This window comes from Maniola hyperantus, chromosome 12, assembly GCF_902806685.2.
Source record: "Maniola hyperantus chromosome 12, iAphHyp1.2, whole genome shotgun sequence".
Classification (NCBI taxonomy): Eukaryota; Metazoa; Arthropoda; class Insecta; order Lepidoptera; family Nymphalidae; genus Maniola; species Maniola hyperantus.
In genome coordinates this window covers 6,796,514-6,868,602 of record NC_048547.1, presented here as the reverse complement: position 1 = coordinate 6,868,602, position 72,089 = coordinate 6,796,514, and the positions used below count along the sequence as shown (strand labels likewise).

The window sequence follows — 72,089 nt, the reverse complement described above, 5'->3', positions numbered from 1 at the left end:
TGTTGCGGGGCCTCGTATCCCAAATAGTGCATCTTCCTTCCCAACGAAGTCAACAGGGCTGTAGAGACTTGGTGATGGTGATGGACTTCTATCTAATTGCGAATACCAATTTTCATCTTCTATCTCTTCCAAATTTACTGTATTTTCTACTTCTTCACATATTGTAACCATTTCTTCGTCATAAATGGTCTCGTTCAGTTCACAAAGTTGAGGCGACATCGTGTAGTTGGACATAGTGTAATGAAATATGAAGTTCGTATTTCGAAGCAAAACACTTTTATACTTTGTTGTATCGGCGAAGAGTGGGGGGACTCGGCTTAGGCAGTTATCAGAAAAAACGCATGTGTATGCACCGATCATTATGATCCTAAGCTAGCTAAACCATACTTTATAAGTACTAGTATTAGTAGTTATTGCTTGTTATCTCTGTCGATAAAATATTTTTTACAATCATGTCTTCCTGCGATCTGCTTTGTTATGTTGTAAATAATATCTCGCGTGCTGTGATAAAATTTATCAGCGTCTGATTTCACGTAGTACTTTAATCGTAAATCTGCATATTTCCAGTAATCAATAGGTAAAACCCCTTCCAGATTCTTCATGTCATAGACATCTATTTTGATGAGATGACTTGCACTGACACCATCACCATCATTGGATGAGATATAGGATAGACCTCCATCAGTCGCTTGAGCTACCGATGACGAAATAGTAGTTCTCCTCTTTTTCTTTGGTTTTTCGAAAAATACATCTATATTGTTTTGCTCCGTTGGTTTGCTCCTTTTTGAAGCAGTCTTTTTATTATTTAATGTGGAATCACTCGCATCTTGATCATCTGGCACATTGAGTGGATAGTAGTAATGCTTGTAAGTGAATTCTTCCTGTGAGTCCTGAAATAAAAAGGTAATAGTGCATAAGATTAAGGTGATACTTTAACTAATAGAATTACAAAAACTAATTATAATATTTACTTAAATTTATAAAAGTTTATAAAAGATCCTAGTTACCGCTAAAATTGCAAACTTACCGTCATGATGGATGGAAATATGTAGATTCACAACACAATCGCTCTAGACGGGTGATTTATATTTAAGACTTATAGCACTGATATTTGATCCTAACGATCTGGCACCGAGTAAACTTGTGACACAAAATTACAATGGTGCGTTTTTATACACACATCTTTTTAGGCAAGAGTCAACATGTTTTCATGCAGCTGCATGTGTCATATTTTTTTGTATCTACTAAGAGAACACATTATCATAAAAGCTTGGGTTAATTTTTTGTTAGTCCTTCTTAATGGGATTATAAATCTTCGAAACAAACACGAATGTACATGCTCTGAAACACCTGCATGCGATATCAGTTTTTGCATCTACCTAAAGTTAATGGGCGATAAAAACAGATTGAGTGGACTAACTAAAAAAATCAACGACACGATCGATCGTGAATTTTGTTAATTTTTTGTTAATGAGATAATAAATATATTTTAAACTGACACGAGAGAGCATCTCACATATTTTTGCAAGAGAACACATTATCATAAAAGCTTGGGTTAAGTTTCTACGAAATGCATTGCTATCAAATTCTAATTTACTTATTCATTATAAACAATATCAGTCATCCAATATGGTGATAACATGATAAACTCGTATTTAAACATTTTATGAAAATACAGTCATACATACAGAAAAATACCTCCTTTTTTAAAGTCGGTTAAGGACAAAATTGTAGAAATGCATGGATCGACGGGTGAGGGGATAAGGGGCGGGGGGCATTGTTAAAACCCCCTGGCGCCGGAGCAGGTACGTACCCCCGATGAAAAAATGAGAAAGTGACGCCTTGGACATTCCGAAGTTATTTTGACGCGTACGGTACTCATTGTTAGAGCTAGCGTAGGTAGCAGGTACCTACAGCCTCGCACGCAATCATTCACTAGATGAGTGGTAGGAGATTCCAATTGCCCTTTTAGTTTCCCGCTAACGACCCGATCGATATATGTTAGGTTAGGTTAGGTTAGGTTAGGTTTGAGCCAATGGTCTAAAAACGGCGAACATCCAGAGCCAATGGTGGTGGTCTTTTTTTGTGGGCGGGACAATTTTTTTTCGCGGACCCCCCGGGGTGGCCCAGAATCGACTTTCTACACTACTCCTTTACTTGTTCTATAAGACCTATCTGCTCAATTTCATGATTCTAGGTCAACGGGAAGTTCCCATACCTTTTCTTGACAGACACGACAGACGGACAATCAGATAGACAGACAACGAAGTGATCCTGTAAGGATTCCTTTTTTCCTTTTTAGGTACGGAACCCTATAAAACTGCCCGGACTTTACTTTATTGTAACCCAAAGTATTTTTTTAATCCGACAAGAAGTATTTTTCCATTGTTTAAATGGTTAATTAAATTAACAGCGTGGTTACTAAAACAATTCACCAACAGGCACTATAAACACAAAGTTCGCTCTGTACATTTAAAAGCAATAATGAGGTAATAATGGAAGTTGCTGCGAGTCAATTAACTGGGACTAGGCGAGTAATTAAGAGGGAAACTATGTTCATGTAAACATCTTACGGCAGTCAGTAGGAAAATGTTAACTTAAACATGGCCAAAGAAAAACATCTTCACATAACTAAGTAAGCTTTTCGGAACTTTCCTAGGTTTTGTCACATTTTGTGGTTTGTTACAAGTCAAGCGGAGTGGAACGCAGACATACCTACTTATGCGCTTCGACAAATCAGATTATTGAGAGACTGTTTGTCCCGCCCCGGCTTTGTTTGTTTGAAATTCTATTAGTGGTAGTCTATGTTATACCTAATAGTTATATATAACATACCTACCTAAATAGTTTCTACACCCAGCGATTTAAGCTGCAAAATTATTTAAACTAGCCTTTTCCATCGATTTTGTCAGCGTAGAATTAAATTTTAAAAAATCCCGTGTAACCTAAAATCACTTCTTGTAAAGCACCTGCTTGTGAAAATCTCTTACTTTCCTAGAGTATCCTAAAATCCAGACATTTTCTTTAATTTTAACTGAAAGCCAAAATGCTAAGGTGCCATCTCCACGGACGAGAGAATCGCGGCGATAGTCTCGCCGTGTGGCAGAATTCGATACAAACTATCGCCGCGATTGTATCGCCCTGTGGAGATTGGCTTATAGAGTTTGTATCGAATTTTGTAACACGGCGACAATATCGCCGCGATTCTCTCGTCCGTGGAGATGGCGCCTAAATTTTTATACAACAAAGACTTTCATACAAACTTTCATCCCATATTTAGGCGTGAAATTTCCAAAAGTCCTGCAAAAATATGTGTTTCGGGCATCGATGGTTTCAGGACATTATTTTTATTTAGCCGACAACCCAAATAGAGGACAAACCTGAAACATTTCAGAATTTCATACAAGATTTCATCTCCAATTTAATCCTCTTAATCCCCTCGGGGTAGAATTTCCGAAAGTCGTGAAATAAGTACATCTTTTATTAACACTGAACGTGAATTTCTATATAAGTTTTGCAGTTTTTATTAAAACCACACGATGGAATATCATTGAACTAGGCACTCTAAATACCTATACTGCGGGATACAATACGCAATTTGAATGCGAACTGGATCAGAACTACGTAGGTACGGTAAAGTTCCCGCTCTCGATACTGTGGTAATAACAGGGTGCAACAACTCTTCAAGCGTAAAAGTGCTCGCAATAGGCATGAAGTGACGGCATTTGTGAAAGTAAAACTTTCTTCATTTAACAACTTTTATGACAGGCTTCAGACGAGCTTCACAGCTGCTTGGAAGGATACTATGACTTATTAGAAACAAGCTGACATGCCCTGATTTCGTATTATTCCTTGAAATTATGAATTGAGGAATATGAGGATATATTGAAATGTGAGGATATTCCTTGAATTTACGCGAGAATAATTTTAAGGGTTCCGTACCTCAAAAGAAAAAACGGAACCCTTATAAGATCACTTTGTTGTCTGACTCTCTGTCTGTCTATCTGTCTGTCAAGAAATTTACAGAGTACTTCCCGTTGACCTAGAATCATGAAATTTAGTAGGTAGGTAGGTCTTATAGCAGACATTCGGGGAAAAATCTGAAAACCACGAATTTGTGGTTACATCACACACAAAAAATTAAATTGTGGTCATGAACTAATAATAATAAGTATTTTCAATTTTCGAAGGAAGATAACTATATCAAGTGGGGGTATCATATGAAAGGGCTTCATCTGTGGATTCTAAAACAGATTTTTATTTATTTTTATGAATCATAGTTTTTGATTTATCGTGCAAAATGTCGAAAAAATGCGACTGTACTACGGAACCCTCGGTGAGCGAGCCTGACTCGCACTTGGCGGGTTTTTTATAACAAGTAGGAATCTGCGTACGTCAAAGGATAACACTGAATGACAGCTACAATGTCAAGTTCGCAATCACCTCTGATTGGTTGACGCTCGCTCACTATTGGCTACAATGCATTGTTGCAACAAGAATGGCACAAATTCAGCCATGCACAACATTTGAGATTGTAATAATGATTGATGCAGGTTTTATGATCACAGACCGATAAGGGTTACAATTCAAGTCCCGCGGGAAATCGTTGTCTTGGCGTCATGCTAATGCTACTGGTGGTAAGAGGTAGTATAGGCAAGTGCGATCTAAAATGTAAGCGTGTTAAAATAAAAGGGTGTGATAATAGAATCTGGGACCCCCCCATTCTAACCAATTTGTCAAGGAGGTCGTCAAACGACGATAGATAGCCACCAAGATGATAGGGTGTAATAATTCTTAGGTACCTACTAGTAGATACTTATTATTTCTATGACTATAAGCTTATGCTAAAAATTATCACCTTCGAATTGCCTATTATTGAATTTGATTGTCACAATTCCGCAATACAATATAACACTAAATAGCTTCCGTTGAATGGGCATCCAATCCAAATTTGCATTAAGGTCACATTATATTGAATGCGATCAATTTTGTGGCTTGCAAAACCACATTGATGTGGTTAGCGTGAATCTATCTGGGGTTTCCATGATTGAAGGAATGCTGCTGACTAATTTGTGTTAGTTTGGTAGCGAAACTAAATTTTATTTACTCGTGTTAAAAAACATTAAAAATTCTCGTTCGCTACGATTCAATGATAGATACGTGATATTTATTCATCATAATCATCATGATCAACCCATCACCAGCCCACTACTGAGAACGGGTCCCCTCCCAGAGAGCGAAAGGTTTAGGCCATAGTGCGCCGCGCTGGCCCAATGCGTATTGACTGATTTTTAGTCATAAATAATTACTGTGGGACCTCAATACGCACTCATAGCCACGATTTGTAGGCCACGAATTGTGCGGTAATATTTTTCTTGTTCAAAGATGGTAAAAGACTATTTTGTAGTTTTAATAGTGGTGAAGTAACAGCCACTTGACGAGCAAAATAAATGCAAGTAAATATTGTAAAATAAGTGTCCGATCTCGTCTACATCGGACCTGCGATTGCCGACCTGTTTTTGAAGCAACTTCATTTTCGCCATTTTAGCGCTGAAAGCAGCAATGAACGTCATACCTACTTGGAATTAAATCGCTAATGAGACTTGTGTCAACATAGTTTCAATCTCCAGACTCCAACCCTAACACACCATTTGACACCGTGACAATTTTAATTGCCGGTACGATCGGTGGAGCACTAAGAAGCACTCATGGACCTAGAATTCTAGGTCCATGGGAGCACTACAAATCGACTCAAAAACTACTGTCATTTTGGGCAACCTCTTTCAGCTATTTGTACAAGTATTTTCAGTAGGGTTACAGTATTGTAATAATCGTAAAGCAAACATAATGTTCTGAATGTGAGCAGACTTTAGATAAAGCAACTCTACGGGTGCGAATTTATACGACTACGTTTACGAGTCATGAGTAGTCAACTTTTAACAAGTTCTTTATCATGTAGATATGAGATTACTACGGAACCCTTTCACAACAACGACACTGTCCATAAAAGCTGCGAAATTAAAAAGTTATGATTCATTCATATTTCGTTTCGTTTTCCTCTCAAAAACTTTTTACTCTATTTTATGAGTTTAATTTTGAAGCTTCTAAGTTCGCTGAAATGAACGTTGAAAAAGTCCGGTCCACTTCAACTTACTCTAGCTCCATCTTGTTACTTCGCCAACTATACGATTTTTAAACGTTTTTGAAATGTTGTGCGGAAATTTAAAATATTGAAACTTATTCTCAAGTTAGGTATATTTTTATACATATTTGAATAAAATATTCGCAAGCTTATATCGAGACTAGCTGATGCCCACGACTTCGTACGCGTGCATTTAGGTTTTAAAAATCCCGTAGGAACTCTTTGATTTTCCGAGATAAAAAGTAGCCTGTGTCACTCACCGGTCTTAAACTATACCCATGCAATCGATTACTTCGACCCGTTGCACCTTGTGACGTTATTGAAGGACAAACCAACAAACAAACACACTTTCGCATTTATAATAAGGGTAGTGATTAGTACTTAATTATCAACACGAAGACCATTTGACATTATGTCAATTCTGATTCCCTTCGATCGAGTACGTTCGATGGGGCGCAACGAAACGTCACAAAAAATAACCGTCATTTTGTATGGCATTCCTCTTGTAGCGTAGGTACTTGTAGGTAGCAGTTCTGTGTCCTATGTTAGCAAGCTATGCAATGCAACCGTCCTTTTGTGTTAAAAGTTGAAACGAGTCATCTTAGGAACAGAAAAATGAAGCTTATTTTTGCTTCCCCGTCTCTATACTCTAAAGAGCTGTTGACGTGGTAGATAGCGCGAGCAGTTGAAACGTGGCTCCCGCCTACCGGATACAGGAAGTGTATGTGACGGTTGCTACACAATAGCCCGCTGAGAAACAACTAGGGCGAACATGTTGCTTTTATAAACGAGTATGTACTTGGTCGATGGTTCTTGGTCGGTTGGTTGGTGATACTATTGTAATTTTAATTAAATTTTCTTGTATTTTGCGTAAAATCTGCGTTATCCACTTAAATAGTAAGTAGATCATCATCATCGTCATCAAATCGCCGGCTCACTGAGCACGGATCTCCTCTCAGAACGAGAAGACAGGATGGGCAGATTTCACACACCTTTGAGAAAATTATGGAGAACTCTCAGGCATGCAGGTTTCCTCACGATGTGGTTTCCTTATTTATTAACTGTAAACCTGAAAACAAAATGGTAGACTCCTACGTTGCCACCTAATAGCCCAATAAATTAAAACTTGACAAGCGCACTGCGGACTATATATTTTTTTCTATTCGACCGGAGTATTTGATTGGTCTACTGCCACTTTTTTGTACAACAGAGTTAAACTGTTTTTAAACCTGAACGAATTTGAAAATAGAACGTATTGTACGTGTTGTACATACAAGTAGGATTAGAGAAAATATATGGCTCCATTATACTTTTTGGGGTGGCCGGTGGAGTGCCCTTTTCGCGGCAACGTTTTAAAAAGCAAAGGTATAGTACCCGACAGCTCGAGATGGCAATCGGGGAGGGAACCCCCGCACACCCGCACAGTCCCCGCGCAAACCCAGTGCGGGCGAACGCGAGTGACGTGCGAGTATGCGGGGCGTCCCCCCCGCCTCACACCCCGTTTGCCATCTCAAACTGTCGCGTACTTAACCTACGCTAGTTTCGCATCGTAACTTTTCCTACGTGTAAAACACGCAACTTTTTTTTTAATTTGTAGACTAGCGCTTACTCTCGCAAACAAAACATACTTAGTCTCTTTTTTGCGAAAATAATTTTAAAACAGCTGTGACTGTCATTTTCATATTACATTAGTAAAAAGACGATGCGAATAGAGCCTCAATAGCTCAACGGGTAAAGGAGTGGACTGAAAACCGAAAGGTCGACGGTTCAAACTCCGCCCGTTGCACTATTGTCGTACCTACTCCTAGCACAAGCCTGACGGTTAGTTGGAGAGGAAAAGGGAATATTAGTCGTTTAACATGGCTAATATTCTTTAAAAAAAAGGAATACTCTTAAATTTAGTTGTGCTCAGTATCAGTACCATTGGAATGATACTTTAAGTTTCCATCATTAATAAAAATATTTGTTTCAGCCTCGTGCATTTTATTTAATCGTTTTATTATTATGAATAGCTGTTGTAATGGTTTTGGTTCCAACTGTTTATTTATAGAAAATATTGTACCAGAAATAACGCAAATAACGCTAAAATTGTGGAATGAAATGCCCCTCAGGATATATTATATTGTATTGTTAACGGGTAGGTACAATTTTCAATGTGTTACATTATTTCAATGGCAATTTTACCGTCAAAACGATATTTGTGCTACGGGCGAGGTGATTCGTGGTATTACTCCTCATTAGCACCATTGTGCAATGTATGGAAATGTTGTCTAAAATACCTGGTATTTCCATATACTATAACTAGCTTATACCCGCGAGTTCGTCCGCGTTGACTACTCAAATTTCAAACCCCTGTTTTACATCATCTAGGTTTCAATAAAATTAAAAACTCTCGCGGGCTTCGCTAGTTGAGAGATTAGTCAAAGCACTCTCCGGCAAACTCCGATAAGGTATACAGTACGTAGACGAAAATTCCGTTAAACGTATTTTTATTAGTCAATAAATATATTATCCGTTTTTTCTTCTGAAGAATTCAATTCGTCGCTCCACCGAGCGAGATGCCTATGTAAATACAGATTTGCAAAAATATACCTACCGATTGGGAGACTTCTGTCATTGATATCGAATGCTCGTGTTATGTTATCATCTTTTTATTAAGCTCACAGATTTATTTTTTATGTACAATCCCTTATTCGAATATTAGTCGGTGAAATGAATATCAATCCCTGGCTGACTTTAATACAGCAATACATCCTATGGTTTATATAAAACAAGTCGTAATATTTTTTAAACACGAATGCCCTGCCTAAAAAAGAAATAAAAAAAATACATTTGCAAATGTATTTACACAGCCGTCATACTCATTATTTCAATCAGAATGTTTTTCAAAAAAATCATATCCATTGTTCCTCGCGATGATTTAAACCACATTCAAACGATACCCCGCACATAAAAAACTCACTTGAAATGGACCCTGAAAAAAAAACAACCAACGCGAATGCTCGCGTTCGCCAGGACTTCGTGTCATTGTTTAAAGGCATGCGTTCTGCGGTCAGCCAAAGTGGCTTGGTACATCAATCAGTCAGTTCCAGTCGTGAGAAAGTTTTTCTTCTTCCTGAGCTAGTAAGTTTGTATTTAAGGCGTAATCTCCGGAACTAATGATCTGATTCTGAATTTTTTTTTCACTTATAAGCAGCAAGCACCAGTAGCTATAGCCTCAATAGCTCAACCGGTATAGGAGTGGACTGAAAACCGAAAGGTCGACGGTTCAAATCCCGCCCGTTGCACTATAATTGTCGTACCCACTCCTAGCACAAGCCTGACGCTTAATTGGAGAGGAAAGGGGAATATTAGTCATTTAATATGGCTAATATTCTTAAAAAAAAAAAGCTAGTAGGTATATTACCTACATATACGTACCTACAAAATCCTATATCCATCCCCTGGAAGCAATCTATACCAAATTTTGTCAAAATCTGTTAAAAAGATGGGAAATTAAAAGCTAACAGACACACAAACACACACACACACATTTTCGCATTTATAATATTAGTGTGGAATGTGGATAAGGATGAGGTAAGGTTCTAGCTGACTGATATACCAACGTATTGCTGAAACCACTACTTCTAAACCCATATTTTAATTGTGGTATGTACCCGTTATATACATTAAAATATGTCGTTAAACCATAAAATAAGCTTAAAATCATTATTCTAAAATCCAGTTCTAAAACTTGAACTTTCGTATTCAGAATATGCTCTCTATAACAGACCTATAGAACCCCCCTCAACAAAGAGTTTCCATAAATTCTGCTAGTTTGTTATAAAAGCATCTCTTATGTACCAGGAAGCGCAATTTCTCACGGGGTCGTATCAATAGCATGAAGCAATGAAAATAATATGATACCATATTTTTAAAAATGTGAGTGAGTCGAAAGCTCCCTGGCGACATATAACGCTAACAAATTGTCACAATTTCCAATGTGTAACGTATTTCGATGGCAATTTTTCCAACGAAATGATGCCTCGAACGAGTTTGCGTTAACGGTAGGTACCGCATCATGGCAGTTCCTTTATGTTATTTTACCTACGTATCAGCTGATGCATAAGTGAAATGTGTAGCAATTTTATGTAAGTTCAAAGAACTTGTTGAGTCGTAAGTGATGATAATATAGACCGCACCGCACCGCACTCCACCACACCGCACCGCACCGTACTGCAGTGTATAAGATTGCTTGGTGTCTCCAAGCAATTTTGTCTTTATATAATTAAAGTGGCACCTTTTTAAACTATAAAAAAACCATTTAATTAGTGCAATTTTTCGTAGGTAAAACTGTACAAAATTTTATCGTTAATTGAAAATGTGGAATAAAAATAGTGTAGCATTTTTGACACGACAATGTTAATTAATTTATGAAATACGATTATAACGAGCAATCAATCGGAAATGTGAGCTTTTTGCGTAGCTCGCAGAATAATCCAGTCGCTACAATTCATAGGGGTAATAAATACAACTCTTATAAATAGATAGGTGTAATAAGTTTGAAATAACTATTCCATGCTAAAATTGACCTAATTAATTGATGGTGTTCACAAACTGTGATTGATCAATATCGTACACTATTAACCCCCAATGGTGGCTCAAGGCTCAACACAAATCGGTGCGATCATGCACTATATTATGTAAATCTATACCTAAGTACTTATTATAATATAGTGATCGCCCGTGTTTTTGCTTCTGTGGGAATTTCGAAAAATCCGGCCTTAATTGTAGTCTGTGCAAAATTTCAGCTTTCTAGGTCCAAAGATTTGGGCTGGGCTTTTATGAGTCAGGTCCTTTCTTTTTCTATTATTATACTAGACGATGCCTGGGACTTTACAAATCCCATGGAAAGTTTTCTTTGCTTTGCTATTACATCCGTCTCCGGGATGCTAGCTATCTTTGTACCAAACAGATGCGCCTTCTTCAGTGTGGATTTAGGTTTTTTTAAAACCCCGTGGGAACTCCTTGATATCTTTCTTGCACGATCCCCTCTCGCCTCCCTCCCGGAAGCCAATTCCTGGTATGACCTCGGGCTGTAGCAATAACTGATGCAGCTTTTCAGCAATCGACGATCAGTTTTTCTATTTTCAGAAGCATGATACTATATGGTACAAAGGTTGTGGCTTTATTTTCCATGAACAAAACGAGTTTGTGGAATCAACGAGCCGCGAAGAGGAAAATAAAAACGCTACCTGCCCTCCTCATGATATGAATTGTGCACAAAGCGTAGGTACCTCGTCAATGACTTGAACCATGAAAAACTATGTTGCTTTTTTACTTTGATACGAGTAAAATGAATAATCAAAGAGAGATGTTTGAGACTAGTACCAATTCACAAGTAAAATGAATTGTTTTAGCACTCTACATTCACAAAGTCAAAGTTGAAGTAAAGTTAGCTTTTGGGAAATGCATCGTAGAAGCACATAATTCAACGCCCGTTCTTCTTGATGGCAAATCACGAGGTCTGATTCTTATAAAAGGGAAATAGGTATAAAGGTATGCTAAAGGAATAGTGTAATGTACACGAGCAGTCTAGCACTCTAATGTATTGGGATACTAATAATTTTACCTATATATAAAAACTAGCTGATTCTATATGTAAAAACCAGCTGATTTCTAAATTTTAGAAAATCTGCGTGGGGACGGAGTATCCAATAATCCTGAAACACGTATTTCTTCATTTGTAACTGACAACCCATATACAAATTTTCATGGCAATAACTTGTAAATCGACGGACTTTCATAAAAACTTTCATCCTCTATCTAATTTTCAAAAATTGTGAATCATATTTTTTATATTTTTTATCGATGTAACTTTAAAAATGACGGACTTTCATACAAACTTCCATCCCCCATTTGACTCCCTATAGGGGTTGAACTTTCAGGATGCCGACGTTATACAAGGAACCTACTGTCAACATTTCATGTTTCTAACCCACGCGGCTTAGGCTGTGCGTTGATAGATCAGTATGTCAGTCAGGACAAGTCTTTATTTATATGTATATAGATAAATGTGTGTCTGTTCGTTACCTACCTATGCGTTCGCGAATCGTTTATCCGATTGAGTTGAAGTTTGGTACAGTTGTTGTAGAGACTTGCGGAAAGGTACTGTACAATATGTGGCGCGTGACTCGCATTGCAACGCATGACGAGAATTAAGCTAGTCATTTCTATAAAAAATATTACAAACCCAAAGAACCATAAAAAATCAGAATACCTAAAATAATGTAGCACTTTATTTTATAAAATACCTATATATTCGATTGATTACTGCCTCTATAAATGTTTAATCTTTTGCTTAACATTAATTAGTTCCCAAAATAATACAGGCACTCGTACTCGATTCGCCAGTGCTCTACTTTAATCTGGTAAATCCCAATTTATCCACCCGCGGTTACAATTTATTTAATAAAGTAATTCCCATTTTAAAATAAAGTTTGGTTTTGTTTAATTGTGTTAACATTGTAGGAAAATACATTTCTGTTTGGAAGTATAAGGTGCGTTTAATTTTTTTTCGCACCACTCACTCTAGAATACCTTAGATATTATAAACCGGTTAGCTAAGGCTAAAGTACGTCATAACATTGCTATAACTTAGCCGGATTGTAGTGTTGTACTGAAATCCATTATAAAGACAGATATGTACTAGGTAGGTATCTATTTAAGCATCCGGAGGTTTTTATTTTATTGTCTTGCGAGGTGTGAAATGTAGAGTATTGAACTTGGGGGTAATACCATCCTAGTCTTGGGCACCCCTAAGCCCTGCGCTTCACTCAGGATTCTGGATGCAACACCCTCGCTACGCTCGGGAGTTACTTTAAAGTCCCTCGTCACGTATGGGATTTATCCCGGCTCCCGTGACGTATGGGATTTATCTCGGCTCCCGTGACGTAAGACATTACAATCCCCCATGTTGAATAATCTACTATTAATCACGCTCACCTGTGCGTTCTCACCTGTGGCAAGTGGTGACGCTGTTTAAGAAGAAGGGTGTAATATTAAGAACTAACTCCAGATGCTTGCGACCTTGTCCTCGTGGATTTAGGCTTTCACGAATCCTGTGGCAACTCATTGATTTTCCGGGATAAAAAGTAGTCTATGTCACTCTCCAGGTTTTTAACTTAGTATTCCCATGCAAAAAATCACGTCAAGATCGACGTGCAACAGGTTTTGCTCCGTTGTGACGTGACTGAAAGGCAAATCAACAAACAAATACCCTTTCTTATAATACTTATAAAATATGGATTGTAACAATGTGGGTGGTGATTCTGTCTGTGGTGTAGCTACTAGCTAGCCCGCTTTCTCCTGGCGACTCATTTATGTTGTTTATCCTTGTATCACAGTCAAGGCTTAAGTGAAGTTAATAAAAAATAAAGATAAAATATCATAACAGTAGCAACACGGTCGAGTTTATAAAAAATACAAGACCGTGATCTATGATACATAATGCGAGGCACATATAAAAGCGCCTGTTTTGCTACAACTACCTATTTGTATGCACGACACGTAACGCGAGCGTGGTGCAGCGTTCAACATACCCACAGTTTTTATTTCGCATCAGTCGAGTTACAAAATAAACTCCACCCAAAATAATGTCTGAAACATACCACGCGACAGAAACTGCAAAGTTGGATTTCATACGGAACGCGCGTTTTGGTTTATTGAAAGACCTAACTTTATTAATCAACCGTCAACTCATCATGTAAGCACGTATTTCTAGTAGGTACGCGTCAGGTTGAGATGGCAATCGGTGCGGGATAGCGCGGGTGCCGTGCGGGTGTGCGGGGTGTCCCCCGCATCATACCCCGATTGCCATCTCGACCTGTCACGTACTCTACCTGCTTAGCTATGTTACTATGCAAAGAAATGGATCCGAGACATGGTCGATAATTATGGGCCTTATAAGAAAGCTCAGAGTCAATCACCGGGCGATGGAGAGAGCTATGCTTGGAGTTTCTCTACGAGATCAAATCAGAAATGAGAAGATCCGTAGGATAACAAGAGTAACCGACATAGTTCAGCGGGTCGCAAAGATGTAGTTGCAATGGGCAGTGCACATAGTTTGAAACATTTATAGATGTTGGAGTCCCAAGGTGCTGGAATGGCAACCTTGCACCGGAAAGCGCAGCGTTAGGAGACTCCCCAGTCCCCACTAGGTGGACAGACGACATCAAACGAGTCGCTGGGAGTCGCTGGATGCAAGTGACCCTAGACCGTGGCGTGTAGCATGTCTCTACTAGAGACCTATGTCCAGCTGTGGAAGTCTGTCGGTTGACGATGTTGATAATAATAATGCGTAAATCTGTTATTAGGTGAGGAAATTTACTCAACGGGAAACGTCGGTAATTGTCATCTCCATACAATTTTATTCTAAGACAAGCTAGCCCTTAACTGAGATCTCATCTGGTGGTAAGTGATGATATACCTATGTAGTCTAAAATGCGAGCTAACTTGGAAGGGGTATGGCAGTTGAACCCATAGATATCCCTGATTGGTTTCTACTTGGCATCGGACCGGAATATTAAATCGTATGACGACATGACTTTGTCGATAGAGAAGTAACTAGCCACAGCCGAAGCTTCCCACCACACCAGAGAGATAAATCGCTAAATACGTAAGTACCTACGGTAAATAAATCACAGGGACAATATTTCAATGGATGCGTTAAAGTAATTTATAGCGCCATTTATCCAACCAGTATATTATTAAAACATGAAAACAAAGCCAACACTCACATGTAATATTTAGTGAATAATAATTGAAAATTGATTTGGTCAACGTCGCGAAAAATGATTTAGTCAGTCTTTTTGTCAGCATAAAATCTTTACGTATGTATTAAAATATCTGAATATCAACAATTGGACTAAGCACAGAGACAACATCACGCTAAAAACTCGACTATCTAACTAGATCTACCATATGGCTACGAAAAATAATCGAGTACTTCGGTCACATAGTCAGGACATAATCAAGACAAGATAAGCATAGAAAAACTCAAGCTAACAGGGTAGAATTAAGGTCTTTTTTAATCCCGTGGGAAATCTTTGATTTCCGGGTCCAAAAGTAGTCTATGTCCTTTCCCAGATGTGAAAAGCTAGCAGACAGACAGACAGATACATTTTCGCATTTATAACATTAAGGTAAATTAGTACTTAGCTATAGTATGGATTGCGTAAAAAAAGACTTCCCACGCGCCATTTTAACTTTATGTGTTGAACAAATATCATGTCAAACGTACGATTTTAGTTCTTATTTTAAAGGTAAAAATAAAAGTAAAACCGTACGTTTGACATGACAGTTGACCCATAGAGTTAAAATGGCGCGTGAGATGTCATTTGTACGGACTATAATAATATGGAAGTATATGGATCTTAAACAATGACTGTCCAAAATATTTTTTTGGGCTTGCAATAATAATGATACTTAAATTTTAACGGTGCGTCGTTTTCAAACCGATTTGCCGCTTTGAAATTCAGAGATAATTAAAAACCAGAAATTCCCTGGCGATAACATTTTAATTAAAATTACCTGCGAAGACACAACTGTTCCAGTTGTTTCTCCGCCGGCTATTGTTATTTATTTTGTGAAGCAAAACGTCACTGCTACGTCCCTCTATCCGGTGAACGGTCACTCTCTACAGTGTTCACAGACCCCTATCCTATCTCCACGTCAAGCTTTCTATTCACGTAGGTATTCCAGCTGTTATTGCTATCTATTTATTTATGAATGGTATTTTTCTTCGTTCTCACTACTAACTTACTATTATTTCGTGGTCTGTCTGTTTGACTGTCTGTCTGTCTGACCGTCTGTCGTGTCTATCAAGAAAACCTATAGGGTACTTCCCGTTGACCTAGAATCATGAATTTGGGAGGTTGGTAGGTCTTATAGCACAAGTAAAGGAAAAATCAGAAAACCGTCAATTTATGGTTACATCACAAGAATAAAATTAAAATGTGTTCATGAGCAAATAATTTGTATTTTTAATTTTCAAAGTAAGATAACTAAGTATACCAAATGGGGTGTCAATGTCATATCGGTATATTCTAAAACAGATTTTTAAGCATAATAGTTTTTGATTTATCGTGCAAAATGTTGAAATAATACCATTCCCAGCTTTATCTCCAAAGTTTATTAATCCAAAAATCAGAAATAATTATGGTCAACTAGATGCGCGCGACTTCGTCCGCGTGGATTTATGTTTTTTCAAAATCCCATGGGAACTCTTTAATGTTCCGGGATTAAGTAGCCTCTGTCCTACCCTGGGATGTGATCTAACTCTGTACCAAATTTCATCATAGTCGGTGGACCGGTTGGGCCGTGAAAAGCTAGCAGACAGACAGACAGGCACACTTTCACATTTATAATATTAGTATGGAGTATATATAATATGTAGTCATGCAGTGGTAGATAGTCCGGAGATTGACGTTAAGCTTTCCATTCAATTATGCTAAGCTATTTCAATACCCCTATTTCACCCCTTAGCGGTTGAATTCTCTAAAATCCTTTCTTACCGGATGCCTACGTCATAATAGCTATCTGCATGTCAAATTTCAGCCCGATTCATCCAGTAGTTTGCGCTGTGCGTTGATAGATCAGTCAGTCAGTCAGTCAGTCAGTCACCTTTTCTTTTTAGTTAGTCATGTAAGTGGTAGTTAGTCCAGAGATTGCCCGTAACTGAAAAAAAAATTGTTGATGCTGTCACCAAAAACGTAAGATTTAAACTAAGTATTTTGATCCTTTGGAGAATTATTTTACAAGAGTGTCAGTTTTAGAAAAGTTTCACGTTTTTTGGCCGTTACTTAAAAACAGTTCAGTTACAGTTTTGCAGAAAGAAGTTTTCATAAACAGAACGGCAGTATGAATTTGTGGACTAATTGTAACAATAATTGCTCTATAATAAAACAGTTTCTGAAATCATGCAAAGCACGTGATTCTTGAATCACGCATTCAAAAATGGAGCTAACATGAACAGCTTGTTTGTAAAACAGTCGGATTATTCGTACTAACATTTTTTCACAGGAAAACAAATTAGGTGTAACTTTTGAATTTCAAAATATATTCGAACAGCATCAACAAGTCTGTAGGTACATACTTAATAAATCCGTAATTGATTTTGGGATAGCAAAATATAAGCCCAACAACCTTTATCGTCTGACGAAACTCGAACACGTTTGCGCTTTTAAAAATTCATACATTTCCCCTTTTATTACGGTTCGGTGGTAAACATGGGATCAATTAAAATGCATACTCGCAAAGTAAGATAATGAAGTAAAATATACCTGTAAAAATGCTATTTTCTAAAATAATCTAAAAAATACCACCTATGTAAGTAATTCTTGAATCTACTACTATAGCTTTGCATCATTTATTATTATTTTTGCTCTTTGTCTCAGCCAATAGTGCATCCGGAGTGATTATCTTTTTCAACTTTGGTCCGACAGCATAACTAATTTTTATCAACTGCAAAACTATACTTATACTTCCACTTTACTTGAGTGGAATTTTCAAAAATCCTAAAATAAGTATTCTTCATTTTTGCCAAAAAGTCTAAATATGTACCTACCAATTAGTATACATCCTACTTAAAAAATAGGGACTTTCATCCAAATTTTCATTACTTTATTTCACTTAAAAGCTCAAAAACGAGTTAATTTTACTGAAAATTCTTCAGTATCACTTTATAAAGCATCAAAATAAGCTCAATAATATTATTATAGATTCTATAATAAGTACACATTAGAAGTCATCTTACCTTTATGGGTAAGATTTAGACTTCTAATTTTTATTATAACTATCAATTTTTAAAGCAACATACTACAAAGTCTTATCATCTCATTAAATAAATAACTCTAATCATGTTTGTTATCAAATTGTGGAGGAAAACAGTTTGAAATAGTAAAAGCTTATTTCATCAACCAGGAATTATGCTGGGAATAGATAACTCATAAGAGTTTATATTTTCAAAAGGCTAACTGAAACTAGGCCAATTCATTTTCAATTCAAAGCGCGTATTGTAGCCATCAATACAGATCAATGAAATCCTTTCATTTCGTGAATTCCGGGGAGTTCGGCCACGTCGGTGTTTCAAACCATCCCTTGATGAAGCATCGACACATACGGTTCACATTATGTTGGAGAAATAAATTCAATTTCAATTTGAAACTATGAAAATTAAAAAAAAATTGAATGTTTAAAATATAATTTGTTTAACTAGATAATAATCCGCGTGGATGTTCGTTTTTTAAAAATCCTTATGTAAGGCCCTGGGATGCAAGCTATCTCTGTACAAAATTTCGTAAATATCAGTTAAACGGATGGGCCGTGAAAAACTAGCAGACAGACAGACACACTTTCGCATTTAAGTATAATATTATTAAGTATGAATTCAATATCTTTAAAATAGGCTTCCAAAAAAGTTTTCTGAATGAAGTTGTCATTGTTTCAGCCGATAGACGACCACTAGTTACGGACATGGGTGTTTTGCAAGGATCACCACAATACACGATCTTGTACCGATTTTGCTCATGATTCGGATATTTTTAACCTATTTTTAAATTGCGATGTTTTACTTAACCCAAGTCTTGAAAAAAACTTTAAATGATCTCGACGAACTATTAGTTCCATAGCACGTTTATTTCGCCGAGGCCTTCTCAGTTGCCAAAATATTTAGGAAGCTTGCTCAGTATTTTGGACACAATATTTCGAAAAGATGCCTTCCGATAAATTTAGGTTTTGAGTACCTAACGTTAATTTTCTTAGATGTTTCCATAATGATTAAAAAAGGATAGCTTTTTTCCCATCATCCATTCAATATAACGTGGAACAATAGAGGCAATCACTTAGTTGATTAATTTTCCGAAGCAGATATCATGGGATTAATTATTTGAGAGTGATATATATTTTTTGTATGACGATTTATCCCCAGAATGAAATGACAAAATCCCCTTTCTAGCATTTTACTGTCTGTATAATAGGTATATAAAATTTAAAGTCCTGACTGACTTTTATATCAACGCACATCCTAAGCCGCTGGTCCTAGAGACAAGAAATTTGCAAGGTGTGTTCTTTGTAAATGAATGAAATACAAGTAATTTGAATTTCTATCACGCGCTTGGCAACGATCGTTACGCTACACAAACGCTCTGAATGCATGCCTCCGATAATGTATCAACGTGGACTTCTATTTCCGGGAGCACGACACCTGGAAATTGACAGACCATTCTGAAATGCTAAATGGGAATTGATATCCTTCTCTACAATCGTCCTCAGTTTGTGCGTTTTCTCCTTCAATCACACTGCAACGGATGGATCAACTATTAACAATATCGAAATTTGTTTTCGATATAGTTAATATCAAAAACTACTTATGCTCGCGCCTTCGTCAGCGTGCACTACACAAATTTCAAATCCCTATCTAACCCCTTAGGGTTGAATTTTCAAAAATCCTTTCTCATCGGATATGTGCGACATAATAGCTATCTGCATCTTAAATTTCAGCCCGATTCATCCAGTAGTTTGAGCTGTGCGTTGATAGATCAGTCAGTCAGTCAGATTTTTCTTTTATAGGTATATATAGAACCAGGACAGCATCGTACGACATCGAAAGTTAATAGTGACGTTGTGAGTGTATTTTGCCGGACAGCTCGTGAAGTTCCAGCGAAAAGAACAAGAAAGAGGGCAGTTCGCTACTGCCCTTGACAGCTCGAACTTCATCTCTCGCAGCACCGCAGTCCCGTCGTGACCACGATTCGTGCAATTGGGTTGAAATATCAACAAATAAAAACAAAAATTAATCGTGGGATGTACCCGTTTTATACATTAAAATATATAGACGAATATTCGCATGGATGTATTTGTATTTGATGTAAATGCTAAATGGGAATTGATATCCTGTTCTACAAAAGTCCTCAGTTTAAACTTTAAATACCAGTTGTTGTTAGTAACTATACGTCTGCGTTATCAGGATTCAAAGATTTGAAAAAATACAATCATCATTATCAGGTCCACCGCTGGGCATAGGTCTCTTGTAGGGACTTCCACACACCATTGTTTTTCGCCGCCAGAATCCAGTGGCTTTCTATGACTGGTTTGATGTCGTCTGTCCACCTAGTGCAACGCTGCATTTTCCGGTATGAGGTAGCCATTCTTATAAGTGGGAGATTCTTCTTCTTGGCAGCGGCAATATGGATTTTTTTTTAATTTTATTTACTTAGATACAAGTTAGCGCTTGACTGCAATCTCACCTGGTGGTAAGTGATGACGCAGTCAAAGATGGAAGCGGACTAATCTGGAAGGGTTATGGCAGTTCTTACTAAACCCATGTCCCTTTGATTTCTAACGGCATCGTACGGGACCACTAAATCACTTGGCGGCACGGCTTTGCTGGTAGGGTGGTAACTAGCCACGGCCGAAGCTTCCACCTGACTTTAGGTATACGAGGCTTTAGCCTGGCTTGCCGTGTACAAACTGGTTAGGGTAAAATAATTTACATACCTCTTTCTTGGTACCGTTCGCGTAAGTTTTAGTCAAGGGCGTCATGGAAAAAAAATAAAAAATCTCGACTCTGTCACTCAAGAGAGATTTGTGTATATTTTGCAAGTGAAAATTGGTAATTTGATACCATCCGCAATTTGTTCAAAGAGATTGATCACTTCTGATAATAATTTCTGCAACATCGCTTCTCGCAACTCAGCAAATGCTCATCAATTATACAGATCCTTTGTTAGCCGTTATTTGTGGCAGTCATCAATAAACTTGATATTAGTTATAAACAGCCTGTTGCTGTCCCCATGTTTGTCATTAAAGAAAAAATAACATTTAGTTGAGACCAGTTAGCAGCCCCCGCGTCCCTCTTAGGGTGAAATCTAAGAGCGCACTCTGTCTTTGCTTAGACTTAAATCAGAGTTAAAACAGACAGATGTATATCTCTCACATAAATCTGTCTCGTTTTAACTCAATATTAAGTCTGAACAAAGTCAAAGTGCGCTCTATAGATCTCAGCCTAAGGTACGATCGCAGTCAAGTGGTAACTTGTATCGAAATAGAAATACATAAAAAAAAACATTTGAGACCCTAATCTCAATAAGGGCCAGCGCATACTGATGGAGTGAAGAATTATTTTTGATAATAACTTACTCTGATTTATGATACATGGTTTGAAATTGGTTAAATGAAAACAAAAAAACACAGAGGAGAACGGATACGCGGCGCATCTGCAGGGAGAGTCGTGTGCCACCGCCTTAATGCAAAAAAATGTTTGAATCGTTAGCAAAAAATGTATATTATGACGTTGCCATTCGCTAAGAAAGGATTTTTGAAAATCCAATCCCTAAGGGCGTACAATAGGGGTTTGAAAGTGTAGTCCACGCGAACGAAGTTGCGGCCATAAGCTTGTTAATAAATAAATAAAATAGAGACTTATTTTATCAACAATAATTAAACATGGTTAAATTTATTTAATTTTAAGTAACACAGAACAGGTCGTGTGAGTTAAAATTATACCAGTAAATGAACTTTCATCATTAAGAGTGTAAAGAGAGGCAAAGTAAAATAACGCTGAAAGTGTATCTCGCATGGTTCCGTCCTAATGAATCGTAATGGCGTAGAGTGCTCTCGCTCCAAATTCACGCCTCGGTGTTGGCGCACACGGCTGTAGCTAGGGGGTGGCATTGTGGGGTAATGCCCTACCTTAAAATACCAATTTTCGTCCTACAAAATGCCTTCAATTAATATGCTAAGTAAATGCAACTAACTAATATGTTTTCGAATTGAATTTCGAATGTAGAAAACATAGGTTCTCTAATAGAGATAATTGCATGGTGACTCAAAATAGTTAACACCCCACTGAGTTTATGTCTTTAACATCTGTATGAAACCATGTCGTAACAGAGAGACCCCTATGCTAACCTCTCTCCGGAGATAAAATGTAGTAGATACATCGCATTAAGAATTAACAGCGGTTTGTCTTTTCTATCTGTGACGACCAAAGTCGTCACAGATATACAGACAAAAGGATGTTGTAGTACTGCTGTATTACTACAACCTCTTAGAGACTGTTAATTAAAGGTTAAAAAAGATAGGCATGGTATTTTTTACCTAAAAAAGAATGAATCAGCAATCAAGCAAGTCTAAAAAAAGAATGAATCAGCAATAGAGCCCATCAACATTTGCAGCACCGGATGAACCGTCAATGCGTTGCAAGCTTTTAAGAAATACAACGAAAGTCGATTAATCAGATCAAGTAAAATTTTTACTTCCGCCCTACCTGTATCCACTGCTGCCCTACCTTAATCCAACTCTAGCTACGGCCCTGTTGCTAGAGAGATTTTGTACTAAAATATTACACCTATCAATGTGTGACATGTCAAACCCAGTTTCAAAGTATTTTAATATATTTTATGACTAACCGATGCCCACATATTCGTCTATAGTTCTAATCTATAGTTCTTTGGAAATAAAGAGAAGTTATACTTATTATATTTTTATCTAATGATCTCATCTTCCATAGAATAAATGAGAATTACCGAAAATGTTGAACTTATAGAATCTACGTTACATAAAGAATTATAGCTAATATTCATATACTTACATTAAAAAATGCTAAAAGTAGCATAGCAAAATTATTTTTCGTAAAGGTAATTTCGTAACTTTATGTCTAGTGACCAGTCTATTAGAAGACTAAAAACAGCCTACTCATCGTTTTTATAGAAACGTTTATATGAAGCGACACGTGGAAAATTAGTAATTTTATCGAATTTGTTGAGAAAGATTGATCACTCACTAAACTTATTAGTTTTGGGACCTTGCCTCTCTGTCGACTCACAACATTTTCATCAATTACACGCCTGTCTGCTATTTCTGTAGAGGTTTCAAAGATCTTTTCAAAGAACTTCTTCTGTCAAATACCGATTCATAAAATACACATACTAATAATATTTTTGATAAAAACATCGATATAAATGACAAGATAAGTTTTGGAACCAAATAAATCAGCGCCACCTCTTAGATACTAATGAACGACTCGTTTGAAAGTCAGACGGCACTGAGGTTGCATTGGTGCTAAAGCACCACTAAGTCGGTCCCATTTTGTTTGTTCAATAGCCCTGTCTATACGAAGTAATATATAAGTCAATGGATAAAAATTATTTTCTTTACCAACCTGACTTTTATATGAGTGGTCTATAACATTTCTATTGAAACAGAAGCGGTATGCGACTTCGTCGGCGTAAATTTAGATCTTTAAAGATCCCGGAAACTCTTTGATTATTCAGGATAAAAATAGCATATTACGTCTCTGTCCGGGATGCAAGCTATCACTATTTAAAACTACAAAATTTATTAGGCAAATTCACAGACAAATAGACAGACAGACAAACAAAAGATATGCATTCTTTTTTATTGCATTTGAGTTGCATTTGAGTAGGACTGGTGTGAATATCTTTTTAAATTCTAACAAAAAAAATATGGAATAAGAATCTATTATGAAATGAAATACATATTTATATAATGTTGAATATTTTATGAGCACAGGTTAAAATATTTTATAATAGTAATTATGGGACCTCTATTCACAAATTATTCACATTTTAGATCTACCTACTACGTAGTAATAAAGAAGAAACGTTTATTTTTAAAGTTGTACCACACATCACCAGTAGGTACTTACCTAAGAGTTTGGTTATCCCGGCGTCTTAGCACTTGAGCGTGCCAAAAAACCTCAAGCAAAAGAAACGCCGGATTAATCTATGTTATATTGTGTGGCACACCCCGAAAAAAAAGGTCCCAATTCAGCGTGATGCTGTACACTCTGCACAAACGCACAAGCATAAATCGCTGATTTTCAGCCGGAACCCCGATCCAAGCTGAAATGGAGATCTAGCATCAATATTTTATTGTCAACACTTTCCTGAAACACACAACAATCCCAACAATCATTACAGATTGCTGGGAAATAAATATAAACTAATACGGGAGCAGAAAAACAGGAAGGAAGTTTCTAAGCTCAATAAATTTTAACTTGGGCAATTTAACTTTTTGTGGCTTTTAGATGATTTCTTCCGGTGAAGTTGAAGTGGTGTTTGATAAGTTCATAATGACAATTTATTCTTCAACGCTTTTATTGAGAAAGATGTAAAGACAGAAAATTAAAATCATGATAAGCACAAACTCAAAATTGTAATATTTATGGATGAATTATTTTATGAACGACATATTAAATGTCGTGGCAAAAGATTACCTAATTAGGCGTCAACGTGAAATAAAATATACTTTAACAGATATTTTACCGTGATGAAATTATAGTCCTCCAGAATTATAATTAAAAATGTATTAATTGGTTAAAAATAAACTGTTGATCCAATTTATAGAGCTGGTACCAAGAGACCTAGTTTTAAATTGCTCAAGGAAAACAATAGCTGGAGCGTAAAATGGAATTGCCTGATGTTGTTTTTATTGCTGAGACAAACGGACAAATGGTCGTTTACGCGACTCTGGTAGCATTCTGAAGATCCATTATCGTGCTATTTATTCTATTTTATTGTTGGTGACTTTATCCAGCTGTGCGGAAGCAGGATTCAAAATTACTATAACCGTATCAAGTCAAACATTGCTTAAAAATTATTGTGACATCAATCAATCTTCCCCTGAGTCATATAGAGAAAGAGCCAGCACGTGCCAAACATTCGTTATTTTATAAAAGCTGAAAGTTTCTCTGTGTATATCCCAAAACAGGGAGGAACGATCAGCTACTATGAAGTTTGGTTCATAACACACACACAAATCCAAAGCGTCTATTAAGCTCACCCTGAAATTGACATCCAATTTGCGTCAAAACTTAGACGTGAGAATTCTAATTCAGGAGTTTACAAATCGGTGGCAAGTGAAGTTGCGTCCATACGTGACGATGGCAGCCTAGGCGGAATGGAGGTTTCAACTTGAATCATCATCATCGTCATCAGCCTATCGTTGGCTCATTACTGAGCACGTGTCTCCTCTCAGAATGACAAGGGTTTTTACGTAGTCTACCACGCTATCCAAGTGCAAATTGGCAGACTTCACACAACTTTGAGAAGACTACGGAGAACTCCAAGGCATGCAGGTCTCCCCACGATGTTTTCCTTCAACGTTAAAAAGCAAGGGATATTTAACTGCTTTAAATGGACACATCTCCGAAAAGTTATAAATAGGAGGCAGACGTCTTAACTACTAGGCTTTCATACCAGCTGCAGGAGTTTAAGTCGGTGGAAAGTGAAGTTGAGTCCATCAATGACGGAGGCAGCCTGGGCGGGGCAGAGGTCTCAACGTGAATAATGAACGCGAATTGTATTCCAGGGTAATGAAAATGAAATGTTAACCCCATTATCCTTTATTTAACCTCACAGCCGTGCAAAAAAAACCTTTGTGGCGAGACATTTTTACTGATTTATTTCATTAAGGGACCGTAGTATAATTTGTTTTGGTTATTAGCAGCTGGGTCCCCCATCAAGTGCGGCAACCTCGCGAAGTACGTACATTGCTTTGCAACGCGGTGGTTGTGGATGCTGCGTCGCGCTTCTCCCAAGGCTGTCTCGTGTATGTATCTACCCTGTTGATAATAATAGGTACATATTATGATGCCTCGCGTCCGCGTGGATTAAGGTTCTTGAAAAATCCCGTGGAAACCCTTCATTTTTCTGGGATAAAAATAGCTTATGTCCGTCCCTGGGGTGCAAGCTATCTCTGTACCAAAAAGATGAGGTCTGCGGTATTGTCCAAATAGATTTAAGTTTTTTGAAAATCCCGTGGGAACTTTGATTTTTCTTTGATTTTCCGGGATAAAAAGTAGCCATTTATAGACCCGTAGCCTTCCCCAGGATGCAAGCTATATCTGTACCAAATTTCATTTTAAAATCAGTTCAACGTAAAGGTAGTGAAAAAATAACAGACAGACAGTCACGCTTTCGCATTTATAATATTAAGTTTGTACCTAAGTAGATATGGGTTTATTAAATGCATGTTAATAAAATAAAATAAAACGTTTGAAAATGTATATATGGACACTCGTCTGAAATAAAAGATTATATTATTATTTATTATTTCTTTATTTTAATCTCGATAGTAATAAAAAAATAATTAATGAATCACTCACAAAAAAAAGGTTTATTAACTACGAAGCATTATAATACCCTCACTGAGATCTTTTATCCCCTGTGATCGCGTAGCGATGTTATAATAGAGCTACGAGCTACAACTTTATGAGCCATAAAACTCTCTCTAAATGAAATAAAGTGAGCAAAAGGGGAATTAAGTTGACGCACTTAAGATGTGCGTTTGAGTGTTACAAGATATATTAGGTGAGAAATGAGATCACAGTCAAGCACTTCCTCGTCTTTAAATAAAAATGATACGCACACATCTCATAAACAAAATATCCGATAAATAGCTCCGGTTACTCAATTTCAAGTGATAAATATTATAACGCCACAGAATACTAAATAGTACTGTCTAGGTAGTACAGTTTGTCGCCTGTAAACAATAAATTATCTATGTTTGTTGGTAGCGCAAAGCCTTTGTGAGTCCTACAGAACGGGTTTTATTATCACGACTTTATTTTCAACTCACGTACTCAAGTTACTACTTTCTATCTCAATTCTTGAATTCAATTACATTATGGGAAACGCTTGAGACCTATTTTGAATATTTAAATGGAAAATGACCGTTTATTTATAATACCATTACGAAGCTATTACCATTTTCTTTAGCAAAGTGTTTTTGTTGGTTTAAGTCTAACAATGCTATCTTCTGATGCATAAATTATGTTTCCATTATGCTCTACAGCAACACCATAAATGTCATCTATTAAAACTAGTTGCTTCACAGATTTATTGTTGCCATCGATAGTGAATATAGCATTTGGAGTTGAGAAGAATAGATTTCCGTTTACATCTGAAGTGAAACCGTTGACATTATAATCACCAACATTAGTGATATTAGATTTCTCTGCACAAATAAATAGTCCTGATGAGTTTGAAAAATAAATGTTATTATTATTATCAATAGCGATCAGCATGCCTCTGGTATGACTTAGTTGAGGTACTCTAGAAGACTGGTCATTATTAAATTTGTAAACTTCTTCTTCTGGATACGTTGTGTAATAAAGGTCTTTTTTGAAGAACATTTGCCAAACTTTATCACTGGTACCGTCAATATGCTTTGCAAAATTTGTCATAATGTCAAATTCATATATACCATTCTCTCCTCCTAGGTAAATAATATGATTTTCTTGGTCAATTGCATTCGCAAACCCACCCTCGATCCCTTTTATAATATTAAATTCATTGGTTTTCAGATTAATGTACGCCGACTCAAATGTTGACTTTCCACTGTCTTCCCGAGTATAACTAAAAAATAGAGTATTTGTTTCGTAATCAATTGCCAATTGATATGGGCTGCCTATATCATTTTTCAACACTTCCTTTTCAACATTTTTAAAATCTAGACACCGTAACAACTTTCATTAACCATTCGAGTTTCTGCGCCGTACACTTATAATGCTAAAACAATCGTCGTCTTTGTCTGAAATAAAAAAAAAAATAACCGAAGAGACGTACAATATATTTTTAATCCACGACAAGTTATTCCTATACCTACTGCGTTAGTTAACCCTACTCACCTAGGGTTCATTGACAATGCAATTAAAGATAGAAGCGGATTGCCCAGGCAAGAGTATAATATTTTTATTAAAACAATCAGTTTCTACACGGAATAGTACTGGAACTTGGTGACATGGATTAGCTATTAGTTTAATTACATCCCGATCTATTCCAACAAATTCACCTAGTCGAAGCCAGACTGAAGCCTAAGTAAAATAAATTCCCGAGTTGACCAACCAATCATTGAACTTTATATCTCCCGTTTAAAAAACCACAACTCTTACCATTGCGCCAATGAGATAAATTATTAAATACGCAATAAGTAAATCCGAATTTGCTAAAGTACCTACCAAAACCCCCGATGGCGTAGAATAAAAAAAAAAATCTTACAGAAATTGAACCCGGGACCTTTCACACAAATGCTTGTTACTGTGCTAGGGAGGTTCTCAAAATATAGGTACTTTAGGTAACCAATTCGATTACAACTCATCGATATAGATAATGAAGTGACCACAAGCGAACGGTATAGAATCGAGTCCATCCGATAATATAGTAATTTATAGCGTCATATTTCTTGCAGTACGCCCCACTGGGACCTTTGTGATCATCAGGAGTAGAATCTATATTGGCCACAGTATACATACTTCAGCAAATAAAAATATACTAGTGGTTCGCCTCGAACTAATACATCGTGGTATCCCATAATAATTCCCGATGGTTTTATAATGTTAACAGCGCCATTTGTACTCGCCTCGGCGCGGGCCGTGGCTTGAGGAAGCGACCGCGCAATTTGCGTGCGAGCAAACCTACCCACCTGCAAGTCGACGCGCGGAATTTCTGCAAGTTTTTAATTATAAAAACTCTGCAGAATCCTTTTAAAACTGCCAATACCCTTCTATCACCTGTAGGTACGGGTTTTTAATTTATTTTTAGTTGTTCTCGCTCGCGGGCGCCTCGTGCTGGGCCTCCCACTGGGTCTCACCTGGCTAGGGCTGCACGCGCCGAGAGAACAACAAACCGTACCTACGCCTAGGGTAGCACTTTTTTATCAGACTTTTTATCAGACATACATCACAGTAACCTCGACTGACCTAACATGTCGGAAAGGAGTGATTCTCCTCCGTTAGACCAACGAAGCAGGAGAAGGCTAGCTCGGTCCGGAATTCCCCGGTCGGATGTTCGGCGTTACCAGCCGGATGCTGCTTTGTTGCCAACAGCTGCCTCCCTGACCGCAGAGGTCCGCACGGAAGCCGAAGATGCCTTCGCTGCAGATGTAGCTGCGTCTACATTGTGCGGAGAAGTTGATGAGCGCTCCAAGCCTGCGACCTCCAACCTGTTTCACCAAGGCGATAAATACCAGTGGATTCAACCACCTTTGCTGCCTATACCACCATCATCGGAAAGTATCCTACCACCACCATCGCAGCCGCTCAAAACTTACCTAGCGGCAGCAAACAAGATGACACAAGCTATCTCCGCCGTCTACCCACCATTATCTTCCTCTGAATCATTTGAGTCATTAGAGACTCAGAAAAGAGGTGGCACCAACCGTACCATCATAGATGACGTAGTTGCACCTACTACGTCTGGCGCAGATATGGCCAAGCGAGCCAGACCGGACACCTCAGCGTCATGGTCTGACGATCAAGAGGACAAGCGAGTGAAACTTAGTCATGCTGTCACTCCGACACAGCCCGTATATAAGACTGTTAGATCGCAGAGTCCAGCAAGAAGTCCTCCACGACCAGAGATACCTCCCACGGCACCAACTCCAGTAAAGTCTCCACTGCTGGAAGTGCCCGGCTCTAATTCTGCGCACTTCACCATACGTCCTGAGCCTCCCCGCTCCCCTACAACACAGTCAACAGCCCATTTTGAGTCCGCTAGCTGGCCTAAAGACTCAACCAGCTATGCAGGACTCGCCTCACCCACCAGAGGAGACGTAGACATGGAAGTGTCCCAGCCTACATCACCACAGCCGAGTACATCATACGCTGCGACCGCGGCCATGCCAGCCGCGCCACGCAACTCCCCGCCACGCACTGCTACCACCGCCGCTGCAACACAGCCTGCACCACGGTCGTCCTACCCGCCTTTGGTCGTCGAATGCTTACCCAACTGGACGAGGCATTTTGAAGCCTTACGGCGAGAGCTGGGACATGCACCCAGCGCACGCCCTCTTGGCCGAGGAGTTCGTTTCCTCCCCAAGTCGGCAGACGAGTTCAGGGTAGTGCAGCGGTATCTTACACGTGCTGCGAACCAGGATGCTACTATATCCTGGTTCTGCTACAGTCCTGAGACTGAGCGGCCCACGAAGGTGGCTATTCGAGGGCTACCATGGGATACACCTACAGAAGAGGTTATCACGGCGCTCCGAGACCTTGGCTTTCCAGCTGAAAACGCACGTGCCATTCCTCCACCACCTGGAAAGCACGGGTGTATATATTTCGTGCAGCTAGCGCACCTAACTCAAGAGGAGCTCCGTGATCTATATGCCATCGTTGAGCTCCTATACATGCCAGACATCACTGTGGAGGCGTGGCGTGGATCAAAGAAGCCACCGCAATGCCATAGATGCCAGGCTTTTGGCCATGCATCCACTAACTGTCACCGACCACAACGGTGCGTACGCTGCGCCGGTGAACATCCCACCCGTGATTGCCAGAGGTCCCGAGAAGATACACCTACCTGTGCAAATTGCGGACAAGCTCATGCTGCGAATGACAGGAGATGCGTACACTACAAGAGAGAGGCGAGGAGAAGGGGTATGGTTCTCCCCCCACCCCCACCCCGGGCATCTCAGAGACAACAGCGGCAGAGGAGAGAAGAAGCACCCGTGCCTCCCACCGTATTGCCACCCACTGGCGTTGCACAAGCAACTCCCGCCACGCATGACTCTCGACCAGCCGGCTTCGACGTCATGAGGAATGATCCCATAAGGGATCCTACAACACTTGCGCCACCCGCCAATCCACCCACTGAGAGAGGACAGGTTCTTCGTAAAAAAAAGAAAAAGAGAAATCGAGCCGCCCGATTGGCGCGCGCTGAGCCAGCAGCTGCCTCCACACCTCACTCGAGGCAAACAAGGGAGGAGGCCACTGCTCACCGCCCACCCACCCAAGAACACGCCCAAATGCCCGTTGAAACCACTGCTCAAGTATCCGCCCAGGCAACTACACAAACAAATGCTCAGACCTGGGCATACACACAGACGACCGCTCAGCCCTCTGCCCAGGCTCCAGTTCAGGTGCCGACCCAAACATCCGCACGACCAGTGCAGGTGCATATCCAAGGGCTCGCCCAACCGATTACTCAACAGACCGCTCAACGACCTGTGCAAACATCTGCCTCAAGATTCTCCCAGCGCCACACCCAACAGCCCACTGAAGCGCCTACATACACCCTACCACACACATACCAGGACCAGGGGGAAGCGCAAACCAACCCGGACGTCATGGCCATAGTCCGGGTTGTGGTGGAGGCTCTGATGACCGGCCTCACGGCATACCTTCAGGGCCAGGGCATAATGCCAGGGATCGCAGCAGGAATGGCCGTCCTAACACAATTCCGTTTTTGCTAAAAGTACTGTACTGGAACCCAGGTGGCATTAGAGGGCATGTCCGGGAATTAACTACACTCGCCCAGTCGCAGGACGTCCATGTTATCCTCCTGGGCGAGACGAAGCTCGCGGAACACGTGGAGCTCCGAATCCCAAACTACTTCGTGTACCGGCGTGACGAAGTCTCTCCCCGGGGCTACGCCTACAGAGGAACGGCGGCCCTGGTGCGGAGGGACATTGTACATGATGAGCTGGAACATGCACCGTACAGATCCCTGCGTACTCAAGGAGTGCGTGTTCAAGCCGGGGAGGAAGAACTTAAATTATATGCCGCCTACAAACCTCCGAACACGACTTTCTACAGCAACGATGTCCAGACTCTCTTCGAGTCGCAAAGCCCCACACTAGTCGTGGGTGATTTAAACGCAAAGCACCAAGCCTGGGGCTCGCGTGTCAACACCACGACCGGAAGGCAGCTACTCGAAGACAGTGAGCGCCACCGTTATGGTATTCTGGGACCAGGTTCACCGACTAACATACCAACAAATCACCACCACCAGCCCGACGTCCTGGACATCGTGTTGCACCACCAGATTGACCATCCCATCAGTGTTGAAACCTTATACGACCTCGACACTGAACACTTGCCCATACTTGTAACGCTGAACCTCCAGCGCGACTTTACTATACCGCCACCTCCCAGAACCATAACAGACTGGGAAAAGTACGCCAGCGCGCTGTCGAAGTTTGAGCTGGTAGGACCGATATCGACCCCAGTGGATGTGGACTGGGCCGCCCGTACACTCATGGTGGCCATACAAAATGCCAAAGACGCGGCAACGACCACTAAACCACACGCTGGCCGAAGGGATCTGCTGCCGAGGTCACTCCGAGACAAGCTTGTGAAAAAACGTGCCCTACGCAAGCTTTGGGCGCGAACTCGCTGCCCAAGGGTCAAGCAAGATCTCAACCGTCTTACAGAGGAGTTGGCGCATGCACTCAGCGCCCGTGAAGATGCCGCCTGGGAGGATATCATCGATGTGGCGTCGGAGTCAGATACCACCCTGTACCACCTCTGTAAGACTCTTACCGGAACTACCACACCCGTCTACCCTCTGCTAGACCGTGAGGGTAGGCGAAGATACTCCGCCATCGACAGAGCAGAGATAATGGCGGAGTATATGGAAGGTCAATTTACCCCCAACCCATCGGCCACCGACGACACCACGACCAGACACCACGCGGCGATCTACCAACAAGTGGAAGATTTCCTGTCGGCCCAGATACCTCCGCTTCAGGGAGAAGACTTTATCTCTCCGTCTGAACTGAGAAAGACCGTCTTCAGACTACCAAAAAAGAAGGCGCCAGGCCCTGACAGGATCCCGATCGCCGCGTTACAGCAGCTGCCTCGAAGAGCTCTCGTAGCACTGACGAGAGTTTTTAACGGGGTACTCCGTACCTCACATTTTCCTGAGACTTGGAAGCTGGGAAAGATTATCACTATCCCCAAACCAGGAAAAGACCGCCGTCTACCAGGGAGCTACCGTCCGATCACCCTTTTGCCGCACATCGCGAAGCTGTTTGAGCGTCTATTGCTGCGGAGGCTCGCCCCCCACTTACAACCGAGGGATGAGCAGTTTGGCTTTCGCAGTAATCATTCCACGACGCTCCAGCTGGCAAGAGGACTACACCACATCGCCAGTGAGAAGAACAGAGGATACTGCACCGTCGGGGTCTTTCTAGATATCGAAAAGGCTTTCGACCGCGTGTGGCACGCCGGACTCCTGGCGAAACTTCTCTCCACTAACTTGCCACCCGCGATCGTTCGTCTGGTAGCTTCATACCTGGAGGGCAGGTCGTTCTATGTATCCGTGGACGGCGCGGACTCCCAGCCTCGCCCAATACGCGCCGGAGTACCCCAAGGCAGCTGTCTATCACCATGTCTGTACGCAGTGTATACAGACGATATCCCTACCCTCGCCGGTCATCTGCGCGAGGGGGAGGAAGACGTACTGTTGTCACTTTACGCTGACGACAGTGCGTATCTTGCGTCGTCCTATCACCAAATTGTTGCCACTAATCGCATGCAACGCCTGTTGAACCTGCTTCCTGAATGGCTGGACAAATGGAGAATGGCTGTCAACGTGGGGAAAACGGCAGCCATTCTGTTCGGCGTACGGAAGCCGCTACGTCAGCTCCAACTTCGAGGCCAGGGCATAGAGTGGCAGACTTCGGTGTGCTACTTGGGGTGCCGCATCGACTGTAACCTAAACATGGTTCCGACGGTGGATCACGCCGTGAACCACGCAAAGGCGGCCACGTCGATGCTGTACCAGGTCCTCACCTCAAGACTATCACCGAAGACCAAACTCCGTATCTACGGAGCCTATGTCCGCTCACGCCTGACGTATGCGGCACCTGCGTGGTACGCTCTTTGTTCGGCTTACCAGAAGCGCCGGCTACAGGTTCAACAGAACAAGTGCCTGCGCCTGATTGTTGGAGCTCCGAGGTACGTCAGAAACGACGTCATTCATCGGGATACCAAGACGCCCACCGTGGAGGAGTACGTCCATGCACTTGCGCGGCGAATGTTCGCCCGCGCGGACCATGGACCGTACATACACCTCCACGGGATAGCACCGCTTCAACCCAGACCACCAAACGGGCGTCCTCTACCTCGCGAGCTTCTGCGGTCACCCACACCAGCGCAACGTGCTGATGAAGAGGACGACGATGAGGACGACGCAAGCTTTACCGGCGTTGATAATACCCCTGTGCACAATGACGAGCCCACAGCCTACAGTAGGGGCGCCCTGGACCCAACACAAAACCGAGACCTCGAGGCCCTAAGCCAAGAAGGCAGGCCTTAGCCAACAACGGCTTAAAGGACGTTACCGGGGAAGCGTTCTTCCCCGCGCCACACCCGGGCAAGGAGGCCATGCCTCGAGGCCCGTACCCCCGTTTTGGCCTAGGTCAAACGGAGAAGACCCCGCTGCAAGTTTTTAGTATTTTTTGTTCAAGATCTATCTGAAATTATACACAAGTTTCAGTTTCTAATATGTAGCCGTTTTGACATATAGCGTCAAATTCATTCTCAACTTTAAAGCCCCCATTTTGTATGGAAGCCTCCCTGAAATAAAGGTATTTTATATTTTTTTATGCAAAATTCGGCTGAAGGCCATCAGTTTACATAATATTATATTTAAATGTGAAGTAATTACTTTCAGTAATTCAGAAATTATAAGCCCGTATAAGTTTCCCTCAAGTAGACTAAGAGACGTCGCATTAAAAAATAATGAAGAATGTACAAAATAAAGTTTGATAATATTATAAAACATACCTTTCTCTCCATGGCAATTAACAAATTTACGATTTGACTATAAAAATATAATGAACAGATATTTCTTACTAAAATGACTACAATACCTTTTATTATCCTTATAATTATGTAATGGAAATAATATTTTCTGTAATTTTCCTTTATACCTATCAGTCGACTGGGTTATTTCCCTCTACCATACTTTATGACTATACGAATTTTAGTCAATTGTAACCATGACGTAATAAATTGAGTCGAGATTTTTATATTACTGCTTATTTTTCTACGTTACTTTGTAAGAAGAGGTTTTTTAAATATTCTTTAAATTTTTTACACTGTGGCCTCACTTCGATGCGGATGGTCATCCGAAAAATAAAGGATTTCACCGATTCGGGAAGTAATCTATTTTTAGCGTTATCTTTGTTTATTTTATTGCTTTTATATGATAACGTCAGTACTTCTAGGCATAAGATAATAAAATTTTACTTTTATCCGAACTACTTTCTTTTATAAAAATATAACATTTAATTTAGCAATAACATGAATAGATTATTAAAATATTCCAATCTTACTACCGCGCCCTACAATCCTACCCTTATTAAACAGTAATTTTCGTCTATTCGGTTGAATAAAAAACCGTTTCCACAATGGCCTAACCATTGTGGAAACGGCTTTTTTTTTTTCAAAGCAAAGTAGATTTATTTTCGGGTTCAATTACTTACATCTACAACAAAAATATGAATGGTGAAAGAAATAAAATAGTACTTACCTACAATTATTAAACGACTTCAAAAAAAGGAGGAGGTTCTCAATTCGTCGGAATCTTTTTTTTTTATTTTTTTTTATTTTTTATGTATGTTCCCCGATTACTCGAAGACGCCTAGACCGATTTTGAAAATTCTTTTTTTGTTTGAAAGTGTATACTTCAAAGTTGGTCCCATTTAAATTTGGTGAAGATCTGATGAACATCTTCGAAGATAGATACTGGAACTCCTCAACGGATAAGAGTAAATTGCTCGCGATCAGTGTAATAGCTTAGTAAACAGTAGATTTTTAACCAGTCATAGCATAATTCCATGGGGCCACTAAAAATTGTAAAATAAAATTTTTTTACAAAAAAATTTTTTATTTTTTTTGTAAAAAAAATTTATTTTCCGACTTCGATACACAAACACTAAAAATTGAAAAATAATTTAATTTATTACCGAATATAAATTATGTATACAAGAGTTAATATAGTTCCATAATAATATTTTTTGGGGTCGGTGCCAATGAGGTGCCATTGTGGAGTCTCATAAAAATATGAAGTCTAGACGATTCGCGCAGCTAAAGCTAATTGGCACCGGCAAGAAAAAGTATTATTATGGAGTTGAATATTGTTTCCAAGCGTGTTATTAACATTTGTGAGTGCTTTAATATTGCATCAAAACCAAATTGGTCGCTTTCCTGGGCATAAATGTGAAATAGCTGTTCAACCCGTGAAATGGGATTGATTCATTGCCGTTTGATTCAAAAGGAACATTTTATATGGATTACATACCTACTGCCAAGCTTTTGTTTTGAAAAACACTTTAAAATGAAATGAAACAATGATTTACAAAATAAATTTTTTTTTTAAATACGCAGCGTATTGAAAATCTCCTCTTTGGTACGTACTCGGTTGAAAATATAATTTTCTTGAAAAAGTGCTGTGTCGATATTTAATGCGATTTTTTTATATAAAAAAATTACTATAGAAAAAGTTAAATACTAGTTAATTGTTTTTTTTTTAATGTAGACACTTTTTCCTGCTTTAGTTTTTTTTACTTACTTCACTCCCATTTTTCTGAAAAAGTAAAGAAAAAATTATCATCGAAAGATTTTATAAAGTGCTTAGGAAACAGCTGGTAGGTGTTTGTTTGTATATCATTACTTATAAAGCAAAGTTACAAATACAGAGTGATTCACTGAGAAACGTAAGCGATGCACCCGTCTCGGCTCTCTAAAAGCTTTTCCCTAACACGAACTGTTATTTCCCAAGGACGCCCGCACTCGCATAGAATTCATATTTTACATACAAGTCAAGACACTGGATACAAACTTTCCACTTTAGAAATTTGAAAATGTAAGAGCTTACAGCAATAAAAAACGCGTTTTCGCGAGTTGTTTGCTATACACATAGTCGGGCTGGCATACCTATTCGATTCGCCATTTTTCATTGAGCAACAGTAAGTACCTACATACCTACACAATACACAAGTTCGACTTTTATTTGGCTTGCCCAGAACAAAATTTGCTGGGTTTGTTCGAGCTCTATTGAGCATCTTCGCCCAGCTGTGCTGATAAAATCGAAACTAAGCTCGCTAGCAAGCGGTCTTTTGGTCAAACATTCATCTTCATAAGTCCAACTATATCGTACGGCGAAACTAAACCGACTATGTGTATAACAATTACCAACTCTTAGGCATATACTTTATATTTTAGTGGAAAGAACTGGAAATCAGCCCGTAGCTCAAGGCGTGTTTTTACTTTTCTACGCTTTGTTTCTTTAAGTGTTTTATTTTTTAGATGTCTCGTTTGTCTAACCTTATTAGTAAAGGGAAAGTTTAGTTTTAACTTTTAAATTTAGAAAATCTTATATTATTTCAGGCATCTCAAGAAACATGATGTAGTCAACATCTAGAACGATCAGATTCTAGTATTCTAGTGTCTGGTCTGTATCATTGAAGAGGGTCGCTAATAAATCTAGTGTGTACTTTATTTCACACAATCGTGTACTACTTCCCTAAGTACGAAAGGAACAGCAATCACAGTGCCGAAGTTCTGGACAAAAAAGATCTGCTTTTCTTTGATTTCCTTTTATGTTTGAAAGAATATTATCCAAGTTTATCATGATGGCAATTCCCTTTTCCCTTCCAACTAAGGGTAAAGCTTGTGCTAGGAGTAGGTACTAGATACGACAAATTATAGTGCAATTGTCGGGATTTGAACTGATGATCTTTCGTATTTCAGTCCACTCCTTTACCGTTGAGCTATCGAGGTTCTAAGGCGAGGAGAAGAGGAGAGAGTTGAAATGAGACAAATGGAAAATCAAGCTTCGTTGTAAAGTCTTAAATCTAAGCAAAGTCAAAGTACGCTCAACCTAAAAGCAGCGGGCACACAAGGCTTAACTATGTCCAATACACTTACCTATTTCATAACTCATAATTTCTCAAGAGTGTTCTCCATTCTTGCCAATTTAAAAATGGAAAAAAACCAGCTGATAAAAATATAGTATTTCGCAAACTGTATCAAATGATAATAAATTGTATCAGCAATCTGGGAAAAACATGGCTGAAATAACTTTCGTAGGAATTGAAGAAAACCTATTTACCAAACCGAAAGATCAGTCTGTTCTTGCAATTGACTGTTTTGTCTAGTACCTACCTATAACTGAAGACGTCAAAATAAATCGAGTGAATAAGGACTTCATTTCAAAATATTTTATTAAAAATAACTTACAAGTCATTTACAAAAGAAGAGTAAGTAATTCATAAATTGGAAAAAGGTCGATTTGTTGTTAAAACTTGTTAACAACATTTCTACATTTAAATACTTTATAGTGTACCTAATCAACTGACTGACTGGTACAAGTGCGCTGGACTTATTTTGAAGCAACTGTGAGTAGTGAGCGTCATGTGAGCGTACTCGATCGTCGGTACTAAATGTTAGTGTATTTTTTATAATTTTTTTGAGTGTTTTACCTACACTTCAAGGAAATTACTAAATAATTTTAAATACATATCAAAAATTGTGTAACCGGCAGGAATCGAACCTGCATCTTCTGGGTTCGCGCCCGATGCGCCGCGTTCTTAGCGGACGTCTATAACATAATAGCTATCTGCATGCCAAATTTTAGCCCGATCCGTCCAATAGTTTTAGCTGTGCGTTGATAGATTAGTCAGTCACCTTTTCATTTTATATATAATATGTATAGATGAACTCTGAAAACATTACACTCCTTTTATTGGGAAGACGTGCTATAAGGAGTCTGGTCACAGACTAGGCCTCTCAGCTACATTCCTGTAGATTAACCTCGTTATGGCGAGTGTTTCGGTCATGAATAATAATAATATGTTATACCTATATTATAATATACCTAACATATTCATGACCGACTTATATTCATTATACATTCATGACTGAAACACTTTAACACTTATATTTTCATTTGTTATATAACAAATTAAAATTGCTCAAAATACCTACGTGGAAAATGCTTTCAAAGGTACATCGCGGCTGGTCCAATTTATCTTCGTTCGAACAGCTACATAAGGTGATAAATAAATATTGAAATTCAGTTTGTAAGCACTCGATGTTTGTTCGTGTTAGGACTTCAAACTTGTTATTTTCACGTTATCTTTTTTTGTTACAATTCTGAATGTAATACAAAACAAAATTGAGTTCGAAAACACGATTCATCATAAAATTCTGCTGTTCTCCGTTAATGATTCGTGGAGAAGACAAAGCGAATGACATTCCATTTATCAAATCTATTAAATTATTTGACAAATGAGGGAACCGACGAACCAACAAAAATACATAGGTACAGTAGACTGATAACTGATCTGAGACATGGTCACTAACTCTATGGGTTACAATGAACCAAAAGCTTAATTTGCTATAATCCGCTGAAACATATCCAATCTGCATGGTGCAACATGCAGCATGCGATATGCACCACGTTGCACCATACAGATTTAATCTGTTCCAGTGGATCATAGCAAATTAAGCTTTTGGTTCATTGTGTATCATGAATTTCCGCAAAATAACGCCTGCTTCAGATAAGAAGCTCAGAGTCACTCAGCGGGTGATGAAGAGAGCTATGCTTGAAGGTTTTCTACAAGATCGAATTAGAAATGTGGAGATCCGTAGGAGAAACAGACTAACCGACATACTAGGGTTACGAAGCTGAAATGGCAATGGCAGGGCACATAGTTCGAAAAACCGTTAGACGTTGAGGTCCCAAGGTGTTGGAAGACCCCCGCTAGGTGGACGGACATACATGATCTTCTATCAAAAGCAGAAACCAAATAGTTTATATTTTATTCTATAAAAATCTTGGATAGAAGTAATGGTAGGGACGTAGCTTAAGTAACGGAATTATAACTACAATTAGCTTAACCTCTAATTTATTTTATTTTTCGGAACGAAATAAGAATTAAGTCCTTTATCCTTTTGTCTTTTTTTTCCTAGAAGCAGGAAAAGGATACCCTTTTCTCCAAAATATTATGTGCCTGATTAAAGTAATTTATTATTCTGGAAATTTCTTTTAAGGTAATTTAATTTGATTTACGAAATTCTTATCCTTATAATATTATGTATTATGAATGTGAAATTTTGGCTGTTTGTTACTCCTTTGAATACAATGAATGTATCACATTTTGTAACAATAAATGTACAGATTTGACTGAGGAATGGTGATAGCTTATTGTACCCTGACTTAACACATAAGCTACTTTTATGCCGGAAAATCAAAGAGTTCCCGCGGGATTAAAAAACTGGTTGTTCCGATATTTGTTACTCGTTCACGGTCACGCCACGATGCTGAACCGATTTGACTGTTTGTAATAAAGATAGCTTATACCCTGAACATAGGCTCACATTTACTTAATCTGGAAAATCAAAGAATTCCCACGGGATTTTTAAAACATAATTCCACGCGCATGCAGACGCGGGCTCCATCTAGTGTGTTCATAATTTGAAAATATGTAACAGTAGCTTTATGTAGATTATAAAAAGGAAAATATGTGAAGTTTTAGTGAACCATGAACTTTTACTCGTCGGGATCCATTTATTGCAATGGTATAGAGCTGCATCGCAATAAATTCAATAGCGGGCGTAAAAATCCAATATCAAGATTTTATGCGACGGTTATTTGCTTTCACTAGCACTGTGCTGTGCTTAATATAACACTACCAGTGTGAATTATTAGAAATTCGAGTTAGGTATATAGTCACTTGAATCGCAATCAATTTAAGACCTCATTTACGGTACTGTAGAATCTGACCAACTGACTGACTGACTGACTGATCTATCAACGCACAGCTCAAACTACTGGACGGATCGGGCTGAAATTCGGCATGCATATAGCTATTATGACGTAGGCATCCGCTAAGAAATGATTTTTGAAAATTCATCCCCTAAGTGGGTCAAATAGGGGTTTGAAATTTGTGTGGTCCACGCGGACGAAGACGCGAGCATAAGCTAGTTTATTTTATAAATAAGTAATAAGTAATAACTCATTAACCAATCAAATACTAGGTACCAACATATTTCAGAGCAATAAATAAAATAAAATAAACCTTTTATAATAATATAGTAAGTTCCTTTATTATAGTGAAAACAAAAGTTGTTTTTTTCTTTTGATTAGATATAGAATAGTAGCCATGACCAAGTGATAGTATAAGTATTTATGGATTTTCAGAGCATACTCAAAGGCAGAAGAAACTAGCTTGCCCTATCGTACGGTCTTGCGCCGCCTGAATCCAGCGGCTCCCTGCGACTCGTCTGATGTCGTCCGACCACCTAGTGGCGGGTCTTCCAACACTGCGTCTTCCGCTGCGAGGTCGACATTCTAGCACCTTGGGACCCCAAAGTCTATCGGTTTTACGAACTATGTGCCCTGCCCATCGGTATCAGTAGGGACGTAAAAATGTGAATGAAATCCTTTTTCTTTTTGGGCATTTAATGTTACGAAGTTCAACGGCTTTGCAAGCACTTAGTTTTATGCGTCCCTAGGCTAGAACAATGTCTATCCTCGTTTTAGTTTTGCCCATAAAAATATAGTAGTCAGGATGTTAGGTGCATGGTACTTTTATTAGTCACTAGCTGATACCAGCGACTTCGTCCGCGTGGATTTAGGTTTTTAAAAATCCCGTGGGAACTCTTTGATTTTCCGGGACAAAAAGTAGCCTATGTCACTCTGCAGGTTTCAAACTATACCCATGCAAAAAATCACGTCGATCCGTTGCTCCGTTGCGACGTGATTGAAGGACAAACCAACAAACCAACAAACCAATAAACCAACAAACCAACAAACCAACAAACCAACTAAACAACAAACAAACACACTTTCGCATTTATAATAGGGGTAGTGATAGTCAGCATCCATGGCAATTTCTCTGTACTTAGGCTTATTTTTTAAGGATATAGTATTTGAATCATGAAGCTTAATTATCACATTCATATTCCTTATTTCCACAAAATGAAAATTTATAATATTTACATGTGACCATGTTAGAGTTTAACAAAATTATGAGTAAGTACATTAGAAATTCAAAATATTTTTTGTATTCATTTTCTAAGTATTGATTTTAACGGCCTATTATTATTTGGCGCAAAAAAAAAAGTACATCAGTTTTTTTTGTTAGATACATATTTAACTCGCCGGCAAAATAATGTAAGTACCTTTTTTGATACAAAGATTACTTTCGCACAAACATTAACCTTTTAAATTGGTGCATTATTCATCTAAATTAAATTAGTTTTGTTAAATGTGACACATTGTCTTTAGGCTGTTTATTTTTAATCGACTTCCAGAAAAGGTGGAGGTTCCTTCTCGATAATTAGGTGCGTGCTTTATTATTATTGAGGCTATGATCAAGGTAAAGATTTATATGAAACATTTGAATATTTAATTCCTTATTCATTTACTTGGTTGAGTTCGAAAATCGGTCCGCAAAGTTTCTTGCATTTGGCCAAGGACCAGTTGAAATTGCGTTGATACTCTATAGTTAGCTTGATACTTTTCACACAATTCTATGAAAACTGCATGTAGATATTTTAGTATTGAATGATCCAGAGTTGGAAACATGTGGTGCAGGGCGTGATCTCCGAAGAGTGTCATCACAGCGAATGTATTGCTGTTTATGTCCTTTCGATCTAAAAGAGCTTCTACCTGATGTTCACCCCAATCTGGAGTCAAACTCCTGAAAAGCAAAAAAAAATCTTTGAAGCAACAGACTACCAGACACTATGGTACGTGACAGGTCGAGATGGCCATCGGGTTTGGAACGCCCTGTACACCTGCACAGCCCCCGCGCTAATTCGGTGCGGGAAAGCGTGGGTGTGGGGGGCGTCCCCCTGCCTCATACCCCGATTGTCATCTCGACCTGTAAGAGAGACCTGTAAGAAGAAGAATAAAAAGCCAAGCTATTCCTCCTACCTGTGTCTAAAATCTCAAGTCTCCTAAGGAAGTTTATAAATTAAAACCGATTGCAAAATTTGTGACGAACATACCAACAAATAAAAAGTCAAGGAAGCGAGTTAATACCTTATGTATTGTCATCCAATTCCAATCTACATAATACACTTCAAATTTTAAGTCTCGCTCATCGCGAAGTTAGTTTAAAATCGATAGCAAAAGTATTGAACAGGCAAACAAACAGACCAACAACAAGTTAATAAAAATGTGTTAAAAATGAATAGTTACCGTGGCTCGTCACCATCTTTAATGGCATCTGGATGATGGTGGGCCGCATTAACCGCGATGGTGAAAAACACCAAACTGCCGGTACAGTTGATCCATAGCCATGTGTAGAGTACGTGTGGAACAGAGCAGCCACTTGTGAACCACATACAAAGGGGCAACAAGAAGCCAATGGCGTCGTGCCAACGGTAATGTGCTCTGAAAAACCCTTCGCGAAGGAATATGCTCAGAAATCTGGAATAAGAACACTTTTATTATATTACTAGCAGGTGCTCATGATTTTACTTAGATCAAACTAAGTTTCAAAACGTTTCACACCTCCCCTGTACCTTCTGTTTAAACTACTTTTTATATTTTTATATAGTGTGTTTTTATTAACTAAGACATTATGTCAAATCCAAAACCATAGGAGATACAAGGAAACTGTCTTAACTCTTAAGAAACTTAAGGTCTTTTTAGTTCATCAATTAGCTTTATTGATGCACTTTACACTTAATTTAATTTATAAGTTGACGTGAATAGCCTATCTTAATTATCTTATCTGACTAACCTTACTGATCTTATAGCTTATCTGACTTTTCTTACTACTTCTTACTTGAGATCTATTGACATTGAAACACCGTACAGTAATTCTTTTTTTTATTTCTTTCTTACCTTTTGCTGAAGCTCAATAAAAATGTGAAAGGAAAGAAGAGCCATTCAGTTAAAAATCCAAGTCTTGCGTGCAGTGGTTTGTCTTTTCTTGGATTATAGTACAGAAACGGTTCAAGTGAACTTATTTCCAAGTCGTTTAGGGTATTTGTATGAAGATGGTGAGAAAGAACATGAGATACTCTAAAATCCCTGAAAACAATATTTAAAAATTATCTTCATTCGTCCAAGAAAAAAAATGATTTTTCCTACCTCAACATGGATATTTTTGATCAAAATCATATAACAACAACATCATTATTATTTGAAGCCTTCGATGAAAAATTAGTACATTCGTTATCGATGTTTGAAGCAATTCTATTTTCCGCCAAATTGTCCTATTCAAACCATGTAAGGTTATGGGGTACATAAGGCACCCCCTTTACAAATTCAATATCTAATCATCGAACATTCTTGATTTATTATGTTTTTAGATGATTTTGTCACAACTTCGTTTGCGTGATTTAAGGTTTTTAAAAAGCCTGAGGTAACTTTTTGTTTTTCTGGGATAAATAAATAGTCTATGTCACGCTCCAGGTCTTTCTATAATCATGCAAAAAATCACGTGGATCCGATCCGTTGATCTGTTGCTACGTTGAAAAGATGAGATGAAAAGTAGCCTGTGGCACTCTCTATAGTTCTTTAACTATATTATTCATGCAAAATACGTCAATTCGCGTTGCTCAGTTGTGGCGTAATTGAAGGATAGACCAACAAACAAACACACTTTACAATATTACTTATTAGAAAAGTAGGGATAACTTAGACAAAATTTCGCTTAGTACCTAATGGTTTTGCATGATCAGTAGCCTTTCAGTGTTGAAAATTAAACGCAAAAACACAATACATATTATGATATTTAAATCACTACCCATATTATAAATGTTACGACAATATGTTCAAGTCGCAACGAAGCAACGGATCGACGTAATTTTTAGTGATTTCGAGTGACAATTTGCTACTTTTTATCCTGGATAATCAAAGAGTTCTTTGCGCTTTTCTCTAGTCGACCAGTCAACCAAAAGGTAGAAAAATTATTTCGGAACACTTACCTATAAGACCACATGCTCATGTTAAACAGATACATCCTCCAATTGGTTCTACGATGAATGAAGTTATGGCAAGTCACCGTCAAGGTGGCAAGACTCAAGGACGCAATAATGTACCAGAATGTCGCTAACCAATAGTTTTCGCATCGACAAGCCAAACCAGAGCTGCACAGAAGCGTCGCAAATATTCCATCAGTTATTCTATCTGCAGTTGCAGAGGCATCCTTTGGTATTTTCTTCAATTCGTCATACACTGCCCGCTTCAACGTTCTATAAAATCCGTTTTCATGGAATGTAAATGGAGAATTTCGTGGCGTTTTTGCAGCCCTCACAAAATATTTATTCAGCATTTTCTCTGTTGAAGGATTTATGTGGTGCGATTCGAAACCCTCTGTTATGTCCGTACCCTGAGACAACACGAGGAAGAATTCAATTACCATCTTCAGGTACTTTCCATGTAGTAAAGGTATTAGAGTGGTATAGTCTAGTTGTGACAAAGCAGAATGGAAATTGTGGGTTAGCAACATTGATATTAGTCAGTAACTGGATGGGTGACCTGGATGAAATGGAGGGTGAAAAAGGTGTGAAGGTCTTTACTATTCCACCGTACCTCAGAGCGCACGTTAAAAGCCTATGGCCCTGATTTTTTTTAATTTATAGACTAGCGCTTGGCTGCAATCAAACCTGGTGGCAAGTGATGATGCAGCCTAAGACGGAACGCGTTTACCTAGAAGATGCCTATATTTCGTAGATTAACATATAATATTAATCGTTAAACCTAAATGTTAAAATTGTACTCTTCGTCAAGTCGTAGGTAGGTAAATGTGAGAGGATCAGGGGTCCCACTGCAAGAAAAACTCCTAGTGGTTAACGACGAGAGGACTACAACACAGAGAAAGAAAAAGGAAAAATGTTAAATTGCACGCGTAACCAGAAAATATTCACTTCTTTGCCAGCATAATAAGGAGTATTTAAATACAAAGATTTCTATCGTTTGCAAGATTCCAGATGGAAGTGATAACTACAAAGTCATTACAACTCGCTTTAATACTAAAACGACGGAAAATACTTTTGCGCTTTGTGGATTTATTCTTGTTTGAACTAGAATCTAGATGGACAATATAGGAATATTTTTAATAAAGCTATGTTTAAAGTTTCTCTCTCTCTCCTCTGCGTCATAATCCCCATTATAAAATTTGGTAGGTAGGTAGATCTTATAGCTGACTTTTGGGGAAAAATCTGAAAACCGTGAATTTGTGGTTACATCACACAAAAAAAATTAAATTGTGGTCATGAACTAATAATTAGTATTTTCAATTTTCTAATTAAGATAACTATATCAAATGGAATATCAAAATATCGTATGAAAAGTCTACACCTGTGCATTCTAAAACAGATTTTTATTTATTTTTATGCATCATAGTTTTTGAATTATCGTGCAAAATGTCGAAAAAATACGACTGTAGTACGGAACACTCGTTGCGCGAGCCTGACTCGCACTTGGCCGGTTTTTCATAGCAAAACGACCTGAAACTGTACTAAAATTTAGGCCATAGTTAGTGATTTTGATCAAAACGGTATAATTACAGTAAAGTTTCAATAGCTTTCATTCAGCTTTTTGCTCTTCGTGAAAAATTTTATTTCGTGCATTTCATTTAGTTTGTCAGCTCCTCAATTATTCTAACAGCACTCACCTTAGTTAATTCCAGCCATTCTTCACCACCGGGATGTTTCTTTACAAAATCCGTAAAATCGTACAATTTGTCATGTACCCTCCAAAGTCCTTCTGCGCCGTCGTCCATAGCTTTGCCAGTAAGCCATTGTAGAGGGTCTCTAAAAGCTTCATCCCGTAAAGACGGGTACTTCAGTTGAGGAAAACTGACGTGAGTTTTTTTATGTGCGGCGCGTTCTTCAGCTCCTTGAATCCATTCAGATTCTTTTGGAGCCATTTCTAATTTCTAATACATTAAAGAAACTGTGTAAAAAATGCAAGCCTATAGTAAATACTAGTACTAGCCTAAAGGAAATAACTTTACTAAGTGAGCTGCATTGGATAAGATAAAGCTAATATGCATACGACCTCTACGCGGTTAAACAAACAGGTCATATGTAATCATATATTTTGTTAAGCACGTGATATGTAATTTCTATAATCACTTATGTTATCGTAGTATTTGCACGATGGAGACGACGGTTATGGAAAATTTCTTTATCATGTTATTTAATTGCCATTTTCTAGAAAACAATTATTATTATTAAAACAGAGACCCTAGTGTAAATTTTCAAATTAAAAAGATACAACAGAGCTACGTTATATCAGGCTGGGCTCACGGTAATTTTACATATAACATTACCGTGCCGGGCTCACTTGGTCATGTAACCCGAGAAATATACCTGCGGGGGTGCCCCCCTTCGACAAGAAATATATGAGAGAAGAATTTACGCGAGCGGCATTTGTTAAATTTTAGGCCGTAGCGTAGCGATATGCAAGCTGATTCTCACTTTATTTTAGTGTAACAAGAGTCGTTAAATGTATATTAATGTCTTGTATAATTATCATATCCACACTAAATGACTGATTTACGCTTACTCAAGTTACTAAGTACTTCCTAATCTTCTTTCTATGTATATACATATAAAAATGAATGGCTGAATGTGTTGCTAATCGCAAATCTCGAGAACAGCTGACCGATTTCGCTAATTCTTTTTTTATAATATTCCTTGAAGTACGAGGATGGCTCTAACGGAGAGCAAAATTTAAAAATTGTAGGTAAGTATTAAAAAAAATAAAAACTGTTAGGCGGCACGAAGTTCGCCGGGTCAGCTAGTTATCTATATAAATGCAACCGTCACGTTTGGTATAAGTCCCGCAAATTGTTATTGCGCTGGAACCATGTCTCATTATCATCGAAATGACGTCATTTTGACGTCAGCCGAAATAAAAATATAGCATCAGCTCGACACTTTAGTCTACTGCTGACGTCACTAAAATGGTGGCCACGCGCATTAGCAATTTGCGGGACTTATAGCACTATTACTATTTACACTGGCCTATACAGTATAATCACTATAATGTAACAATACCTACTTTCTCGCAGTTTATTCTTTTGCAAACGCGTTACAGTACAAGGCAGAAAATAATGTACGGATGTACATTCGACCTTTGGAAAGAGATTTTGTAGGTTTTGTTGAGCATTGTCTCTGTCGTTGAGATCGACACAACGACACATAGGTATGAGTGACAGAGACAACGCCCTACAAAGCCGAAATCTCGTTCTAAAGGTCGATGTAAGTACATTATCTTCTGCCGCGTACTGTACAAAATTCGCGAGGGAGATTTGTCGCACTAATTGTGCTCGGACTCATGATCCTTTACATTGATAGTACCTACAGTTCTGTCGTTATTACATATAATAATTATAATATCGTATATAGAAGCACCTATTATAGAACTTACAACACCATAATTATTATTATGGGACATACTAATTGATCGTCATAATTATATATTTTATCACGAACAGTAGGTATAATTTTATCAGTATAACAGCTACAATTACATGCGAATAACATTATTCGTAGTATACGGTAGTATGAGCTCTGTAATATTACAATATTATGAGATGAACTACGAGTATAATAGGTAATAGATAACATAACTTATTCAACTCAAATAACAAGAAGGACTGGCTCTTTTTTTGCGCAACGGATCAGCCTGACTGTCCAGCGTGGAAATGCAACCAGTATTCTTGACACTATTCCACGCGGGCCTGATTTGTATAGTAATTAGATAAGGCTAGCTTTAAGTTTTATTGTAATACTAGCTGATGGAATTAGGTTTTTTAAATCCCATGGGAACTCTTTGATTTTCCGGGATAAAGTAGCCTATGTCACTCTCCAGTCTCTTTTTGACAGATTTCTGGACCGATTTGCGTAATTATTTTTTAATCGATAGAGAAACTTTGCGACACTGCCCCATAAAAAATTGGATTACAACTACTCAATCCTGATGCTGCAGGGGACGTACTCCGGGTAGATATATAAGATAGTTTTATCCCGATAAATAATAGGGATTTTCGGGATCGGTAATAGTAGTTTTGTCGATGTTACTGCATAATTCAGTCAAATCTTAACAGATTTTGATATTTCTTGTTTTTACAAAGTTTAAGTCCTTCCCCTATATCTACGTAAGTAACAGAATCGAGTTTAGTAAAAAAAATGTACTTATGGTTCAATTTCTTATCACGTCATAATCATAATCACGTCGCAGCGGTGCAACGGATTAACGTGATTTTTTGCATGGGTATAGATAAAGACCCGGAGAGTGACATAGGCTACTTTTTATCCTGGAAAATCAAAGAGTTCCCACGGGATTTTTAAAAAACCTAATTCCACGCGGACGAAGTTGGCGGGCATCAGCTAGTAAATAATATTTTTATAATAGGTTCGATTGCTTCGCTTCCATGTACAGAAAATAAACTACACATTCAACTTCAGTAATTAAACCGGAGATTAAAAAAAGTTGTACACCAAACTTCTCTTTGCGCGATAAATGAGTAGGTTTGTGTTGAACGCCAAAGGAAATTCCTCAAAGCTTTGGCCGTTTCTCACGCGCGCCCGCGCCAGCATGAAAAACATTCTGTGATCGAGGGTGGCTGCGAGGCTTTATATTTTACTTAATAAAATTTACTGCTTTGAGATTTCTTGTACGGTGGTGCGGAACCCTTCGTGTGCGAGTACGACTCGCACTTGGCCGGTTTTTTTAATTATACACAACTAGATATGCCCGCGGCTTCATCCGCAAAATTTCAGTTTTATTAAAAACTTTCGTTGGAACTCTTTGATTTTCCAAGATAAAAGTAGCCTACTTATATAATTTGCCTTCGGGATGCAAGCTATTACTGTACCAAATAGATAATGCTCATTGCCCACGACTTTTTCGGTGTGGATTTAGGTTTTTAAAACTCCCGTGGTTGATTTTCCGGGACAATGTCCTTTCCCAAAATGCAAGCTATCTTTGTATTAAATTTTGTCAAAATATAGCAGAAAAGCTAGCAGATGAACAGACACACTTTTGTACCTACTTATTATAATAATGTGGATTTCATCACATTGTAAAAATGGCCACCGACAGAAGCCGATGGAAACAGATAAGCCATTCGAGGGCAGTTTGCCAGGACCACGATCTTCAGCAATGAAGGAACGACCGGAGAGAGAGAGATTATAATAATAATAGTACCTATAGATTAATCATAAGTATTTTACTAGAGCAATTAATTACTAGATACGACGTAAGTTTCTCTAAATAATAATCTATTTGTAGTGTTCCAAAATAACAATTGATAACTATTATTAAACTAATTAAATATAACAATCATTTCACTACCCATATTATAAATGTGAAAGTGTGTTTGTTTGTTGGAAAGGTTGACTGTTGGTTTGCTCTTCAATCGCAACAGAGCAGGCGATCGACGTTAATTTGCATGGAGATGGAGAGTGACATAGACTACTTATTATGTAGGGAAATTTATGAGTTCCCACTGAATTTTTAAAAACCTAAATCCATGTGGATAAAGTTGCGGGCATCAGCTAGTAACCTAAATAAATTATTATGAAATTATTATTTGGTCCTTGAACCAATTTCCAGATTTTATCGAAGTCGTTAAATATAATTAACTCCCTTTAATAACAGTGTGTCTTTAGGCGCCACTTATGTTGTATTTAATAACACAAGCTCAGTAAGTTTGCACGACTAGCAACAATAAACAAAAATTTAGATAATAAGTAAAATATTGATAACGATAGGTACTAAACTTTATATAAGAAGCAGTGAAGATACAAATTATTACTTTAGAGCGTCCCTCCTGTGTTAAACGTATCGACTACCGACTGTATTATGACATCGTGAGACCTAAGTGCAAGTAAAATTCTTGAGAATGGCACCAAAAGACACAGATTATTTAGAAATAGCACACCAAAGAGCTATTGAAAAGAAAACTCATGTCAGCTTTCCGCAACTAAAGTACCCGTCATTGAGAGACGAGGGCTTAAGAGACCCGGTACAATGGCTGCAGGGAAAATCTATGGATGATGGGGCAGAGGGGCTGTGGAGAGTGCACGATAGTTTGTACGACTTGGGAGAGTTTGTGGAATCCCATCCTGGTGGCGCTGAGTGGTTGGAACTAACGAAGGTACCTAATTTTTGTATTTGTCTAAATCTATAGTATGCGACAGTTCGAGATAGCAATCGGGGAGGGAACGCCCCGCACACCCGCACAGTCCCAACGCTAACCCAATGCGGGCCAACGCGGGTGAGGTGCGGATGTGCGGGGCGTCCCTCCGCCTCATACCCCGATTGACACCTCGACCTGACGCGGACTATACTTTCCTTTGTCTATAGCCCTTAATTATAATGAAAAACCGGACAGTTGCGAGTTGAACTCGCGTGTAGAGGTTCCGTACAATGAATATGCAAGTTGGTACGCACAATATTGAAATACGTACCTACCATGTTATTTTAAGACTAGAGACTTCTTATAGGTTTTCTCATAAACTAAACACTAAAAGTATTTTATAATCGCTTGAGTTTTCGTAAAAGACTATAAACTCAATATACTTCATCGGCGAAGTACACTGCGCTCCTGGTGTGGTACTAATAAAAGTCATAAAGCAAAATATAAGTATAAGACGAATAAGAAATAATAAAAACGCCAAAATATCCATATAAGCTACGTACACGAGATTTTATCGGATAGAGCAGTGACAGTAGAAAATATTAGTTAGGTATATATTATTAAACTGTTCACTCGGAGTCTATGCGGGAAAATCCCGTGTACGAGAGATTTTTTCCCGTATGCTGTCCGAAGTTGAAACCGAGGAGGCCGCGTCTCGAAACGATTTTATCGAATACGACATGATGCAAAACTTGTCTCTCGTATTCAAGACACAATTGCTTGTGACGCAGCTAAGTAGCTTAGCTGTAGTCGAATGGGTCGTCGTGTCAAACGCCCCTCACGTTTACGGTAAAATCTTATAAGTAAAAAAATCGAATCGAATAGCCGCCGTGTGAACGTAGCCTTATTTGAATTATTTCGAATGAGTTTAATTCGAGGTACTTACCTACTAAGTAAAAGTATTCTGTGGTTAATTATATCGTTTTTATTCAATCTGTTTAAATCTCAAATCACACAGTAGGGTAAAGTCAGCAACCCGTCCATAGACGCTTGTACTGGCGAGTGGACGACGCACTATGGTGCGAACGGGTCGATTTCATATCAAAATTCAATAACTTTTAAACTACTTGGAATATTGAAATCAAATTTGAAATGATAGTAGATGAATAATCACAGTTTTATATTATGTAAAGATTTTATTTATTATTAAAACATAAATATTTAAATTCGAGTAATAAAAATGCAGTAAGCAATTTATTGCAGTTTATTCATAATGTTATTTATTCTATAAATGTAATTAAATTAATTTATACATGATTATTTATGCGTGAAATAAAACCCGTGTATTTAAATAATTAAAACCGGCCCAGTGCGAGTCAGGCTCGCACAATGAGGGTTCCGTACTACAGTCGTATTTTTTCGACATTTTGCACGATAATCCAAAAACTATGATGCGTAAAAATAAATAAAAATCTGTTTTAGAATGTACAAGTGAAGATCTTTCATATGATACCCCATTTGATATAGTTATCTCACTTCGAAAGTTGAAAATACTAATTATTAGTTCACGACCACAATTTAATGTTTTTTGTGTGGTCTAACCCTAAATTCACGGTTTTCAGATTTTCCCCAAAAGTCAGCTATAAGATGTACCTACCTGCCAAATTTCATGATTCTAGGTCAACGGGAAGTACCATGTAGGTTTCTTGACAGACAGACGGACAGACAGACAGACAACAAAGTGATCCTACAAGGGTTCCGTTTTTCCTTTTGAGGTACGGAACCCTAAAAAAATAAAACATAATATGTATGTAGTTAATTATCGACTTCAGCATTTGTTGGCTACAGACTATAATAAAAAATTAATCAAGATTATATTTTAAATCCTGATTTGTTTCCAGAAGTGCCTTAGCTTCTTCTTCCAATTCCATGACTTTACGTACCTTAGACGAACTCATACTAGAAATGTATGGGTCTGAGGGTATACCTACATGAGAGTATGCATCACGTCCTCATTCGTCGATGATCGTGAGCACTTTCTCGCATGGTGTAAGCGGATGGATTTGTAATCTTTGTTCCTCGCTTCTTGGGCATCTTCTGAAAGCTGTCCCAGTGGTAAAAAGAATGAAATTTTATAATATTTTCTCCGTGAATTAGAACTTTATGCACAGAAGAAGGCATGTAGTACCACTCATATTCTTGTACATAAAAATTCATTATTTAGGTATATGTATTCTAAATTTTTACGGGTGAAGTCGTGGGTGCTAGCTAGTGTAAATAATCACTAAGAGACATATTAAAACTTAAAAAAGTAAAACTTAAATTCTAAAAATGAAATAAGGCTAAGAATAACATACGGTGAAAAATAAACGGCAATATTTTAATACTGCCACTTAGTAGTATAACGCTGATTTTTAAAAGGGGGGCAGATTGGGGCAGCCAATTATTATATTTTCTTAAAGTACATTAATTTACTAATAAGAATACCATAATATCCAATCTTCGGCAAAATGCGCTAATTGTTAAAAGTCGAGCGAAACATTTTATATGCACTATATTCGGTGACATTAATTCCCAAATTAATTTTATATATTTTCACATTGAAATTAAATACAATTAGCACTTTAATATTTAAATGGATTACAGATTAAGCGAATAAAATAAAATAATCAATAGAAGCATCAATGATTTTTTTTATTCTGATGCGATCTAAGTTTCACTTAAAATTACGTCATAAATTAGTTGATTGAAGAGACTCAAGTTTGAGGTGTCATAATAAATTAACAGAAAGACTAGTAAAAAAAAACTCTGCAGGATGAACAAATATAGGTTTTGAGGAATTAGAAACAATTGTTGTTTTATTTATGTAAGACTATTGGAAAAATTGAATTTTGATATGAAATCGACCCGTTCGCACACGGTGCAAACCTAGCTTTGTTGCTGGCTGTACATTGAAGTATTGTCTAGTAGTACATTGCAGTTAGTGTAGTTTTTCAAATTTTATTATTAGAAAATCTTCGTCGCTTCGTGCCTACACATATTGCCATCAAGGTTTCCAAATTGAAAATAAATCGAGGTTCCAATACCGTGATTGCATTTTACCAATTCCGTGCTAGATACTACTCGTATACCTATGCCACCTCTCTGTTTATTTGCTAACGTATCGATTGTTTTTCCTATACTCTCTTCCAAAATTACATCCTGTAAGCGTCGAATATTGGACCAGCGCAGACTAGACCATTTCACAGGTAGCATGTGAAAAATAATGTGAAAGCCTTTTAGTATGTAACACTTGCTATCTTATATGAAGTATTCTGTGAAAAATCATGTGAAAAACCTTTTAGTATGTAACACTTGCTATCTTATATGAAGTATTCTGTGTAAAATCATTTGAAAAACCTTTTCATACTAAGTATATAACACTTGCTACGTTATATGAAGGAGCCTGTGAAAAATCATGTGAAAATCATTTTCATACTAATTACGTAACACTTGCCACCCTAGCTTGCCACCTTAATTAAAGTAGCCTGTGAAAAATCACGAAGTTAAATCTCCCACAGTTAAAAAACAATTACATCTAATCCCGCTTTATTGTTTTGTTTATTGAAATTGTGTGGAGCCGCACGCACTCACGAAAAAAATACGCGCGAACGGTTTCATACAATTTTCATGTCATAGAATTCTATGGACGAAACCCCGCAGTGAAATTTCGCAGTACACATGCTTACCCTACGCACTGTGGTTTAGGTACTTTATATTATGGCAGAATAATGTCGATGGAGTGGCATTTCGCACTAACAGGTAGTCGGAAAAAAATAAAAATACAGCGCTTTTAATGTTAAGTTTTATTTTGTACCAAGTTCCCTTTTACAACGATGCCATTTTATATGCATTTGTATGCATATAAAATGGCATCATGTACTTACATAGTTAATTTCTTGGCTTAAATTAATTTTTTTAATTTCGTCTCTACCTTTTAAATAACAATGAATTCGTAATTTTACACAGTTGTGTATATTTTTTGTAATTTAAATGATTTTTATCTGCGAGCAGTCCTTGTCCTTGGACTTTAATCCCAGTCCTTATTTTATTTTTATTTAATTTTGTTTATTTGAAATTAATCAACAGCGTAATTTTACATAATTATTATATAAATCTAAATCTAGTTTTTACAGAAGGCGACAAGAGATTACTTAAAATTATAATGAAATAGTTATAGTACTCAGGTACAATTTCTTGTGACATCCTTTCGAAATAAAGTATAACTAGGTATACTTATTATTTTTTCTAGATAATGTTATTTCAAACTTCTATCTTTATGTATCACTTGACTTCATAATTATGCAGATTTATGGATTTATTTATAATTAAGTATCGAGTAAATTGATCGAAGCTGTGAATATAGCCTAGTGGTTAGGAAGTTCACCTCCTAATCGGTGGTCAAGGTTCGATCCCGGGGACACACCTCTAACTATTCGGAGTTATGTGCATTTCAAGTAATCAAATATCACTTGTTTTAACACTTAAGGAAAACATCGTGAGGAAATCTGCATGCCTGAGAGTTCTTTAAATAGTGTTCTCAAAGGTGTGTAAAGTCTACCAATCCACACTTGGCCAGTGTGGTAGACTATGGCCAAAATTACCCTTCTCACTCTGAGAAGAAAACCCGTGCTCTGTGGTGAGCCGGGCGGCGCGGTGATGGGTTTATCATTATCGAGTATTGATATTAATAATTTATATAATTAATATATTATATAATTATACTAATAAGAAAAAATACTTAAACTAAACTACAATAAACTTAATTAATATAAATTAGTAGATTATTTTTAAATAAAAGTTAAAAGTATTTATTTTAACTGAAACTTGACACCGGCTACGGCTTAGTATCTTTATTGATTGTTCATTTGACCTTGTTATCAATTGACGTTGTTGCTGTTATATTTTATGTATGAAAAATACAAGAATAAGTAATATTCTTGTTGCCCTTTAAACCTAAATCATTATTAAGATTTACTATAAGTAGCTTAATTTATTTGATTTACCTCTAAATTAGACACAAAAACGTCAACGTCAACGGGAAGTGCCGTATAGGTTTTCTTGACAGACGGACAGATGGACAGACAGACAGACAGACAACAAAGGTACGGACTTTTGAGGTACGGAACCCTAAAAATTAAAAAAATTACAGTACACCTATTTAATGTAACTGCATCATACAAATGATAAACCATATAAATTATTTTGCAGTTTTATGCATATACAGCAAAAAGTATTTAAATTAACTTTAAATGCGCGCAAAATAATAATTTAATGTAAAAAGACAAGGTAGCAATCTTCTATATATAAAAATAATCGCTGAATGTGTTGCTGATCGCAAATCTCGAGAACAGCTGAACCGATTTCGCGAAGTACGAGGATGTTTTTTTTTTAAAAAAAACGACTGTTAGGCGGTACAAAGTTCGCCGGTAATGATAATGTCTGAAAAACTGTTATTGACAGTATAACGCGTGTAACGTTGTGTAATAGGGGGCTTCTAACATCAATGTTTGTAATAGTTGCACGTCTATTTTCACGCAATGATGATTTTGAATTCGAATTGATTCGAATACCCTAATAGAAATAATTATTGGTGCATCAATTTCTCACTGCTTCCCAAACTCGTATTTATGGAATACTCGATTACTACGCAATAGCTATATACTATAATCCAAATAACATTTTGAGGGATGTTACGCATTACGTCGTGCTGGCTACGAGTATTTCAAGCTCCATCTAAGCCACGTATTACTAAATTATTATAAATGCGAAATTAGTGTGTTTTTTTGTTGGTTTATTGGATTTTTGGTCAATCACGTCACAACCGAGCAACGGATTGATGTAATTTTCTTGCATGCTCAAAGACCTATAGAGTGACATAGGCTACTTTTTATCCCGGAAATTCAAAGAATTGTCACAGGAACAAAGGCACGAGCATCAGCTAGTCTTAATAAATTATACTTAGATACAAATAATCCGCATGGCACAGTCTAATGTTGTAATTTTGTATTTTTGTAGGGTACAGATATAACTGAGGCATTTGAATGTCACCACATCAGATCCATTGCAGAAAAAACATTACCCCGATTTTATATTCGCGATGCCAAAACTTCGAGAAATTCTCCATTCACTTTTAAAGAAGATGGTTTCTTTCGCACTTTAAAGAAACTTGTGAGTGAAGAAATTGAAAAAGTTCCAAAAGAAAGACTGAGGTACTCCGATATGTTAACAGATGGACTATTCGTGACGTTACTTGTAGCATCGGCCTTGTCCTGTTGGTCTGCCAATTATTGGCTCGTAATGGGATTCTATATCGTAGCATCAGTCTCCTTGGCCTGGCTCGTGGTCGCGTCACACAACTATATACATAGAAGAACAAATTGGAGGATGTATTACTTTAATTTTAGCCTATGGTCTTACAGGTACTTAAAAACAACCTTTCTGCTTGTTCCGTTCGCAATTTCTCCTCTAATCAAATTGGTGTAAACTATAAAGCTTCATTTAAACTACGGGATATAAATTACTAGCTGATGCCCGCAACTTCGTCCGCCTGGAATTAGGTTTTTCAAAAATCCCGTGGGAACTCTTTGATTTTTCGGGATAAAAAGCCTAAGCTAACTCTGTACCAAATTTTATCGAAATCGGTTAAACTGTTGGGCCGTGAAAAGCTAGCAGACAGACAGACAGACAGCCAGACACACTTTCGCATTTATAATATTAGTAAGTATGGATTACATAAGTATATTGGCGATCCCAAAATTGGTACTAATCTTTACAGTAAAAACCAGCCAAGAGCGAGTCAAACTCGCGCACCGAAGGTTCCGTACTCAGGTTTTTTTGGCATTTTACACGATAAATCAAAAACTAATTCACTGGTTCTTTTTACTGGTTCACTCTGACCGGCGCGGTCTGACTGCCTACTTTCTTCGCGGCGCTATAACGTTACAGACGTTACAAGGAACGCGGAACGCAGAATGCAGAACTCAGAACTGCTGAACTCTTGCTGTCTGCACTGGCTCTATAATATAATTTATATCCCGTAGTTTGATGTAACTAATAAGCTTAAGGTGTTACTTAATTATTGTTTCTATTTCAGGGATTTCAGAGTATCTCATGCTCTATCACATCATCTGTATCCGAATACTTTGATGGATCTGGAAATAAGTGCATTTGAACCTTTAATTTTCTGGAATCCTAGAAAAAATATTCCAATTTATGCCTATTTCGCAATTATATTCGAACTAATTTTCTTCCCTTTAGCATTCATCATAAATTGGGTAAAAAGGTAGATATGTAAAATTTTATCTCTCAGATGGTAACAAAAATGATTAAGATTATTTATATCATCATCATCATGATCAACCCGTCTCCGGCCCACTACTGAGCACAGGTCTGTTCTCAGAATGAAAGGGCCAAGGTCCGCCACGCCCAATTGCGAATTGGCAGACTTCACACACATTTGAGAACACTATGGAGAACTCTCAGGCATACCTACAGGTTTCCTCACGACGTTTGCCATCACCGTTATAGCAAGTGATATTTAATTCCTTAACAACATAATTTCTAAAAGTTAGAGGTGCGTGCCTGGGATCGAACCCCGACCTCCCAAAAAGGACAACTAGGATATATTTATATACATAATTGTAACATTTTTTGTAATACTGTAGAATTTATTTTGTAACAATTTTTATTTTCAGAATGATACCTATCTTCTTACGTGACGGTTTCTTTACGAACCATATTCGTTGGCATGACTTGGTGGGATTTCTGTTGCCATTATGGATGTATCTTGCCAGTGGTGCCAGCTTCAGTCATGCGCTCACAATGTGGCTTGGAATTATTTGCGGTGGTAGTTTCACTTTCTTTCTTATAGGATCCAATGCTGCTCATCACCATCCGAAAATATTTAAAGATGGTGATCAAGTCAGGTAAGCCATTTTCTAAATCTAAATATACTGACTGACTGACTGATCTATCAACGCACAGCTCAAACTACTGGACGGATCGGACTGAAATTTGGCATGCAGATAGCTATTATGACGTAGGCGTCCGCTAAGAAAGGATTTTTGAAAATTCAACATCTAAAAGGGTGAAATAGGTGTTTGAAATTTGTGTAGTCCACGCGGACGAAGTCGCAAACATAAACTAGTTAATAATTAAATTCTCCTATCACTACTCATATTATAAACTCAAAAGTGTGTTTGTTTGGATTTACTTTCTATCACGCCGCAATAAAGCAGTGGATCGACGTAATTTTTTGCATGGACTTAGTTAAAAACCTGGAAAGTAACCTGAATCAAAGAATTCCCATGGGATTTTCCTGGGAAAATCCCAAATATGGATTTAGGATTTTAAATCCGCGTGGGCGGATGAAGTTGCGTGCATCAACAAGTTTTAAAATAAAAATCCTGGTGCCACGTCTTAATTTTTTCCAGTCACTTGTACAAAATCATTTTACTTAGAACGCTCCCAAGGAAATTCGGCAAAAATGTACCAAACATCAAAATAAAAAGTAAATAAACATCACTTTGTATCGTTCGTATTAAATGAAAGTGAACTCATATTTTTCTAAAAGCACCTGTCGCAAACAAGAACTACGAGAATTTATATGAACTCGAGCAAGGTATGGCTTTGTATCCACAGGCAGCTAACTTTTTAAATAATAACCACCGCGTAGCCAAAAACATTCACCTAATTTGTAAAGTTGTTTTTTCTTGTTCTTTATGAAAAAGTAGCAGTTTGAAAACTTATACACAATTTAATAACGACTTTGGCTTATTTTAAAACTAGATAACACCTGTGACTTCATCTGCGTGGATTTAGGTTTTTGATTATACCATGGGAACTCTTTGATTTTCCGGGGTAAAACCTATAGTCTAGCCTATAGTTTATAGGGGTAGCCTATGTCCTTCCCCGAGACGCAAGCTATCTCGTAACAAATTTCAACAAAATTGGTTAAACTGATGGGCTGTAAAAAGCTAGTAGAGATAGGTACACACTTTCGCATTTATAATATTAGTATGGAATCGTTTTATGCTTCAAAACAAACATAAAATTATTTGTGAAGTCTAAATATATAATAGAAAAGGTGACGGACTGACTAATCTATCGACGCACAACTCAAACTAGTGGACGCATCGGCTGCATTATTTTGGCATGCAGATAGCTATCCGCTAAAAAAGGATTTTTGAGAATACCCTAAGGGGGTAAACTAGGGGATTGAAATTTGCGTAGTCCACGCGGACGAAGGGGCATAAGCTATTTTACTTAATTAAAAGGTAAAACTGATGAAATTTTCTTTTGCAGTGACGTTACTCTTGATTGGGGAATGCATGAGCTTGAGGCGGTCATGGACCGACCGAATATCAACGACAGCCATTTCAAAGTGATTACTTTCTTCGGACACCACGCTCTACATCATTTATTCCCTACCCTGGACCACGCTGTATTGGAATATTTATACCCAGTATTCATAAGGCATTGTGAAAAGTACAAAGCAAACTTTAGACTGGCATCACAGTTGGAACTCTTTATTGGTCAGATAAAAATGACACTGAAAACTGACCCGTCCCTTTTGTCTGAGCGATACAGTTAGTGAAACTGTTTATTTTAATTTGATTTTAATTTACAAACTTGTTTTATTTTTACTGTTTATTTTTACTCTACTTTATTATTGCTTTTATATAATTGTACCTACCTATTAAGTTAAGACGATCAGTAATCAGGCTATTATATCTACCTACACGTTGCACATAATAAAAGTGTATACCTACCTACAAAAAAGATATCATTAATTGAGTTACTGAGATGATAATGGTTTGTTTATAATATCTTAGGTTAAAGAACTTTGAAAATTAAATAAAAAAGTAGGTACGTAAATTGTTTAATGTGTTTTTATTATAATAACAAACATACACTAAAAAAATTTATGCCTGCGCTTTTACACATGTCATACTGCTGAAATTCAAAAATTACCAAATATGTACAATGTATTTTTATGCAGGTATGTACTTATTTATCAACTATAACTATTTCAATCGAATATTTCGACTTTTAAGCATTTTTTTACTAAAAGTACCTAGCCTAGAAGTTAATACCTAATTTTTCTAATACTAAAATACCTAAGTATAACTAAACATGAACTGGTTAAGAATAAGAATCGTGATAAATTTAACATTGGTATTTTTATACCTAATTACTTTTAAAACAGTAAATAATAAAGGATAAAAAATTTATATTCATAGAGCAAACTGAGATGGTCACTCATAAATCACCAAATTTATTACCGTGTGATACACGATTCTATGGCGTTCTCAAAACTAAGGCAATAAATCTAAAACAAAGAAAGAAAAATAAAAAGGCGACCATAAATTTTAAATACAGCAAAAACAAATTATCGAGAGTAGAGAGTGCGTTTGTTAATAAAGACGTCAAGAAATGCGTGAGTTATTTTAAAATTTCTGGCTAAACACGGCAAAAACTAATACTTAATGGCAATCATATGTCTAGGGACAAATAACAGGCGACAAGTATCTGCGAACAAATGTGGACAGATTTTTGGAGGTGGGGCCTGGAACGCAATTTTGTTTTCGGCCAATAGGGTAATTTTGTGCGCAAGAGGAGACCAATCAGAGAACCGTACTCCCCTGTCTGTTTTTGGTTTTCAGAGAACTGTGGGCGTGACGAAACACGACCACGGGGACCTTTAGGGAGAACTGGAAAAAGAACGGAGGGCAGTCAAGGCAGGATTTCGGCTCGGGTCGGAAGTACAAATCCCAGCGCGAACCTCGCGACCTCGTCCATTCGAGATATTTTGAGCTTCCTTTGCAAAATTGGAGTGTAGATTAAAATTATAGTATAGTGTATTGTTAAAATTTGTCCTGAGAAATAAGATAAGGTTATAGAGACAGTGTGTTCGAGCCAGCGGCGGTTTAATGGTGAAGTACCCAGATTATTGTATTTAGTGTAAATTTTGAAAGTGGTTCCACAACTTTTAAGCTTATAAAATTGATTAGCCGGTATACCTAGAAGAAATAGATCTAGAAAATAATCTAGAAGACCAATATCATGCTAGACGTAGGCAATGGTCTCAACCCTGGGCTTGGATGGAGTGGACCACGGGTTTAGCGTGTGAAAATTTCATATTATACCTAATCACCGCATTGTGTATGCATAGTCGAGAGAAGTGGGGGCGTATTGTGAACCTCGCGAGTAGGTTTAAATTAGAAAGAATATACCGAAGGTGGTTTTAACCGGACAAGTTGTGTAACTAGGTTCAGATGTATTTAGAATAAATACTTGTGCTAGATTATGTATATAACCGTGTGTACAGTGTGTCTTTAACTCTAATTCGTTTTTAGGAATAAAATTTAAGAAATCTCTCTTAAATTTTATGACATATTATGTGTGTAATTGATTGTGAAATAAACTGCGCGGCCGTAAGGGTTTTTAAAGTTTAAATGTTCGTTTTTCCCTTCTAAATAGATTGGCCTAGGAAGCGAACATTTGGCGGGTTTTAAATGTAACAAACACATTTAAAATTCCGTCTAAATCACAATACCAGTTTCTTTTTTTTCTAAAAATACTCAACTGTGAGAGTAAATAAAACAACTTATTTACCAGAAATAAAAGCATTTGAGTATAAATATCATCTTTTATTTATCACGTCTAGATACCTTCTATAGACATTTAATAATGGAGCTCAAATTCATTTTAGAGGTAAAACGATCGAACTGTGTGTGTTCAAAAATGCCGTAGATACATGGTTCCATGTGTCGGACTCCAATATTAAATCTCTCATATTACCTATATCACGACTCTTACTATTAAGTAAAGTTTAGGCTAGTTCCTTTTTTTTTCAGCAGTACACCGAATTCACAATATTAGCTCTTATCTAATAGTAAATAAGAAATAGAATAAAATTGACAGACTAACGCAGTCAGATGGGACGACCCTTGCCAAAATACACATTGACTGGGTAGGCAAAATTGCACTAATAATTTGGATAATGTGGTGTGTTTTGAACTATCAGCCACCACGATACCATCACCATCATCATGAGCAACCCTCGCCGGCTCACTACTGAGCGCGGGCTCCATAGAGAACTCTCAGGTTGCGGTTTACCTCACGATGCTTTCTTTCTACGACGAACCAAGTGATATTTAATTAATTTGAATATACACAACTACGACTACTAAAGGGTTATCTTTCGGGTTCGAATCCCCGACCCTCGAGTGGAAAGCAGGCGAGTCAAAACTGGGTCAGTGCGACTTACAACCAGCACACAGCGCAAGCAGATTGTATGAACGAGTAACGGGGCCGTTGGTGAACAGTAGAACAGGTACAGACCTTTTTTTTTGTGTGTCATCGTTACGCCGCATTCCGAGAGCTATAGGACGGCGTTACATACCGGCCTAAACCGCGGGACACTGAAAGTATTAATGTGTGAGAACTATTAGTTTGATATCCTTGACCTATAAGGTCGGATTTAATGTAAAAAGGCACACGGTCGATATGACGGCGTCCTGGCGGCAAAGCCTCGGCACACCAAAACACGCCATGTCTTACAGCTTCGACCTCCCGACACCTAAGTTGGCCAACTTAGACATAACTGAACGAATATATATATATATATACAAAATTATACCATGGTAAGGGGCGAGCTTTTAGCTCAAGAAAAGAACCTTGTCTTCCACGACAGGCTACCAAACGCTTCGTAGCGAATTAACAGGGAGGTCGGCTGTGCCCCACATAACAATGTTGAAAGGCTGGTGTCCAGCGCAGGGTCCCCCGTGCTAGTAGAGGCTTTGGTCAGTAGAACGATGGCCTTATTGGCAAATACATGTACCAACCGACCCTTCATCCAAGCCAGAACGCATAACCTAGCTGTTTTTTTTTCCCTCCTCAGGATTTTCATCCGAGAGAGTTGAATGAGTCAAAATAGTAGATCTCTGAAATAAAATTCATCATCTAACCGCGAAAATCTGGAAGTTTGATTGGCAAGGTCTACATGTCCGTCCGACGAATTGTGCCTGCCATGTACTTGGCCATACCTAAGATAACATATGACTCCGAATACAAATAGTGTCCCAAAGTTTAGCCGATTTACTTGTTTTTGAATTTCCTCATTATAGCCCATCAATCGAAAGATCACCGTACCATCACAGAATTTTGATGCCGAGCGACCAGAATCTATGTATGTATTCGAATTAACGATATGACTAGATTATAGAAAAAAAAAAAAAATAGAACACAACGTAGGAAGTCGTGATTGGGTATATGAGAGCAAAATCTTATAAACAAATAAAAAGAGGTTAGAGGACACACTGTGCATGTTATTATGTTTATATGTTGTACATTTACATTTATTTTAGGTATAAGAAGGAGCAGAAATAAGCTGTATGTCTTATAAATGTACAATTTACAGGTTTTCAGAAGATACTGCAGAGAATCGAGCTATTATTCCTTGCTTATTTCTTAGGCTTAAAATTTCTTCAAACCTAGAGAATTCATATAATAGAAACACATCTCAGACATATGATTGCAAATTAGTATTAATAATATAGAAATTTTAAAAATACGGCTTCGCGTCTTACGAAAGTATTCAAATATAATTTAAGTTGGCACTTGAGTAGGTAAAACGAAAAGGGACGAATTGAAAAAAAAAAAAAGATGCCTGCAGGTAGAAAAACACGTAGAACAAAGCAAGCGGGTACGCGACAGAGCGAAGCTAGCCCAGTAGAATCGAGCGAACAAACGTCGACCTTAGGGAATACTACATTAGAGTTGCTTTTGAAAAAAATCACCGAATTCGAAACAAAATTACAACAGCTTAGTTCGAACGCAGGCCAAAACGAAAGCGCGAGTGTTTCGTCACAACAGACAATAGGAGTAAGTGAAAGCGGAAAATCTGATAGACAAGGGGTTAGTCTAGACACCGCGAGCACAAGTACAGCGTTTGCTGAAACCCGAAACTTGTTTGTAGTACAACCGTCGGTTACCAAACCAAATTTTGACGGAAAGCCATTCACTAATCCCATCACCTTTTTAAAACAATTAAAAAAATATATAAAGGCAGTAAACGGGGCAGATCGGGAGATTGATATCGCGCTAGGCTGCATTTCGGGGAATGCACGAAAGGTTATGGAACTATATTCGAAAGAGTGGACTTCATTCGCTGATTTTGAAACCGATTTTAGGCGGAACTATTGGACCGAACAAATCCAAGAATCTGTTAGATATAGGTTGATAAATGCAGTATACTCGAGCGATTCAGGTATGACGATGTCTGAGCATTTCGCTGGGCAGGCAGAATCGATGCAATCATTAACCATTGCTTTTAGCGAGCGCGATTTGGTAAATTCCATTATGCGTCATTATGCTATAGACATACAACGTCTATGGTTTACTAGAACTGAAGTAGTTAGCATTATGAACGGGGCAAAGTTCCTCAGAGACATAGAACAAAATATTGTTGAAAAACCTAGGGGGGTTATGAGAGGTGGTATGAATAGTAATTATAGAGGTGGTAGGCGATACAATGAACCGCCATCGAGGCGTCCTATCGTAGCGACAATGTCGACAAACAATTGGAGGACTAGGGGAAATTCGACCAGGGGTCGGGGTTACCGTCGATTTATTTCTAGGGCAAATTTTAACAGGCCCACGGTATCCGAAACTAAGCAGGTCAGACCGGCTATCACATTCGTGAAAGAGGGCGAAGACTCTGCTGTGTCTAAGAAAGTGGGGGAGGGACCGTCAAAAAACTAGGTCACCCCACACAAAATAGGTCGAATCAATCAATATTGTGTAGAACGGGGGCCAGTGAGACCTCAGAACACGAAAGAGTAGGTGTGGTCTATAAGATCTTAATTAAGAGTGGATGGAAACCGGGACAGAGTCTAGGGATAGGTGAAGGAGGCCCTAAGCGTTTATTGAGAGGCGGCTCCGATAATGACGAACAAAATTGCCAATTGGAAATTAGTAGCATAGGAGTCTTATTGGAAAACCAGTTTGAGAATATAGCAGAATGTAGCGAGGTAGGCATGTCGTGCGAGGCGTGTACGAAAAGACAATTGAACGTGTATACAATGTTTCATGAACTAGATGAACAAATCGACGTAGGTATTGACTATTCTTTACCTAAATTACCAGAAGTGTGTGTGAGGTTGTACGGAAGGAGTATGAGTGCTCTTATAGATACGGGAAGCCAGATTAGTGGAATAACTAGGGAATTGTACGATTCTATTGTGAGAGAAAATAGGAAACTACCAGAAATCGCTATTCCAGCAATCCAAATACAGGGGGCGTTCGGATCGCGGAGCGAGAGTACAAATCGGTTGGTACTAATAGAGTTTCAGTTAGGTAGCACTTTAGTTGAAGCACCTGTACTAATTATGCGACGTTTACCTAGGTCATTGATACTGGGATATGACTGGCTAGAGCGGGTGAAAGGGATAGTGAACTGTAATGATGAGCGAACATTGACTATAGAACATATGGGAGTTAGATCTTGTGTCAGATTGAATTCCGATTGCGAAATCGAAAGGTTGGGGGGAGAGACGAATGCGGCTACGATTAACTTGATATTAAATCAAGACTCCGGGACTGTGGAACAGAGTGTAGCGAGTAGAGAATTAGAAAGTGAGGAAATTACGGAATTCCAATTGGAAAAATCGAACTTAAGTAATGAACATAGGAAATTCTTATTGTCTGTGTTAAACAAACATCGTAAAGTGTTTACGAAAGGGTTAGGCTTGACTAACAAGTATGAACATGTTATTCAGTTAGTAGACGAAACACCTTTTGTGAAGCATAGCTATCCGGTACCTTTGTCATATAGGGAACAAGTTAAAGACGAATTAAATGAGTTGGAAAAGCTAGGCGTGATCAGACAGGAGGCAACACCATACTGTAGCCCTCTCACGTTCACGAAAAAACGAGATGAGTCAATAAGACTGTTATTGGACGCACGCGAGTTAAATAAGAAAATGATAGGAGACGCGGGGGCGCCACCCCTCACATCTGAGATTTTACAATCCTTCCATGGAGTGGACTACATCAGTTTAATCGATTTGAATAATGCTTATTTCCAAATACCTTTGCATAAGGACTCTAGGAAGTACACCGGTTTCTCATTCATGGGAAAGACATATACTTACCGTGTGTTACCTCAAGGATTAAAGACTTCTGTAGCGGGTTTTTCGAGGGCGATGGATTATATTCTAGGAGAGGTACGAGAGTTTTGCGTAAACTATCTGGATGACATAGTTATCTTCACCACAGGGGACATAAAGTTGCACTTAGAACATCTAGATCAAGTATTAGATAGGTTAGGCGCCGCAGGCTTAACCGGAAGATTGGAGAAGTGTCGGTTCTTATGTGTAGAAGTGAAGTTGTTAGGGCACATAGTGAATACTAATGGGGTACGTATGGATCCTGAACGGGTTAAAGCCATATTAGACTTCCCTATACCTCGAACTATAAAACAACTACGGGGATTTTTGGGATTAATAAATTATTTCAGAAGGTTTATCTCGAAATATAGCGAGGAAGTTAGACCACTGTGCGACCTGTTGAAACAAAATACAAGATGGTCATGGACACAGGAGATTAACGTTTGTTTTGAAAGAGTTAAGAAGTTATTTATAGACACAGTACTTCTCGTACACCCGAATCCTAAGGGAACTTATTATTTACAAACCGATAGCAGTAACTTAGGGGTTTCAGGGTATGTTTACCAACTGAATTCAGTAGGTGAAGAACAAATATTAGGGTTCTGTAGTAAAGCATTGACAGAGACAGAGCGTAAGTGGACAGTTACCGAACAAGAGCTATGGGCGATTATTTTTAGTTTGTCTAAGTTTGAAACATATTTGAGAGGGTCGAGGTTAGTGATTAGGACTGATCATAAGAGTCTGATATTCTTGCAGACATGCAAACTATTGAGTGCTAGGATGATACGTTGGGTACACTATATAGGACGGTTTGACTATACAGTTGAACATGTGAAAGGTAAATTAAACACTGTAGCAGATGTGTTGTCTCGACATATAAAGGGAACCACTGACGTATTAACCAACAAGGCCACGGGGCCCGAGATGAATCTATTCAAATCATCATTAGGACGGTTAGTACGGGAGCGATGGGATGAAATAGGTAGTTATCAAAGACGGGATAAAACCGCTAGTGAGATAATTAGACGCATGCAAATAACGGACACGTCTGAATCTAAATACTACGTGCTTAAGGGAGAGATTCTGTATAAAACAGACATAAGAAAGGATACGTTAAGGTTATATGTCCCCGAGGACTTACAAAAAGATTTGATCGTTAGCATACATGAAGAATTAGGTCATTTCGGACGATACAAAGTCTATGCACTGATGAAACGTCGGTACTATTTCTCGAATATGTCTCGTATAATAGGTCGGGTCGTAAGGTCGTGCGAGGCATGCCAAAAGTCGAAACATGTTTTAGAAACTCATACGGGGCCAATTAAATCGGTAATAGCAGAGGAAATAGGAGAACGAGTCTTTTGCGACATTTATGGACCTTTACCAGCGGGAAGGTTTGGTTTTAAATACATATTCGTCATACAAGATGCTTATAGTAAGTTGATCAGGTTATACCCACTACGCCAGTCTAGTGGGAAAGCTACATTAACCTGTGTTAAAAAGTTTCATAGGCAGGTCGCGATTAGAACATTATGCTCGGACAGAGGCGCGAACTTTACTTCGAAGGTGTTCGAGTCTGGTATCCGTCAACTAGGTATCGAATTAACACATACATCTGTTAGGAATCCGCGACCAAATTCGACGGAAAGGGTGAATAAAGAGCTAGGGAGGTTATTCAGGACGTATTGCGATAAATCACACCGTTCGTGGGTAGATCTGCTAGTGGATATAGAAGATTGCTACAACCAGGTAGTACATACTACGACTGGATATTCACCAAATGAGTTAGTATGTGGGAAACGGACCCAGTTATCAACTGACTTTAACGTTGAAGTAGCGACAGGGTCGGACTTGCAAGGGGAGACGTTGGATCAGATTCGACAACATGCGCGACAGAACATAGCTAGGGCGGCCGAACGTAGAGAATTTCATTATAACAAGAACCATAAGTTAATACAGTTCGAGGTAGGCGATTTGGTGAAACTTAAGACTTTTGCAAAGTCAGATGCGGATAAAAAGCTGACAAGGAAATTTATGCGGCTATATGAAGGGCCTTACATAATAGGGGCAGTCCCGTACAATAATGTATATACATTAGTTGACGTTCATTCTGATAAGATCAGAGGTAACTACAATGCCATTCACTTGTTTCGCTATTATGTAAACAACTAGAAGGAAGGTAACTTTAGAGTATAGAAAAGAAGCGAAGAATGTTGGCGCCGCGGTCATAAAACGATTAGTTCGAAGTACTCTAACAAAAGGAAATACCCGAGTTGAATAGGTTATTGTCTTGCCTGGGAATATGATGGCTAAGCGTGGGAAATTTAGGATTAGCGTGTGAATATTGTAAAGGAAATAGATTTTTGAAACAACTAATGTTTGATGCAAGGACATAGAGGTTTATTACGTGTATTAAAAAATCGATTTGGGGGCGTGTGAGATGGTCACTCATAAATCACCAAATTTATTACCGTGTGATACACGATTCTATGGCGTTCTCAAAACTAAGGCAATAAATCTAAAACAAAGAAAGAAAAATAAAAAGGCGACCATAAATTTTAAATACAGCAAAAACAAATTATCGAGAGTAGAGAGTGCGTTTGTTAATAAAGACGTCAAGAAATGCGTGAGTTATTTTAAAATTTCTGGCTAAACACGGCAAAAACTAATACTTAATGGCAATCATATGTCTAGGGACAAATAACAGGCGACAAGTATCTGCGAACAAATGTGGACAGATTTTTGGAGGTGGGGCCTGGAACGCAATTTTGTTTTCGGCCAATAGGGTAATTTTGTGCGCAAGAGGAGACCAATCAGAGAACCGTACTCCCCTGTCTGTTTTTGGTTTTCAGAGAACTGTGGGCGTGACGAAACACGACCACGGGGACCTTTAGGGAGAACTGGAAAAAGAACGGAGGGCAGTCAAGGCAGGATTTCGGCTCGGGTCGGAAGTACAAATCCCAGCGCGAACCTCGCGACCTCGTCCATTCGAGATATTTTGAGCTTCCTTTGCAAAATTGGAGTGTAGATTAAAATTATAGTATAGTGTATTGTTAAAATTTGTCCTGAGAAATAAGATAAGGTTATAGAGACAGTGTGTTCGAGCCAGCGGCGGTTTAATGGTGAAGTACCCAGATTATTGTATTTAGTGTAAATTTTGAAAGTGGTTCCACAACTTTTAAGCTTATAAAATTGATTAGCCGGTATACCTAGAAGAAATAGATCTAGAAAATAATCTAGAAGACCAATATCATGCTAGACGTAGGCAATGGTCTCAACCCTGGGCTTGGATGGAGTGGACCACGGGTTTAGCGTGTGAAAATTTCATATTATACCTAATCACCGCATTGTGTATGCATAGTCGAGAGAAGTGGGGGCGTATTGTGAACCTCGCGAGTAGGTTTAAATTAGAAAGAATATACCGAAGGTGGTTTTAACCGGACAAGTTGTGTAACTAGGTTCAGATGTATTTAGAATAAATACTTGTGCTAGATTATGTATATAACCGTGTGTACAGTGTGTCTTTAACTCTAATTCGTTTTTAGGAATAAAATTTAAGAAATCTCTCTTAAATTTTATGACATATTATGTGTGTAATTGATTGTGAAATAAACTGCGCGGCCGTAAGGGTTTTTAAAGTTTAAATGTTCGTTTTTCCCTTCTAAATAGATTGGCCTAGGAAGCGAACATTTGGCGGGTTTTAAATGTAACAAACACATTTAAAATTCCGTCTAAATCACAATACCAGTTTCTTTTTTTTCTAAAAATACTCAACTGTGAGAGTAAATAAAACAACTTATTTACCAGAAATAAAAGCATTTGAGTATAAATATCATCTTTTATTTATCACGTCTAGATACCTTCTATAGACATTTAATAATGGAGCTCAAATTCATTTTAGAGGTAAAACGATCGAACTGTGTGTGTTCAAAAATGCCGTAGATACATGGTTCCATGTGTCGGACTCCAATATTAAATCTCTCATATTACCTATATCACGACTCTTACTATTAAGTAAAGTTTAGGCTAGTTCCTTTTTTTTTCAGCAGTACACCGAATTCACAATATTAGCTCTTATCTAATAGTAAATAAGAAATAGAATAAAATTGACAGACTAACGCAGTCAGATGGGACGACCCTTGCCAAAATACACATTGACTGGGTAGGCAAAATTGCACTAATAATTTGGATAATGTGGTGTGTTTTGAACTATCAGCCACCACGATACCATCACCATCATCATGAGCAACCCTCGCCGGCTCACTACTGAGCGCGGGCTCCATAGAGAACTCTCAGGTTGCGGTTTACCTCACGATGCTTTCTTTCTACGACGAACCAAGTGATATTTAATTAATTTGAATATACACAACTACGACTACTAAAGGGTTATCTTTCGGGTTCGAATCCCCGACCCTCGAGTGGAAAGCAGGCGAGTCAAAACTGGGTCAGTGCGACTTACAACCAGCACACAGCGCAAGCAGATTGTATGAACGAGTAACGGGGCCGTTGGTGAACAGTAGAACAGGTACAGACCTTTTTTTTTGTGTGTCATCGTTACGCCGCATTCCGAGAGCTATAGGACGGCGTTACATACCGGCCTAAACCGCGGGACACTGAAAGTATTAATGTGTGAGAACTATTAGTTTGATATCCTTGACCTATAAGGTCGGATTTAATGTAAAAAGGCACACGGTCGATATGACGGCGTCCTGGCGGCAAAGCCTCGGCACACCAAAACACGCCATGTCTTACAGCTTCGACCTCCCGACACCTAAGTTGGCCAACTTAGACATAACTGAACGAATATATATATATATATACAA

The 72,089-nt window shown here is 38.2% G+C and overlaps 4 protein-coding genes across 4 annotated transcripts in view; 1 reads left to right on the top strand and 3 right to left on the bottom strand.

Moving 5' to 3' along the window:
- Nucleotides 1–2,079, bottom strand: part of LOC138403070 (uncharacterized) — a 2,725-nt gene extending 646 nt beyond the window's left edge. The window contains exons 1-2 of the mRNA XM_069502075.1: nt 1,028–2,079; nt 1–890 (exon numbers count right to left, since the gene is read on the bottom strand). The exon at nt 1–890 is cut by the window's left edge and continues 646 nt beyond it. Of these exons, the coding sequence (XP_069358176.1) occupies nt 411–890; nt 1,028–1,033 (486 nt within the window). The 5' untranslated portion in view covers nt 1,034–2,079 and the 3' untranslated portion in view covers nt 1–410. The remainder of the gene's footprint in view (nt 891–1,027) is intronic.
- Nucleotides 2,080–26,299: 24,220 nt separating this feature from the next.
- Nucleotides 26,300–28,911, bottom strand: LOC138403126 (ommochrome-binding protein-like). The gene is made up of 2 exons (XM_069502362.1): nt 28,905–28,911; nt 26,300–27,655 (listed from the first exon to the last, which is right to left on the bottom strand). The coding sequence occupies exons 1-2, from the start codon at nt 28,909–28,911 to the stop codon at nt 26,919–26,921; spliced, it is 744 nt and encodes a 247-aa protein (XP_069358463.1). The 3' UTR covers nt 26,300–26,918.
- Nucleotides 28,912–41,986: 13,075 nt separating this feature from the next.
- Nucleotides 41,987–46,927, bottom strand: LOC117987322 (cytochrome b5-related protein-like). The gene is made up of 5 exons (XM_034974320.2): nt 46,574–46,927; nt 44,883–45,286; nt 43,795–43,983; nt 43,144–43,374; nt 41,987–42,640 (listed from the first exon to the last, which is right to left on the bottom strand). The coding sequence occupies exons 1-5, from the start codon at nt 46,826–46,828 to the stop codon at nt 42,358–42,360; spliced, it is 1,362 nt and encodes a 453-aa protein (XP_034830211.1). The 5' UTR covers nt 46,829–46,927; the 3' UTR covers nt 41,987–42,357.
- A 3,789-nt stretch (nt 46,928–50,716) lies between these two features.
- Nucleotides 50,717–60,968, top strand: LOC117987321 (cytochrome b5-related protein-like). Its single transcript, XM_034974319.2, has 5 exons — nt 50,717–51,070; nt 57,110–57,513; nt 58,188–58,376; nt 58,789–59,019; nt 60,398–60,968. The coding sequence occupies exons 1-5, from the start codon at nt 50,816–50,818 to the stop codon at nt 60,684–60,686; spliced, it is 1,368 nt and encodes a 455-aa protein (XP_034830210.1). The 5' UTR covers nt 50,717–50,815; the 3' UTR covers nt 60,687–60,968.
- Nucleotides 60,969–72,089: the final 11,121 nt, after the last annotated feature.

Bases quoted from the DNA above. Each gene is read 5' to 3' on its own strand.
- LOC117987322 (XM_034974320.2), bottom strand. From the start codon at position 46,828: ATGGCTCCAAAAGAATCTGAATGGATTCAAGGAGCTGAAGAACGCGCC. The intron at 43,984-44,882 runs GTAAGTGTTCCG...TATTGTTTTCAG, and splicing joins ATGAGCATGTGGTCTTATAG to GGATTTTAGAGTATCTCATG. The intron at 43,375-43,794 runs GTAAGAAAGAAA...TTCTTATTCCAG, and splicing joins TTATTGAGCTTCAGCAAAAG to ATTTCTGAGCATATTCCTTC.
- LOC117987321 (XM_034974319.2), top strand. From the start codon at position 50,816: ATGGCACCAAAAGACACAGATTATTTAGAAATAGCACACCAAAGAGCT. The intron at 51,071-57,109 runs GTACCTAATTTT...GTATTTTTGTAG, and splicing joins AGTGGTTGGAACTAACGAAG to GGTACAGATATAACTGAGGC. The intron at 59,020-60,397 runs GTAAGCCATTTT...TTTCTTTTGCAG, and splicing joins AAAGATGGTGATCAAGTCAG to TGACGTTACTCTTGATTGGG.